A 72,089-nucleotide genomic window follows, 5' to 3' on the forward strand; every position below is an offset into this window, starting at 1 on the left:
GCCCAGTTCAAACATGCCTTTCTTGGAAGCTGGAGGTTTGCTTGGGGTTATAGGCAAAGAAGGAAAATCCTCATCTGACACGCAAAGTGTCATAGAGTCTGTCAGACCAGTATAGTTGTGGCAGTTGTCAATCAAAGCATTTGCCTCCTGTGTAATGACATTAGATGATGCCTGAGCATTGCTAGCTGAGGTAGCCATAAGATTTCTCTTTCTGTCAGCGCGCCGTGACATTTTGGAAAATATCATCTTAAATCATCAATAACCTGGTGTTTTTAGCAAGCAAAGTATTCATTTGGTAGTTCAAAATAATACACTTTTCACTATCTTTCGAAAGTTTGTAGGAAGCGTGCGCTCAACCTGCCATCTTGGAGCCTCTCCTAAACAACTCATTTCCACATGCCCACTACTTTCCTTTCAACACACCCAATCTTTGACACGCCCACTACTTTCCTTTCGACTCGCCCATACTCCGGTCGCCATATTGAGTGGCAGCTACCCCCTTCTCGGATTTGTTCCAACTAGGTACCACACCTGATCAACTGAGCTAATTGATCAGTTCAGTGATTTCCTAAATTCAACACACCTGGTCTTCCAAGTTGGTTAAATCAAAAACATGACCAGCGTTGCTTACCCTTGGTCTACAGGTAACGCTAAAATTTGGGGATTTTTTTTTCCATAGCATTTGCTATTATTTTTGCTTGTCTGAAAATCATGAACTTTACTACCAGTACATATGATGTCCTCCAATATTTGTATTTATTTTTCCTGTTGAAAACTTATTACAGTAAAGTACACACATTAAAGGGTAAACAAATATATGTTTTAAGCAACAACAACAACAACAACAAAAATGGACAATTGAAAACTTCAAGGAGTTGGGCAGGGTTGTCAAACTCATTCCATGGTGAGCAGAGTGTCTGCAGGTCTTTCCCTTTAAATTAAGGCCTAGAAAACCAGGTGAGTTCCTTACTAATGAGTTGACCTTAATTCATCAATCAAGTACAAGGGGGAGAAAAAAAACACACATACTTGGCCCTCTGTGGAATGAGTTGGACACGTGGAGTAGGGCATTCAAGGAGTTGGTTTGATGGGAAGTCGTAATGCCATCGGCCTTTTTCCCAATATGCCATGACTTAAATGGACCACCTATTGAGATGTTCATTTTGTTACACACACCTTTTAAGTAAATCCGATGTTAAATGAGGTGAAAAGGAGACAGGAGTGCCACTTCAGAAGTTGCCCAAAATACTTCTCCAGGTGTATGACAACACCGCCACCCAGTGGCTAGTGCAACATCCCTGTTTCTGGTTCAGATTTGAGTCACTGAACGCCTTCCGACAGAGACAAAACATGTCACGTACGTAACGGTTTGAATTAGCTGTTCATTTCACAAATTGTGGATCAACTGCTATATGATTCCCGTCGTGTTGTTGGCCAACAACCCAGAAAGATGCCACAGAAAACACTGGGATCCATTGTAGGTCTGCTTTGCATCGGGACCTGTTTGGTACAGGTAAGCTGCAGTTTGCGTTCATAGCGCGGTAAGCGCTTTTAACCAAGCCCGTGGATCGCAGCTGGATCCTAGGCCTTCTATTGTGCCTTTTTGTTTCCCCACAAAGGAACTTGGGCATGCCTCGCTAGCAACTCCAACTTTGGGTGACGTCAGTTTGGACAAATCGTGTGTTTGTTGATATATTTATAGTTTCTATGTTTATAGCTTGAAATACTTAAGATATTATCCGAAGTTCTGAAAGTGTTGGTAAGATTAGTTGATAAACCACCCATAGCTAGCTACCCTAACGTTAGGTTATTTTGTCTGGTAGAGCACCGCAGTATATATTTTTTGCTTTCGATATTTTGAATTTGCTAATTTGTCATTTGTTCCTAGGATGATGCCAGTTCGAATCAGATGATGGTAGAGAAGAAGGTTCACACTTTGTTTTTACCAATAGATGGGGTTTTCCTTAAGAGGGTAAAAAGGAGAAAATATGCTGTTTTCTTGCGCTCCGGTGGTGTAGGGGACCTTAGTAAAAGTACAATACCGGTGATTGCGTGAAAGTAAAAAAAATATATACATTGTGTTCCAATTCAGGAGAATTAGACCTAATATAAAGATTATACACACTGCTTCGGGCCTCCAGTAGCTGAAGGCCCAATATTTTGTTGGGATTACCTTTTGGTTACTAAGAGTGTTATATTTAACCCCCCCCCCTCAATATATTAATGATATTTCCAGTTCACCACTTCTCAGATTTATTTTTTAAAAAATATAAAAAAATGTTTTTATTGGCATATTTCTTGTGATAGTTCTAAATGTTAATAACTCCCTATCCATATGATCTACAGACAAGTGTGGTGGGTTCCTTTACCTCTCATATGAAAGGTACACTTAATTTTTCCAAAATTCCTTTCCTTAATTTTTTTAAAGCAATTTATCCTGTTATAGCTGTGGTTTTTTGTTCGCATACAGATTTAATTTTCAATAGTTTCTTATCCAAATGACCTGTGTGTAAAACCACTTGACGTTAGGGCAGTCCCTCTTATAGGCTAGGTGGAAATTTCAAACTGCTTATACCAGTCTCCACAAGCTTTGATCTCCACAAGTGCATATGTTTTAGGTGTTGTGCCCATGACATTCCTGTGGAAGATGTCGTTTTTCAGAAGGGGCAAGAAATGGGTATCTTGGCTCTGGTTATTGAATAGCTTAACATGGTAGGCCTACTTCTCGTGAGAGAATAGGTTCTTACCCCAGTGTCTTGGCTAAATTCCCAATTTGGACAATACCATCATGTTTGTAATCATTCCTCTGACAAGTAATTATAGCTCATTCAATCAACTCTCCACCCTATGCAACTAACACTTGTGTTGGATGCAAAAAAAATATTTTATTTAAACTACTAATAAAATATTTACGTTTCGGGCTTCATCAATGGCCTTCATCAAAACAATGACAGACGGAATGGACAAGTACATAGGGATTAGGGAAGACAATCAGCTAGTGGTGCCAGTGAGAGGTGTCTGTCAATACAAGTAGGTCCACAGGGTAAGAGGTATTGTGGTCAATGGCTCCACCTAGTGGTGTATATACATGATGTGAAGTATGTGCAATATTGAAAATATTTTTCAGCTTTAGATTTCAAAACCATCTTCATATAGAGCTACAGAAATGTTGATCTGTATGTGAACAAATAACCACAGCTGTAATAGTATAAATATCTGTAAAAAAAATAAAAGGAGGTATTTGGGAAAAAAGGAAAGAAAAGGTGTACCCTTAAGACAGGTTATAGCTCATGGACAGTGAATTATTGAAAAAAGGACCAACAATTGGAAATATTCATGAAATCAGAGCAATGGAAATTCTAATGGGTGTACTATGAAGGAGGGAGGTCTGTGACTTAACATCAAGTGGTTTTACAGGTACAGTGCCACAGACAGAGGTTCACCACGCTGTCTGTGTGGGTGGACCAATTCAGTTTGTCCGTGATGTGTACGCCGAGGAACTTAAATATAATGTTTACATACCCTACATTACTCTTCTCATATGTATATACTGTACTCGATACCATCTACTGCATCTTGCCTATGCCGTTCTGTACCATCACTCATTCATATATCTTTATGTACATATTCTTCATCCCTTTACACTTGTGTGTATAAGGTAGTTGTGAAATTGTTAGGTTCGATTACTCGTTGGTTATTACTGCATTGTCGGAACTAGAAGCACAAGCATTTCGCTACACTCACATTAACATCTGCTAACCATGTGTATGTGACAAATAAAATTAGATTTGATTCAGTAAAGTATTCCGACCCTTTGACTTTATCCACATTTTGTTACAGCCTTATTCTAAAAGGGATTAAATATGTTTTCCTCCGCAATCTACAAACAGTACCCCATAATGACAAAGCAAAAACAGGTTTTTAGAATTTTTTGCCAATTTATTAAATATTACATTTACATTCAGACCCTTTTGCTATGAGACTCAAAATTGAGCTCCGGTGTTTCCATTCATCATCCTTGATGTTTCTACAACTTGATTGGAGTCCACCTGTGGTAAATTCAATTGATTGGAGAGGATTTGGAAAGGCACACACCTGTCTATATAAGGTCCCACAGTTGACAGTGCATGTCAGAGCAAAAACCAAGCCATGAGGTCGAAGGAATTGTCCATAGAGATCCGAGACAGGGTTGTGTCGTGGCCCAGATCTGGGGAAGATTTTTAATAGAACGACTGACAAGGTCACTTCTTGTGACTTAAAAAAAACATTCTACTCTCAAAATGTCATTACGTTGACACCATCTGAAATAACTGATGCGCACCATTAGCACTGTAGGGAGATGAGGCGCAAGCGACGGCTGTACGCTCATGGCTCTCATTTGCGCCAGTGCTCACCGTTTTCTACAAATATACGTTGTAACTTGCCATTTTTTATTAAATTATACCTAACATTCAATACCTTCCTATCCATATGAGCGGTGGGTTCCTTTACCTCTCATGAAAGGTACACCTTAGTTTTTCCCCCAAAATAATTCCCCTTAGATGTTATACATATTTAATCCTATTACAATTGTGGTTATTTGTTCACATAGATCTTTTTTTAAATAATTTCTTATCCAAATGACATACTGTGCCTTCGGAAAGTATTTAGACCCCTTGACATTTTCCACATTTAGTTATGTTACAGCCTTATTCTAAAATGTATTAAATAGTTTTTTCCCCCACATCAATCTACACACAATACCCCATAATGACAAAGCAAAAAAAGTTAAAATTTTGTTAATTACAAATCAACTGAAATGTCAGTTACATAAGTATTCAGACCCAGCATGATACTACCATCACCCTGCTTCACCATAGGGATGGTGCCAGGTTTCCTCCAGACATTACATTTGGCATTCAGGCCGAAGAGTTCAATCTTGGTTTCATCAGACCAGATAATTGTTTCTCATGGTCTGAGTCCTTTAGGTGCCTTTTGGCAAACTCCAAGCGGGCTGTCGTGCATTTTACTAAGGAGTGGTTTCCGTCTGGCCACTCTACCATAAAGGCCTGATTGGTGGAGTGCTACATGAACTGTGGGACCTTGTATAGACAGGTGTGTGCCTTTTCAAATCATGTCCAATCAATTTAATTTACTACTGGTGGACTACAAGTTGTAGAAAAAGGATGATCAATGGAAACAGGATGCACCTGAGCTCAATTTCGAGTCTCATAGCAAAGGGTCTGAATACTTTAATGTAAATTGGGTATTTCCGATAATGTTTTTATTTGCAAAAATTGTTTAAACTCGTTTTCACTTTGTCATTATTCAATTTTTTTATTTTTTATATAACTAAGCAAGTCAGTTAAGAACAACTTCTTATTTGCAATGATGGCCAAACCTGGGCAATGCCGGGCCAATTATGCACCGCGCTATGGGACTCCCAATCACGGCCGGATGTGATACAGTTATGGGGTATTGTGTGTGGATTGAGGCTTTTATTTAATCAATTTTAGCATAAGGCCGTAATGTGGAAAAATGGAAGGGGTCTGAATACTTTCAGAATGCACTATTTTCTCATTTGATTTAACGCATTGAATGCTATTTGAATGTTCATCCACAGTGAAAGTGGGTCTGTGACTTTGCAGGCTTGCTTGTTAGTGTTTTGTGCAGTAAATGCCAATGTAACTTTGTCAAACAGCTGAGCATGTTTGCATAATCCTGAGATTTTCTCCCAGTTGTGTGTGAAAGATGTCACTGAATAGCATGCCTGTGTGTTTGTGTTTAGGGTAAGGAGTTCTGTTTTGGAGTGAACAATGAGCAATACCGGTGTGAGATGGGGTACTGCTGCGGTGAGACGGAGTGCTGCACCTACTACTACGAGCTGTGGTGTATGTTCGGAGTTTCCTCTTCTATCCTTGCCTTTCTAGCACCACTCTGTCCCTCTTCCCATTATTTATTTTCCTCCGATTTTTACATGATGTATTCTTCATTATGGGAATCTCTGAATTTGTCACTTTCATTGAGTCACTCCAATTTGACAAATAATCATGTAGTAATGCTGAAATCAATAGCGCTGAAACAAATTAGCATTGGCCAAAATGAGTTGATTGAATGTAACTACATGATTTTATGCAGGGTTCTGGCTGGTGTGGACCCTCATCATAATGCTGAGTTGCTGCTGTGCCTACCGTCACCGTCGGGTCAAGATGCGGCTGCAGCAGGAGCAGCGCCAGCGCGAAATCAGCCTTATGGCCTACCAGGGTGCTTCTAGCTCCTTCATCTCCCCTCCACCCCTCAACCTAAGTGAGTTTCTCAGCACCAACTGGCTACTTATTGCACCTACTACATCCCTGAAATGACTTCACTTGTCCCTCGTGAGTTAACTGTTTAGAGTAATTAGGCCTGGTGGCTTGGAGATGCTTCTTAGCAGATTCAGAACCACACCTGACAATTTGTTATTTAGTTCAACACCAGCTAATCCTATCGAGACCGTGTTAACCCTTTACACTTGTGGGAATTGGCCTAAATGGTTAGGGCTAAATTTAAATGTTCTTACAAAATAAATATTAAATGCATAAGCATGGTAGCATTTGAAAGGGAACAGTTTGGAGATTACGGGAAAATTATTAGACCAAAGTTGAGGACACAAGAGATCACCTGAAACCAGACTGAATCCAAACATTATACTGTTGATTTTATGTGCATTTTGATATTTACTTTTTTCCCCCTGCATTTCTTGATAATGAAATCTGAAAATACTCTGGATACATTCAGTAAAGTGATAAAAATATTCCTGGAAAATCTGGGGTAGGTGCAACAGACAAAAAAATGACAAGGATTTGAGTGAGAGGATTAACTGGTGTCTCCATGTGGCCACACCTCTCCAAAGTGTGAACAGTTCCTAGGTAATTTCAATGCAATTTTGACTGAAAGAAGAGTCTTTCACTAAAAAGTTATATATTTTTTGCTGTGCTGTTGAACTAGAGCAAGCACACTTCTAGTTGTTTAGAATACTGCATCCCCGCCATCCCCGCCATCACACAATTACTTTTTACGCAGTCCAAAAACGGCCCATTTTTATAAATCACAATGGGGTCAGGTGGGCATCATTTGAAAGCTTCTTCTATTACCAACATGACAAGTTTATAGGGTTGTCACGATACCAGAATTTTTACTTGGATACCAGGTTTAGTATCGCAATACTCGATAGCATCATAATTCCCAATACCAAAAATGATACCACAGCAAAAAAACAAGGCATATTAGCCAAAGTCACGGAATGGTACTTGATCCAGACAGATTAAGTCAGCTACAGCTCTGTTCAATCATTGCATCTTTTGAGTTTAAAATCATTGCAGTTGCATTTAATTACGTCGACATTTGAGACGTCTGTGTATGCATTAATGAATCAATTATACAGTCAATTTTACTTCGTTTTTACCAATCTAACGACATAATGGGAATCATTTATTTGAATGGTAAATCTCTATTGATAAACTAGGTACATCAAGATGTAGCCTAGGCCTATCCACAATACAGGTCAATTTATATTCAATAGGAGTGTGCATGCATTGAGTTAGAGCTTGTTTTGGCTGATTTCATGGGGCAGTTGACAAGCTGTTTCCCTTCCATGTGGCATTTTATTGTACTGATCAACAACATTTGCCTAGACGTAGCTTATTTTATAAAACTGTGTGCTGTCTCTTTAGCTAGTAATGACGTCATTTGCGAAGCAAGAGGGGGGCGGCCTGTCGGAGCACAGTCAGTTCGCTGAGGCAATAGATCATCTTTGGGAGAGACGTGAGAGAGACCGAATAAGTGAATGAATTAAGTTTTTGGTGGCAATCAGCATATTTTGCATTATGGTTTGCATATTATGACAAAGTACTAGGGTAATGAATTGATTTTAGCTGTCAGCTAGCAAGGAAATTTAGCCTACAAAGCTGGAAACTACGGGTATCTTCGTCCATCGTAAAGGGTTGTAGCCTGTATGGACATTGTTTTGCGAACAGTAATTAACAGTTTCTACATGCTGTGTCACATTATTCAAGCGTGTTAACTTCTGTGGCGCATGAGCGGGGAGCTAACATGATGCAGCCCAGACTCCCAGTGCAGGCTAGCAATGAAGTGGAGCAGGCACGGTACGCACTATAATAAGGGGTTGGCTGCGCTGATAGACAGGCTTGACACGTTTGACGGAAGTAAAAAAAAAAAAAAAAATCTAGTACCGAACCATTTTTCATGTTCTACTATCGAAAAAGTACAGAAGTTTTGGTTTACCGAAAACACCAAGCTAAGTTATAAAATACGATCTTAGTGTCAGGCTTTTACAGGGCAATTCAGAGAAACAGATCGTAATTTTGATACGCGTAGAAAGGAGTCGTGCATGTTCTGCAAATTTTCTTCACAATAGACAAACGGGCTCATTCTGTTCAGAACAACCCAGGGTAAGACGCCATGTCATCTTGTAACTGTACATCAAACATAGCGATCAGAGACGTTGACACGGTATATGATATGGAAATGTGGAGTTCGCATTTGGACTCATGGCTGTTTGGCTTGATTGTATGACATCGAAAACGGGATTTATTATAATCAACGTCTCATCTTTCAAAATACAGAGTCCTTTTAATTTACAGCTTTTCCCTCAGACAACAAAATGTAGCAAAAGTTGCCCAATTTGCAGGAGGGATGGGGGAAACTTGTCATGTGCTGTGCTCAAGTTTCAGAACGGCGGTCAGTCAAAACATATACAGCGCAGAGCTTGAGCTCTGACGTCATTTATAGCATATTACTGTACAGCCACTTCAATCCAATTCAGGTGGTATCGGTGCCCAAATCTGCAATTTTCAAACCATATATGGGTATGAGTGTAAAGGGTTAAGATGGATGACTCCTTTGTGTTTGTTTATTTACACCCAGGGTTCTGGACAGACTGCAAGCTTCCTGACTATGAAGAGGTGGTGGGTCATCCCCCGACTCCCCCTCCGCCTTACTCCGAGATTCCCCCAGAGACCACCACTGCTATCCTGCTGCCCTCCATCCAATCAGAAGCGGTCGTGGTGCTGGAGCCCCCAACAGAGGACGCGCCAAGAGAGGAGCAGACCGCCAATTCGTCATCAGACGAAGAAGCCGCGTCTGTGCCCAGCCAATCAGAGCGACCGGTGGAGGTGGACCCTGAAGGCCCATTGGAGGAGCTGCTGACCCGGCGCAGGCACGTGACGGGCGACTCAGGGATTGAGGTGTGCGTTTGCCAACTAGATGAGGGCTCTGGGCCGGAGGAGGACGAGGAGCAGGTGTGTCAGGGGGCCACGGGGGACTGCTGCTCTGCCTCTGATCACCACCACACCCTCAGACACAAAGCGAGAACCCCTGAGCCCCAACCTCAGCCCCAGGGTCAGACCACCAGCACCGGAGACCGCCTGGTCTGAGCTCCACCACCTACCATCCCAGAGGCTGCTGTTGCTGCCCGATCTGTGCTGTAGGGAGGGAGACCCAGGAGAGCTCTTGTCATTGTCATCATAACAATAACTCCGACACCACCAGCAAATGAAATGCCCCACAATAACTCATCAAATTAACCAGGTTGTCCTGTTGTTTAACATCCTTCTCAGTTATGATCCATATAATGACGATGACACAAAGAAAAGCTCTTATTTGAGAAATATGATTTTTCGTGTGGCTAATGGCTTAATTGTTTAATACCCATGGTCCCTCTGCTTTGTTTAGTTCTTAACAAGGGGATGATGAGGAAAAATGCTAAGTCTTCCTGGATGGGGGAGGGGCTGAGACTTCTAGAGAGACCACCAGGTGGTAAGAAGAGGTGTTGACGCTGGCACAGAATTGACTACATCTACCCACCCCCACTGTCTGGCCTGGACATTTTCTTCTGGTCCTTCTAACATTTCACCTACGTGGGGACAGGACAGTATACCGCAACAGTCACCAACCCACAGGCCTCTAGGCCCCAGCACATAAGGGTCAAAACAGAAGATAATGCTTCAAGACACAATCCTGACCTGAGGGGACTGAACAAAGTGTACGAACTGTGACAAATGGAACTTGTTTTGTTTTTGTAAGGGTGTGTACTGTGTAATCTAGGAGACAGCTGCAAAGTGATGTCACCCCTGAGTCATCTTAGCCTGTGCCTGGTTTCCTCGTGGAGGGACAGCAGGGCTATTTGCATCCAGAGAAGAGGCTGGGAAGGGGAAGTGAAGATGTGCCTGTCTCTTATAGGCTCTCCCTCTCTGGATTATGTCCCAGTAACATCAGACTCCTCCCCCTGAATCCCCCCGCTTCCCATCCCTCGTGACTCCTCCAGTACTCCGGTCAACACTTGGCCAGACTGAAATGTATTGAATGGACTGGAACAGACGTTTTGATGTGCGGCCAAGTTCTGTCTGTGGCCAAGTGAACTCAAGACTGTAAGCTGTGACATTATCCCATCGCTGTGCCTGCAACTTGGTGTCTATAAAAAAGCCTCGTGGTGGTTGACCGTGTGTGTCCCAGCCCGGCAGTGATATTACCAGGAATACTGAAGGTTCAGCTCTATAGTACTTTGCTCCTTTATCATTTTCTTGTCATTGTTTTACTTGTCTCTAAAACCAGCTTTGGCTGAGGCCATCTTACCCACATTAATAGCAACACAGCTCTACCAAGGTGCTGCTGTGGGTGTATTGTGTGTTTTATAGGATGTGTAGAGGAGTAGTCTTATTTAGCGTAGCCACAAAGTGCCCTGGCCCCTGGTGTAATGCACTCAACTCACCAGGCTTTAGACCACTTTTATAAACAATGCACTAGGATATTGCATAGAGTCATTTGTTTGTGTCTGTGTGTGGGTAGTGTGTTTTGATTCGTCGTGTCTGAAACATAAAGCGACACACACCCAGGCCATTGGCCCCAAGCTGGCACTTATGAATCGGCTGCTGTTTTGATCCAGCAACAGCCAGAGCCTGATAGTGACGCAGCTTCACCACAAGTCTCCTGGTCGTGTGGGGCTCGGACTGAGTGAACCAAGGTTTTAAGTATAGACACCCTGTACCTAGTTTCATCATGTTATGACTGCACTGGGCCTGCAGTGTGCTGTTGCGTTCACCCTTGGCTTGCGGTGGTGTGTGAACCCTATAGGAGCAATGCTAGAGATTTGTGGTGGTATTTTCCATTCAGTGGGGTGGGGGTGGCTTTGCTATGTGTGTAGTGTTAGCATAGCTGCACACTGATAAACTGCATGTTCCTCGGTGTTGTGCGTCGCTTGCCTAAGCATGTGTGTCGAAGCGTAGTTGTAGAATCGGGTGTGGAGTGCATGTGATCTTACTGTGCAGTTCCACCAAGAAGAAGAAGCAGCACCACAAGTCCAGCTGCTTTTTTGGTGGGGGGGGGTTGTTTAAATGGCAGTTATGTTTTATTATTTAGGGTATTGATTTGCTTTCATACAGCACTGATCAATTAGGTTATGGACTGATGCACTGTTTATTATTAACGTCTAATGAAAAAGGAAATTGACACAGATTTATTCTGAATATCTATCCATAAATATGTAGGATCTTAATTTGATCACTCTGTTGCAGGATAACCTTCCTGCAATTCAGGAAATGTAAAACATTTGGTGCATTTGAGATTTTAAAATTCACATGGCACTCACACATCTGAGTTATCTTTGTTGCAGGTGCATGGTAGCAGTTGAGAAAAAATATGAAACCTGCACACTGCTCTGGCTAGTATCACTGCTCTTTATTAAGCTTTATGTATCAGCCTTAAGGCCTTTTGTACTACAAACTTTAATAGAATACTTATGAAATGCACATTGTTATATTTGGTGACATGTTTATTTTCCCTCGACTCCAACCCCATTCGATGCATTGTACTGGGTGGAGTGCAGCAATGTCTACATAAGGGTGCAAATTAAAAATACAAAAGCTCTGGGGAAAAAATTGCCTTGAGGCAGATATGTAAAGCTTAATAAAGAGCAGTGGTACTTTTTTTTTTTTTTTCTCTCGTGTATTTGAGATTTTAAAAGGATTCTGCAGTTTTGTGATTTTCACTTTGAAATTTCAGACATGATTGTATCAACCCCTACAAAAATGTCCATGAATTATATTTTCACATTTCCTGTTGCTGCATGATTATTTTCCTGCTGTAGCAAACTGGCTCAAATGTAAGATCCTACATCTAAGTTGTATGTCTTCAACAGTGTGAAGCCTTGATACTGTAAAAGTAATGTTTTAAAAGTCGTAGAGCATAGTCATGCACACAGTCCTGTTCTCATTCTCACATTAGGACAACATGTTTTTTATAAGACACCTTAAGCTGCCTTGGTAGGTTGCTAGGGAACAGACATGAGGATCGAGCTGCAGAAGGCCTATGAACAGACTCCGTTTAGAGGTCATTCTGAGGCATAGGGAAATGCCTTACTACGGTGGTCAGTTGAAGTTGGGTACAGGTAGACTAGATGTGTTTTAGGCTTCTGTATTTGATGAGTAGGCGGTTATATTTCAGACCTATGCTTTTTGAAGATGGCAAAAATGTTTGAGCATGTATTTTTTCCCCCCCTGGTAGTCCAGAGGAGTCCTTTATACAAATGGAGTCTGAAGTGTAAGCATCTAACATGTATTGGTCAGCGCAACTTGTTGTTCTAGGATGTGGTAAACTCAGTGAAACCACAAAACAAGATCATGACTCCCATATGTCGCAAAAACTGTGGCCTGTAGAATACACAACATTTATTTAGTCAGAAAACGTGTATGAGAAATTCCCTTATCTGTGGTCATGTAGAATTTTTATCTTAGGTACCCCTATTTTGCGTAGATAAAAAAAAAAAAAGTTTAGTTAAAGGATATGATGGAAATTTTAGTTTGATATTTGAACTGACCTGAAAGCATGTTGAATTAGTAAATGGAAGAAGAAAAATGTTCATGAATGCTTGTTTTGTTTTCTTGTGATTTCATATATGTTTTTTTTTAATGGTTGGGGAAAATCTCCCAACTACAAATGTAGAGGCTAAAGTGCATTCATTTTGATGCAGTATAGGTTGAAGGTAATGGAAATTGAAAAGGTGTTTTCTTGTTTTTGAAATGAGGATAATGGGGACCCATAGTTTCAGTCCCATTGCGCACTCTGCTTACTGGTCAAGATTATTGCCAAACAAGCTTCTTTGGCTTTCACATGTTTACCTAGATAAAGGGCTATCAGTCAATCATGGACAAACATCCTTCCATTCATCTGTTCTGTAATTTTCTTCTTTGCCTACAGTTGCAGACACGGTAATATCTGAACATAATTGTTTGGATATCTTTTCTGTAGTAAATAATAGGCTATTTGTAAAAAAACTTTCTTTACAAATAGCCTATTTTTTTCTTTTGGTTTCAATGTTCAGAAGCGTGTATCTCTCTTTTGCTCTCTCTTTTCCTCTCAAGCCCCCCACCTGGTCCACATGGCCTCTTCGGTATACCAGCAAAGAGGGCACAAGCTAGGTTCAGTGGCAGGTTGGGTATATGGTCCTTGGTGAGGTAACTATCCCCAGGTGTGATGATTGGGGGGGCTTGAGTCATGGCTCATTGCATCCCTCTGGATCACGAGGAACCCCTCCCCCTCCAGGGGGCCCGAACATGGTAACAGAGAGTGCGTGGCAACCCTCACCAATGTTTGTCTTTTTTGAGGCAGGGTTCTTGCCCACGCATGTACTGCAGGCACAGTGCACAATTATATTTTGAGATTGTTTGCCAGTACCAACCAATTACTGTACTCAACTCACACGTGACGTCTCACTTACATATGCATACTGTCCTATTGTCATGAATAGCAAATGTGGTTTTTTATGGACATCTGTATTTGACACTGATCAGAAATCTACTATTGGCACCAGTGCCATCAGTTGTCAGCTCAAGTTTCATTTACCTTGCTCACTAGGCCAAAGCTCTGTCATTGTATAATATCCTCCTTTTACCTGAAGTGTTCCTCTTCATTTCAGCTACACACGCCTCTGTAATATACTGTACCTGACTAGGCTATGCAAAAACATAAACCCACTGATGTATGCTGCAATAACTCCTGTCTGTAGTTGCCAGTACAAGCAATATTTCTGTCACAATGTACCTCAGTTGGTATGTGTAATGTCTTTGTTTAAAAAATATATATATATTTAACAAAAATGAATGGTTATTATTGCTACTGTCATTTGTGTATATGCTTTAAAAGTAAATGTGTATCTACATGTTACCTCTTGGTGTGTGGGGAGAAAAGATGAAGCCATTCTAGTAAATGTTTCACCTTTCTGTTCATCTTTAGTGACATAGTGGATAGAATGTGTTGCTCGCATTCTAATCTGCTAAGAATATTACTCTTGCTTTTATTATTATGGGGGGATACATCTGTTTTGGTTGTTCAAGTTAAAGTAGTGTTTTGAATGCTTTTTGTGGGATTAATGCCATTTTTAATCTTTCCTCAGACTAACATTATTCTGTTTGCTCTGTGGGTACTTTTGCCACTGGTCCATCCCTTGTGTGTTGCACTGTCATGGCGCATTGGGTGTCTTTGTAAACCGCAGCACGTCTGTCCTTTGTTTTTAGTGTTTGAGGAATTTTCAATGACTAAATAGTAATAAGTTCTTGCTTTTTTCTCCTCGATTGCCCAACCTTTTGATATAGATAGCGACTGCGACCTGTATCAAGTATGGAAGCCAATATAACCCAATGCTAGATGGCAGAGTGGTGACACCTCAGCTAGCTCAGAAGGTTTTTAATTTTTAGATGGTCTCACTTAGGGGTGGGTTGCACTTGAATTATACGGCAACAATGTACTTGCCCCATAATCAAGGATGCCCTGTAACCCAGATGTTGCTTGCATTTCTCCCTCAACCATAGTTGGATAATGTTAAGCGGATATTGATTCGCGTGGTAAGACTTTTCCAAAACGGCACAAATACCCACGCTTGAAAAGGAAGCGGTTGTCCAGAAGCGCATACCCCTATCATTATCACCTAGAACAAGCCAAAACAATTGGGGAATGCACTGAAATGTGTGGTACATTTGAATGCTTTGGTTTAGTGGGGGTCTGCTGTGTACTCTCGGGGTCATTTGTATTTTATTTTTTATAATAAAACAAACATTGGCACTCAACTGAAGTTGTACTGTTGTTTTTGCTTTGAACTTTCTAGTTGATTGCTGTTGTTTCTCAAGCCTATAGTGTTGGCGTTTTGATATGCTCTCAGGTAGTCTAACATACTCCACAGTAAGCGGTTCCCCACCCAGGCATCTGAACCAGTTGAGCTATTGCTCTTGAGGAGCATCAGAAGGCAGAGTGAGATGGTGCCTGAGGCACGTGGCTCAGTCATTATTGAGGAGTACCCAAGACAGCCTCTAACATGCTCTTCTTTAGGGACAAAGTCACAAATGTAGTAGTCCCACATTGCCAGATATGCCTAAACGGATGGGGGCAAGAGTTCCAAGCATAATATTAGTGCAGAACACAAACTTAACCATGTGTGGTTTCATGATATACAATCGCATGACTTGAGTAGAATATTTCCTTCAATCTTCAGTGAAGGTAATACAACATTACCTGCTATCATTCCTACTTTGACACCCATTTGGTTGAAACTAGGCCAAAGATATGATGGGACTCGTTCATCTCTACGGTATATCTTAATGATCATTATCCATTTTATTTACCTACTTTCCCATATCCCGAGCCGACATCACTAAGGGTTGTAACTTACTGGCAAGAAAAACAACATATTGTGGAAAGATGAGGCACAGACCCGAGTGGCTTAACAGGAGTAAAAGGCTGTCATACAGTGAAGACTGGGGAAAAGGCAGCATGTGCAATGCACTGTCTTCAAACACTGCTCATGAGACGAGACAGTTTAGATGCAGTGTGAGGCGCAGTGGATTGTCTTGTTTTTCTCAGAACGTGGAATTAAAATGGTTTGTGTCTGCAGTATCCCGTTTAAAAACTATCCATTTCAGAGGGACGCTATAATTCAATGTTCCCAACCTTTTTTGGTTACTGTACCACCAACTGAATTTTGTTCTGCCCGGAGTACCCCCTCGTGCATTTTACCAGTAGGCCGATGGTCTCGAGTTAAGTACCCCCTCGGGGTCCAAGTACTCCTGGTTTGGAACCACTGCTATCATTTATTGAAATTCCTTTGAAATGTTAATGGTTAAAATTCTGAGGTCAGGTCTGGGGAAAAACAGTAAAGTACACATTGGTTTCGAATCGAAACCACTGGCGAGGGCGCTCTGGTAATATGCCACAAAACCAAAACAGTTTGGGTGGGTGCAGAAAAGCAAAGGGGCACACCCTAACTTGAAGTTAAGTCTAAGTCTGTAAGATCAGGCAACTCAAATAAATGAATGCAACCAAAAGGAGAGGGATTGGTCACCTTTTCATTTCATATACAGAATAAAAGAAAAACGACCTAATCAATCTTGACATAAATAATGGTAAAAAAATTACTAGTCTAGCACCTTCATGCATTCTACTTTAGATTCAGTTTGACAACAAAAGCATATTCTCTGCAACCATACATTTTTCAAACTAATAAAATTGAGTATAAGAATTAATTGAAACCGTCTGAATCAATTGAAATGCACAAAGACTTACATTGATTGCAAGCACCATAGAAATATGACATGATGCTGTTTCTAGAGCGAAGCAGAAAAGCGACGGATCAATTGCCAGATTGGCCATTGAAAACATCTTTGGTGTGACACGGTTCAAGCGCTGATGGGACCTGGTCATGTGGGCTGTAGAGTTAGAACACATTGGTTACTTTGTCCCTTTGACATTCAAAACCCTAAAACTGAGTATAAATCCATCTCCCAAGACCCTTAAAAAGACAACCAAACTATTAACCAGCAATGGCACTGTCTGACAACACAGAGGTCATTTTCACACAGTAAGTACATAATAATGTAATGAAACAGGCAGGGAGCAGGTCTCGAACCCTCGACCTTCTAGCCCGAGGTCCGGCGCGCTATCGACTGTGCCGCAAAAGCATGCTCGTGCAACAGAGTCGATTTCCGCGCTTATAAACCCAGGGTCGTTACAATAATAATAATAATAATAATAATAATAATAATATGCTCTCTATATTTGTGTAGAGTAAGGCCTGGTTGGTGAGAGTAGGGGTGGGGACAGACAAACGTTCTGTATGTCTACTCATGGCAGGGGTCAGTGTGGTTGGCTACTGTAGTTGAAATGCATCCATCCACTGCTCAGTCTTTCCCAGGATTCACTAGTGTTGTCCCAAGGGTACATCTGTCCGTCAAGCATATTGGTCTACATTGGGAGGTCAGTTACATTGTCTCCATCTTGCCAGTCATTTCAGTGTCTCAGTGCAGTTGTCGTCAGACTACAGTAGTGGTTATGATGGGAGGCCTCCCTCCCGCTCTTTTTCCCCTCTCTCCGTCTCAGTAGAAGCGTTTGCGTCTGTTCTCGTTCCAGTGGCTGTAGACGATGAGGCCGACCACGATGAGCAGGAAACAGCCCAGCATGGAGAAGAGGATGGTGAAGAACATAGCAATACTACTCCACCCTTCTTCATTCTCACCCACTGACACAGAGAGATAGAGATGTTAGTATGGATAGAAAGTGAAAAATAGTGACAAGGAGCCATAATAAGTAGGCCTTGTCTGAGCCAGAACAGCCCATAGGGGCAGTAGCCTATCTCCTGTTTCTGTAGCATGAGGCAGCTTGATGTACAAGTACACCCCCTGGACAGGAAGGTAGTTTATCACATGGCCTTACCCCCAATCCATCTCTTTAATGCTGAGTGACAAGCAGAAAGGCATCAGGTCCCATTTTTAGTGTCTTTTTGGTATGACCAGGGATCGAATCCCCAACCTTCAACCAGTCTCAGGGTAGACACTACATGCCACTGAGTTGGTTAAAGAGCCCTAATAGTATAACATCATTTGATAGTATATGTATTTGAGCTTTTTATCAAGAATAACTATGTTATTTGAGTAGAGTAACGCCAATGAAGTGTATGTTCTTCTGTTTGTGTGAGGTAGTGAGCCTTACTCTTTAGTAGGTCCATGTTATCTACACTGGGTAGAGTGATCTCATCTTCCTCCTCCTTTTCCTCTGTCTCACTGCGTAACACAGTCAGCTGGTACAGTTTCAGGGAGATCACATCGTGATTGTCTGTGGAACAGACCGTTTCAGTCATTCAAAGAAAACTGCAGCAAGAACACCTTCAAATGGACCAAAATACAATATCTTAGTTCCCTATTAGACCACATGCCCTCAATTTGCCTTATGTGTGACATGAATTTCATTCTGGGCAGTGTAGACACAATGAGTACATCAAAATAAATGATAGTGATAATCTGGGATGGTCACGTCTCACTTGAAATTAGAGACCTCAATGAAACACCACGTAGATGAAGTAAATGAAAACTAGGCGCTAATTCATGGCAATAAAACAGCTGATTTCATTAATGCTACTATGTAAAACACAGTAGAGGGGAGTACTACCAGAGAGATCTCCAGTGACGGCCGAGGCTCCAAAGTAGTAGCCCTGGGGCAACCGTACCCCCGGTATGTCCAGGCAGTCCCTCCATTCATGCTGCCCATCAATGTCAATCATAATCTAGTAGAGATAGAGATTAGGAGTATGGTTAACAGGGTCAGCCAGGTCACCCGTGATACAAGTCAGTATTCGACATCCATCTATGTCTGACGACGCAGGGAGATGACGTGGAAACCGACCACTAGGTTCAAGTACAGCGTAGGTCTTGGTTTTGCTAGGGTGCTGTGGACAGGGATGTCATACAAGCAAGCCAATACAGCAAGCATCTGCCTCTGGTGCCAAAGGTTGTAGGTTCGAATCCAGCAATATAACGTATATATATATTTTTTAAGCCTATCCCAAACCTTAACCATTCGGACTTAATGCCCAAACTTAACCCTAGCCTCAAATGTTAGTTAATGCCTAAACTTAACCTTAAACACATTGAAATTTGACATTTGGAACAACTTCGAAATTTTACATTTTGAGAAACATGGATGAACATCTAATTCTGACGTGAGACTGTGAGAGCTAGTTGAACAGAGTATGCCCAGGCACTACCTAGCACAGTCAAAGCATCATATCTCTGACATTCTCTTGCAAAGTTGAGTTAACGGGTGTGAATGAAACAATTCACTTCAACACAACAGATTTCTGTTTGTATAGAAGTGACCCAATATGCATCTTGGATGAAATTAGGCATTACATTATTATTTAGTTAATACACAATAACTTGGATTGTGATAACATCGTAGAGTCGTTAAAATGTATGTGTGTGTGTGCCTGCTCTCACCGTGAGCCTGCGACGGACATATCTGATGAAGATGAAGGTGTCGTGGTTGAGGTTGCGCACCATGGCGTTGCAGCCGCCCAGCTCAGTGGGACGCCCGTCTCGTTCGTGGTCGTAACTAATGCTTCCGTTCCCCACCATGGCCAACACGAAGGGGAAGATCCTCTGGTGGAAGGTGGGAAAAAAGAAAGGAGGTACCAAATAGAGAGAGATAGAATCAGAACAACAGGTAAAAGATGCAGCATCCACAAGAGTACAATAATGCTGGTAATATTTGCCTGAGTGACCTCATTCTCTACCTGATCCCCTACTCATTCAAATGCACATTTTTATTCAAGGTGCAACCAATTGTTAATAGGTAGTAAACAACAACAACGTGGGGCAGCATGTTCATTAGGGGGTTGATGAGAGTAGCTAAGGAGAGGGGTATGGGGGGCATTTGGTATGGGTGGTCCAAACATGGGGTACCTGTGTGCGTGTGGTGTACCTCGTCTTCTGTGCCTGTCTCCATAGGGATGCACAAAACAGAGAAGCACAACACAAGGCCCATTACACAGGTCTGTGAGCCCTGCCCAAAACAAGCACTCCCAACAAAACCTCATAAATATTCCACTGTATTGGCTTGCTTGTATGATTCAGGTCTGTTTTAAGGTGGGAAGTGTTGGTTGTCAGTTAGCTAAGGCCCCTCTCAGAGCACAGGAAGATCATGACATGTTGACCCAGATTTGACAGGATATGACACAAACACTGCTGCCAGACAGTACAATAAAATAAAAAGGAAGTGGTTGAGATAAAGTCCTATAATTTGTGACATAACATGTAACAGTATTGTAGCTACTCCTTCCCTCCACAGAAACACATAGAAGAGGTTGACGGGTATATGCACATACTGTACCTCAAGGTGTTTTTCCTCATTGGGGTACGTGTCCACAAATACACCCAGCCCTGTGAAAAGGTCCTGATTCCCAAACACAGGACCTACACAATGACAGAAATGCATTTATACAGTTGCATTGCATTGTACCAACACTCTGGTATTTCTGTTGGAACTACATTGTGGGACAGTACCTTTCTGCATGCGCTCCTTGGTGTACCAAATTGCCAGTCCATCCCCATTCAGATTCTTCTTGCCTTGGCCATGAATCTTAAAGTGCACTTGTAACTCCCAGTCCCTTAGGTGACAGGGCTGGCCACACAAACATACATAGATATGACCATTTTGGCAAAGCCATGCAAAATGTGACATGCATAGAGAGCAGTGGAGGCTGGTGGGAGGAATGGCATCAATGGAACGGTATCAAACATATGGAAACCATGTTACACTCCGTTCCATGAATGCCATTACAATGAGCCCATCCTCCTATAGCTCCCCCCACCTGCCTCCTCTGATAGAGAGAATCAGTATCAGTGATGTAGACTTAACAGTGTGCAATGTTCTGTACTCACAATGCGGCTCCACACTGCCCCCTGCTTGCTCTGCATGTCTGTTGTGAGGCGCACCTGCTCTGTGGTTACCATGGCATCGCCCATCAATTCCCAATGGGAGGAGCTGGACGACCCCACACCTAAGCACACATTATTTGTAACACACATAGAACAGAAAAGACGGAGGGACAGTTGTCATATTATATAAAACAAGTTGTACATAGCGTAGAGCCTTGATGTAGTGGCAGCAAAAAAACGATCTTACGAGTATCAACACTCCACAGTCAGTATAACATTGTTGCAATGTCGAATATACAGCATTCATTTCAGCGTTCTCACATTATACTATAATAAAAGGGTGATACAATGGCGCTAACGTTACCTTGATAGGGTTTTGACAATGAATGCTCCCTTTTCAGAAACTCCTCCATTTCATGATTATCATCGTCGGCAAAAGATCGACAAGTTGTAATAAGAATAATCACAAACGTCCAATATGTTTTCAGAGCCATGGTCTGACGAAGAAAAATATCGGAGAGAATATTTAATATCTGTCAGTTGTTGTTTTTGGCGGCGGCCATTTTAGATTACGACTCCTCCCATTCAACCAAACAACGCCCTATGGCTTGTGATTGGTTTGTAGGGCTGCATTGCGTCTGGTTATTTGTTCACTCGGCTGTCAATCACTTTACACTTTCCAAATCAAATACAATTTTATTTATCACATGCGGCAAATACAACTGGTGTAGACTTTACAGTGAAATGCTTGCTTACGAACCATTCCCAACGATACAGAGTAAAAACAATAAAACATATATATAATAACTAACACGTGGAATAAAATTAAATACACAAGAATGGCGCTATATACAGGGAGTACCAGTACCAGATCAATGTGTAGAGAGAGGTACAAGGTATTTGAGGTACACTCTTAAGAAAAAAAGGGTTCCAAATGAGTTATTCGGCTGTCCCTATAGGATAACACTTTTTGGTTCCAAGTAGGACCTTTTTGGGTTCATGTAGAACCCTTTTGGGTTCCATGTAGAAACCTCTGTGGAAAGGGTTCTACATGGAACCCATAAGGGTTCTACCTGGATCCAAAAACGGTTGTTCAAAGGGTTACCCTATGGGAACAGCCGAAGAACCCTTTTAGGTTTTAGATAACACTTTTTTTCCTAAGAGTGTAGATACAGTATGTACATGAAGGCAGGGTAAAGTGACATTGTGATAGATAATAATAAGAGTAAAATAAACAGAGCAGCAGCAGCAAATGATGAGTGCAAAAGTGTATGTGAATGTACGTATGTCATGTGTATATGTGTTGTGTCGGTCTATGTGTGTGTGTATGTAGTGTATGGGTTTTGTGTGGGAGTGTCAATGTAGAGTGTGTGAGTGAGTGTGTATATAGTTTGTACACTGAACAAAAACAAAGATTTTACTGAGTTACAGTTCACAAGGAAATCAGTCTATTGAAATACATTCATTAGGCCAAAAATCTATGTAATTAAAAAGAAGTAGGGCATCGATCAGAAAACCAGTCAGTATCTGGTGTGACCATTTACATTTACATTTTAGTCATTTAGCAGACGCTCTTATCCAGAGCGACTTACAGTAGAGTGCATACATTTTAACATACTGAGACAAGGATATCCCTACCGGCCAAACCCTCCCTAACCCGGACGACGCTATGCCAATTGTGCGTCGCCCCACGGACCTCCCGGTTGCGGCCGGCTGCGACAGAGCCTGGGCGCGAACCCAGCCCAGCCTGGGCGCGAACCCAGAGACTCTGGTGGCGCAGCTAGCACTGCGATGCAGTGCCCTAGACCACTGCGCCACCCGGGAGGCTGGCTGACCACCATTTGCCTCATGTTGTGCGACACATCTCCTTTGCATAGAGTTGATCAGGCTGTTGATTGTGGCCTATGGAATGTTGTCTGACTCCTCTTCAATGGCTGTGTGAAGTTGCTGGATATTGGCGGGAACTGGAACCCACTGTCATACACGTCGCACCAGAGCATCCCAAACATGCTCAATGGGTGACATGTCTGGTGAGTATGCAGGCCATGGAAAAACTGGGACATTTTTAGCTTCCAGGAATTGTGCACAGATCCTTGCAACATGGGGCGGTGCATTATCATGCTGAAACATGAGGTGATGGTGGCAGATGAAGGCACGACAATGGGCCTCAGGATCTTGTCATCGTATTTCTGTGCATTCAAATTACCATCGAAAAAATGCATTTGTGTTCGTTGTCCATACCTGCCCATAGCATAAACCCACCGCTACCATGGGGCACTCTGTTCACAGCGTTGACATCAGCAAACCGCTCACCCACACAATGCCAGTCTGCCATCTGCCCGGTACAGTTGAAAACTTGATTAATCCATGAAGAGCACACTTCTGCAGCTTGAAAGTGGCCATCGAAGGTGAGCATTTGCCCACTGAAGTTGCAGTCAGGCCAAGACCCTGGTGAGGACAACGAGCACACAGATGAGCTTCCCTGAGACGGTTTCTGACAGTTTGTGCAGAAAATTTTCGGTTGTGTAAACCCACAGTTTAATCAGCTGTCCGGGTGACTGGTCTCAGACGATTCCGCAGGTGAAGAAGCCAGATGTGGCGGTCCTGGGCTGGCGTGTTTACACATGGTCTGCTGTTGTGAGGCGGGTTGGATATACTGCCAAATTCTCTAAAACGTAGTTGGTGGCGGCTTATGGCAGAGAAATGAACATTAAATTATCTGGCAACAGCTCTGGTGGACATTCATGCAGTAAGCATGCCAATTACATGCTCCCTCAAAACTTGAGACATCTGTGGCACTTTGTTGTGTGACAAAACTGTACATTTTAGAGTGGCCTCTTATTGCCCCCAGCACAAGGTTCACCTGTTTAATGATAATGCCGACTATTTAGCAGTCTGGCTATTTAGCAGTCGTATGGCTTGGGGGTAGAAGCTGTCTCTGAGCCGAGAGCCATTGCGCCGGTACCATTTACCAGACGGTAGTAGTGTGAACAGTCTATGGCTTGGGTGGCTGGAGTCTTTGGCAATTTTTCGGACCTTCCTCTGATACTGTCAATAGAAACATGCAGAGATTGGCTAAATCAGATCAATATCTAGGACTATGTATGATGCCTATTTATGATGCTACAGTCAGAAAGGAAGAGGCGATCCAGTACCTCTGCTACAGTGTGATCCACTGAGGTAGCCTATATGAATGTGTGACCGATATTCCGCTAAATCCCAATTTCAATTATGTGTTAATCTTGGTTGTCACTAGTTACAAACAGCCACAAAGTCAAAATTGGCTATATTTTAAAACCTCATGAAAACAAAGATTCACTTTTTGGTCTTAATTTAAGGTTACATGCTGACCAGACCGGAAACTTCGCGTGCTCGAGCGTCCCAAAATAAATGTACAAATCCATGTTATTCAATTATTGCACCCACACTGCTCGCGCGCGCCAATGAGCGTCTGCTACGCCAAGGACTAAAATATAACTTATTCCTATTTCTGACGCAGATCGCGCTGAAAGTCCTGCCTCTCCCATCTCCTCATTGGTTTATAGAAGCAGGTACTCACGTGCCATCTCCTCATTGGTTATACCCACGTGGGTGATTGAAAGACGAACTTTGTTGCCGGTTGTCGTGGAAATACAATGAAAGTTTAGATGGATCGCCATATAAGTTCAAAGATGAAAAAGCCTGGAAGGAGGAGAGATGACTAGAAATGATTCGGTTGGCCGTTTTATGTGTGGATTAATTGTCGGAGTAGAGGTCCTTGTGCATTTCAGGTAAAATAACAACTCAATGTTTATATCCCAGGACAAATTAGCTAGCAACAACAAGCTAGCTAAATAGGACAAATTAACGTTAGCTAGCAAGTGCAAGCTAGCTAGCTAAATTGCCATACATGTTTAATGCTTTTTCGACCTGTCCCCAAATTAATGTAATTGGTTCAGAGTTTGTTTTGATATTTTAACCTGCGTGTCGTGATCGCGTTTGGTGTGTGGGGGGGGGGGGGGGGGGCAAAATACATTTATGCACGGTAGCGCACTATGGCAGCCGGTTTGGGTTCCGTGTTAGGGTTAGGCATAAGGTTCGTAGTGTGGTTAAGATTAGGTTTAAAAGACCACTAACTGTCGGTGTATGAAGTCAATTATCATTAGGGACTATCTATACATTCTTTACTTTTGTCACGGGACTTGGACTTTATCCTTCTGTGAAATATTATATTTGTGCGTTTATAGTAGTTGATTCTCATGATAATAGTCCTAATAATGTACCAGTACATTTGAAGTCAGACAAATAGGCTGCAGTAGGCTTTTTTTCACTTTCTGAATAGCACCCTACAATTTTAGACACTCCCTCAGTGTGTCGCAATGCAAGACTTGACTCGCACAACTGCTAGTTGTGGGACTGTCCATATACAGTAACGTTATATACGTAAGACAAAATTCTATACATTGTGTGAAGAAGAAGCATGGATCCCATTCAAGAAAAACAGCGCAAGGAGGTCGACATTTATCGTGACACATGGGTCCGCGATAATAGTTGTTTATATTTGTCTTGAACGAGGGATTATCCCCGTCTCAACCCTCTCATCATTGTCAGACCAAGCGTAGGTAGCTAGGTAACTAATCGGAAAAAGATGGAGCTCGAGCTGGGTTGCTAGCTAGCCAGTTGGTCTAGTATGAATTTTATTTATTTATAAATAGCGCTCCTTTACTATACGTGGTATTGCTTTGTTATTGTTGCATTCGACCAATTCAAAACTTGCAAAACCATCAAATAGTACTGTAGTCAAATAGCTAGTTATTTCAAACAGCTATAACTAGCTAGCTAGTTTAGTGGGATTGGGTTAAATTCCATGGTACTTCCTACGTGACTCATTATTGACAAATAATTAAACGCCCATAACATATGCATCAGTTCCGTTACCGAGGTAAAGACAGTTTCAAATGGGATATTCGACGTATATTCACGCTTTCAAACCTCAATAGCTTTCAAACCACTTGAGCCACAACTCCAAATAAGTGTCATTATGTTGGAAAAATTGCGCACAACATTGCACAGGTCTTATTTTTACGATTTGGACATTAATTCGCTTTCCAAAGCTAATAAACGTGGAAATGTATGCAGCATTTTGTATTCCTAGTTGAATTAGTTAGGGAGCGTAAACAAAGTATAAGCTTTTTTTTTTTTTTTTTTACATTCGAATTAAAATAGCTCATTGGTCATGTGACCTACTTGACTCAAACAAGGTCCAGAATGTCCACTGACAACCCTTCTACATTGCACACCCTTTAGTTTGTCCATTTTCATCTCACAAGATTTTACATACATTTTTCAGTGTAAAATTTCAATAGCTCCTTGGTCATGTGACCTAGGGACTTCAAAACAAGGTTCAGAATGTCCACTCAGTGGGCCTACACATTGCACAGCTTTCAGTTTGTCCATTTCCATCTCACATGATTTTACATGAATTTTTCAAAATGTAAAATTTCAATAGCTCCTTGGTCATGTCAATTACACACCTAAGAAGCGTGCAGTGGATATACATCCATATTGCATAACCTCTAGTTATGTCTCTTCTATATTGTACATTAATATTAGTTTGACAATTAGGAGGTTCAGTCCAGTGTTGTGTTTATCCTTTTCTTTAATATTTATCTATAATAATTGGTAGTTCTAAGTACTTATTTTCCCAGTTTTTTTTATTTTTCCACAGTATTTAACAGCGGTACACAATAGGAGAGAGACAGATAATATCTCCTTTCGTCGTTAATATCAACCATAAAGGAAAAGGGCAAAGTACGAGAGTCATGCTATTAATTGTCCAAAGCAGGGATGGAGAGTGAGCTAGCAAGGTAGGCTGCAGTGGGTTAGCTAGTCAATACATTTACTGAACATGTAACCACAGTAATGGTGGCCAGTAAATCAATGAATAAAAAGGTAATATGGACAAATTAAACAGAAATTGTAGACCTTTAATCTTTTCCAACATGTCAACAGACACTTAACTTCAAATAAGTATGAAACATTTCAGTGTTCACTTTCTCGTTATCCCTGGTTGATGTACATTTCAGAGTCTCTTCAGTGTGGATGGGGTATAGCATACATTTCAACAACAAAGACTGCACTTCCAGTTTGTGTTCTTTACTCTGTTGAACTATTTTGTCTTCATTCCTAGTTACAACACATGGAACCACCGTTGGCATGCAAAACATTCAATCTAAAACAAAACAAAGCGTAACACGTTATAAATAATATCAAATATCAATGCTGAATGACGAATTAGCCATCCATTGTGTTATATCATAAATTGTCTTACATGCCGTCACTGTTGTCTAAAGATTATAAACATGTTAAATAAAGTTACTAACCCAGTCAGTCTTTGGGCCACATCCAGGTTCTTTATCAGTGGCACACATGAAGCAGTTGTTGGCTTTGTTGAACTCTGAAATCATAGGCATGAACTGAACATATGGCTGTCGGACACAACTACATAAAAATAAAGAATTTTCATTTACTTTGAATTAAATGTCATTACATACCAGACATTTTTAGTATATACTCAGCCATTTCTTTTCGCAGTTGCTCCAACTTGGGAGGGGATGTTGGAGAAGTTCTGTGTAACTTCCTTGACCATCTACACCAAAAAATAAAATGGAGTTTTTGACCTAATTGTCACATAACAGGTAAGGCCATTCATTATTGAAAATATAACTATCAAACCTGCATTACAAAGACCCCACAGCTGAAGGTGTCCTGCTGAATGGTGTGAGTTATTTCCCCTCCTTTCCACTTTATGTCCACCCAGTCATCTTTTCCATGGCAGGATCTTCTCATTTTTAAGTATTCTCTTTTTTATGTAAACATAATGGAATTCTGATTAGTTATTGGCAAATGAATACACAAGCCAAATTTGTATGCTGTTTTCCTTATCACTATAAACTAGTAGTAATTTAGTAGTAGAGGTGATTTCCATTATGCCCCATTCTACACATAGCCTAAATTATAGGCACTGAACCATTTACAGGACAATAATAAAAGTAGCATATAGGATCCAACCCTATCACAGAGTGAATAAATGTTGAGCGTTTGTAGACTTTAAGAAAAAAATATTAAGTGACAGTTTCGTCAGTACGTGCTTAAAGAAAGTCATATCACAAAGATCACAGATGACAGTGCCAACCAAATCTATGACAATAGAGAATGAATTGTAAGCACCAAAGTGTGTTTGTCAAAATAATATCTGAAAATGTCAGTTGTTGAACATAATACTTCTATTTGCAATAGCAGTTGAGGAATATTCCATGTACCAACACTACATGTAGAATGGACATAAGACATTCCCACATACAGAATTTTAAATTTAATTAAAAAAATTATTTCACCTTTATTCAACCAGGTAAGCCAATTGAGAACAAGTTCTCATTTACAACTGTGACCTGGCCAAGATAAAGCAAAGCAGTGTGACACAAACAACAACACAGCGTTACACATGGAATAAACAAACATACAGTCAATAACATAATAGAAAAGTCTATATACAGTGTGTGCAAATGAAGTAAGATTAGGGAGGTAAGGCAATAAATAGGCCGTAGTGGCGAAATAATTACAGTTTCGCAAATAACACTGGAGTGATAGATGTGCAGAAGATGAATGTGCAAGTAGAGATACTGGGGTGCAAAGGATCAAAAAAATAAATAAATAAAAATAAAATAAATAACAATATGGGGGATGAGGAAGTTGGATGGGCTATTTACAGATGGGCTATGTACAGGTGCAATGATCTGTAAGCTGCTCTGATAGCTGATGCTTAAAGATAGTGAGGGAGATATGAGTCTCCAGCTTCAGTGATTTTTGCAATTCGTTCTAGTCATTGGCAGCAGAGACCTGGAAGGAAAGGCGGCCAAAGGAGGAATTGGCTTTGGCGGTGACCAGTGAAATATACCTGCTGGAGCGTGTGCTACAGGTGGGTGCTGCTATGGTGACCAGTGAGCCGAGATAAGGCGGAGCTTTACCTAGCAAGGACTTATAGATGACCTGGAGCCAGTGGGATTGGCGATGAATATGAAGCGAGGGCAAGCCAATGAGAGCATACAGGTCGCAGTGGTGGGTAGTATATGGGGCTTTGGTGACGAAACGGATGGCACTGTGATAGACTACATCCAATTTGCTGAGTAGAGTGTTGCAGGCTATTTTGTAAATGACATCGCCAAAGTCAAGGATTGGTAGGATAGTCAGTTTTACGAGGGTATGTTTGGCAGCATGAGTGAAGGATGTTTTGTTGCGAAATCGGAAGCCAATTCTAGATTTAATTTTGGATTGGAGATGCTTAATATGAGTCTGGAAGGAGAGTTTACAGTCTAGCCAGACACCTAGGTATTTGTAGTTGTCCACATATTCTAAGTCAGAACCGTCCAGAGTAGTGATGCTAGGCGGGCAGGTGCAGGCAGCGATCGGTTGAAGAGCATGCATTTAGTTTTACTTGCATTTAAGAGCAGTTGGAGGCCACAGAAGGAGAGTTGTATGGTTAGTTAACACAGTGTTCAAAGAAGGGCCAGATGTACACAGAACGGTGTCGTCTGCGTAGAAGTGGATCAGAGAATCACCAGCCGCAAGAGCGACATCATTGATGTATACAGAGAAAAGAGTCGACCCGAGAATTGAACCCTGTGGCACCCCCATAGAGACTGCCTAGAGGTCCGGACAACAGGCCCTCCGATTTGACACACTGAACTCTATCTGAGAAGTAGTTGGTGAACCAGGCGAGGCAGTCATTTGAGAAACCAAGGCTGTTGAGTCTGCCGATAAGTTCCTAACTTCCCTGAAAAGTTGCATATCGCGGGGGCTATTCGATACTAATGCAGTACGTCACAGGATGTTTTTGTGCTGGTCAAGGGCAGTCAGGTCTGGAGTGAACCAAGGGCTATGTCTGTTCCTAGTTCTACATTTTTTGAATGGGGCATGCTTATTTAAGATGGTGAGGAAAGCACTTTTAAAGAATAACCAGGCATCCTCTACTGACGGAATGAGGTCAATATCTTTCCAGGATACCCGGTTCAGGTCGATTAGAAAGTCCTACTCGCTGAAATGTTTTAGGGAGTGTTTGACTGTGATGAGGGGTGGTCGTTTGACCGCGGACCCATTACTGACGCAGGCAATGAGGCAGTGATCGCTGAGATCCTGATTGACGACAGCAGAGGTGTATTTAGAGGGCAGGTTGGTCAGGATGATATCTATGAGGGTGCCTGAGTTTACGGATTTGGGGTTGTACCTGATAGGTTCCATGATAATTTGAGTGAGATTGAGGGCATCTAGCTTAGATTGTAGAACGGCCCGGGGTGTTAAGCATATCCCAGTTTAGGTCACCTAACAGTACAAACTCTGAAGATAAATGGGGGGCAATTAATTCACATATGGTGTCCAGGGTGCAGCTGGGGGCTGAGGGGGGTCTGTAAACAAGCGGCAACAGTGAGAGACTTATTTCTGGAAAGGTGGATTTTTAAAAGTAGAAGCTCGAACTGTTTGGGCACAGACCTGGATCGCATGACAGAACTCTGCAGTATATTGCAACTCCACCCCCTTTGGCAGTTCTGTCTTGGCGGAAAATGTATACACATACATAGAGGCGTTTTTCAGCTATGATTTTACCACTCAGAATCCAGAATGGATATGACAATGTGGCACAGGACATAATACACCCTTACAACAATCTACTTTTTGATCATCTTGATTTCTTATCTGCTAAACTGCTACTGTGTGTCAAGAAAAGAGCCCCAATTAGGGGTTAGTGTACTCCAGTAAAAAAGGGCTGGTTTAGATTAAAAACTATTGCCCTGTGTCCCCGTTCATAGGGGCATGAGAGACTAGTCACTGGTAGAATTGAGTTGGCACTTTATTGGCCCAAACACCCAAAGACCCACAAGGTTGAGGTTACTCACGGACAGTAATTATTATTATTATTTTTTGCATTGATGTATTGTCTTCTAACTGTCCAAGAATTGGATCCAAAGTGTTAGGAAATATTTGTTCCCATAAATACAAAGGAGGATGTCTCTCCTCATACCTCTGGCATTCCTCCTTCTCTTTCTGTCCAGCAGGGTCAACCAAAAATACTTAGCCTGATGGTTCATGCAGATACTGGGGAAGCAATCTAGAAATGTATTGATCCCTTAAATGATTTCACTGTTAAATGACCCATATCACAACCCTCATACCTCTTCACAAAAATGTACCTAAATCAATTTTGGTTGGAAATAGTAGGCCATGCATCAAATAACTATTTTCATCAGAAAAACGAACCCTCAAATGCACTATTGCATTTTGTAAGTTGTCCTCAGGTGGCTTGCTGTGAATGCACTCAAATATCAAGTCATTATCGGGTTATGTAAACTGCGTTCTAATACTCAACGTAGAAGGATTTGTCTTAATGTACAGTATATGAAAGTGATGCTATGAAAAGGATTCTTTCACCTTATCAAGCTCACTCTGACAGATAAATCCCTGCCTATTACTGTGATTAAAAAGAGCATATGAAACATTGTTTTTTATGAGGCCTACCTGTGCGCCTTCCTTTAAGCACCTCTGTTTGAACACCTCTCCTGTCCTTGATCCATACCACATACAGACATTTGCGGATCTTTTCAGTGTCCATGTGAAAGATAGTTATTGCGAGGCTGGAACATTTGTTAAAACTTCTTATGGCTGGGGGCAGTATTGAGTAGCTTGAATCTATAAGGTGCCCAGAGTAAACTGTCTGCTACTCATTCCCAGTTGTTAATATATGCATATTATTAGTATATTTGGATAGAAAACACTCTGACGTTTCTAAAACTGTTTGAATGATGTCTGTGTATAACAGAACTCAGAACTCACAGAACTCATATGGCAGGCAAAAACCTGAGAAAAAAATCCAACCAGGAAGTGGGAAATCTGAGGTTGGTCGTTTTTCAACTCATTCCCTATTGAAGATACAGTGGGATATTGGTCATGTTGCACTTCCTAAGACTTCCACTAGATGTCAACAGTCTTTAGAACCTTGTTTGATGCTTCTACTGTAAAGTGGGGGCGAATGAGAGGGGAATGAGTCAGAGGTCTGGCAGAATACCTTGAGCTTGTGACGCTCGTTCACGTGAGAGCGAGTCTGTTCCATTGCTTTTCTACAGACAAAGGAATTCTCCGGTTGGAACATTATTGAAGATTTATGTTAAAAACATCCTAAAGATTGATTCTATACTTCGTTTGACATGTTCCTACGGACTGTAACGGAACTTTTTGACATTTCGTCTGCTCCTAGTGAATGCGCTTCGTGAGTTTGGATTTGTTTACCAAACGCGCTAACAAAAGTAGCTATTTGGACATAAATGATGGACATTATCGAACAAAACAAACATTTATTGTGGAACTGGGATTCCTGGGAGTGCATTCTGATGAAGATCATCAAAGGTAAGTGAATATTTATAATGTTATTTCTGACTTCTGTTGACTGCACAATATGGCGGATATCTTTTGGCTTGTTTGGGCTCTGAGTGCCGTACTCAGATTATTGCATGGTTTGCTTTTTCCGTAAAGCTTTTTTGAAATCTGACACAGCGGTTGCATTAAGGAGAAGTGTATCTAAAGTTCCATGTATAACACTTGTATTTTCATCAACGTTTATGATGACTATTTCTGTAAATTGATGTGGCTCTCTGCAAAATCACCGGATGTTTTTGGAACTACTGAACAACGCGCCAATGTATACTGAGATTTTTTTAATATAAATATTAACTTTATCGAACAAAACATACATGTATTGTGTAACATGAAGTCCTATGAGTGTCATCTGATGAAGATCATCAAAGGTTAGTGATTAATTCTATCTCTATTTCTGATTTTTGTGACTCCTCTCTTTGGCTGGAAAAATGGCGTGTGTTGTTTTTCTGTGACTTGGCTCTGACCTAACATAATAGGACACTGTGGTGTGATTAACAAGATGTGTATCTTTAAAATGGTGTGAAATACTTGTATGTTTGAGCAATTTTAATTATGAGATTTCTGTTTTGAATTTGGCGCCCTGCACTTTCACTGGCTGTTGTCATATCGATCCCGTTAACGGGATCTCAGCCATAAGAAGTTTTAACTTAACAGATTTAACAGATTCAACTTAACAGATTTAAGTCTAATAGCATGATATGACAGTAGACAAACATCAGAGTGTGCGATATGAAGGTATAGTCAGTGGACATTCTGAACCTTGTTTGAAGTCCCTAGGTCACATGACCAAGGAGCTATTAAAAGTGTACATTTTGAAAAATTTATGTAAAGCCGTGTGAGATGAAAATGGACAAACTAAAGGGTGTGCAATATAGAAGGGTAGTCCGTTGACATTCTGAACCTTGTTTGAGTTCAGTAGGTCATATGACCAATGAGCTATTGAAATTCAAAAACGTAAATAAATAATAAAAAATGTAAATCGACAAAAAATACATGTGTGCAATGTGTGTCTATGCCATCGGGTTAGGTAGAACCAGTTTTGAAAGTTTTAGGAGTAATGGTTAAATAGCTATTGACATTTTAAATTTTTGATTTGTCACTGTTGACGGCCCCTAACTGCTGTTGGTGGACGTAAGGAAGTCTACAGGTGAATATCCGTTGAATATCCAACCTGAAACTGTCTTTACCTCGGTAGTTCCATTGAAATGATACCATGTCTGGAATCTAATAATAACTTCGTTAGTATAGCTGTCCCTTCATTGCAATAACATTTATCCATACTGATCAGTTTGGGAGCTGCACTTAATTTGATCAGTATAATAGTGATGTGTTGCCCATGTGAATGAAGCTCCATAATGTTAATTGTTGACTGTGTAATCATTGAGAGGATAAACAGGCTTACATGTTGACCAGACCGTTCGCTCGCGTGCGTCCGCGTATGTTGATTTTGTCCACCCACACCAGACGCGATCAGGACTTTGAAATATCAAAATGAACTCAGACCCAACTATATATTAATTTGAGAACAGGTCAAAAAGCATCAAACATTCATGGCAATTTATCTAGCTAGCTTGCTGTTGCTAGTTAATTTGTCCTGGGATATAAACATTGGGTTGTTATTTTACCTGAAATGCACAAAATCCTCTACTCTGACAATTAATTCACAGATAACAGGGTAAACCGAGTTTGTTTCTAGTAATCTCTCCTCCTTCAGGCTTCTTCTTCTTTGGACTTTATATGGCGGTTGGCAACCAACTTTAAGGTGCATTACCACCACCAACAGGACTGGAGTGTGGACCTGAAATTAGCTAGCAACAGCAAGCTAGCTAGCTAAATTGCCAGACGTGTTTAATGCTTTTTCTGACATGTCCCCAAATGAATATAGTTGGTTCAGAGTTTGTTTTGATATTTCAACCTGCTTGTCCTTATCTCGTATGGTGTGGGAGGACAAAATCAACATGGAGCGAGTGCGAGCGGTCTGGACTGAATGTTAGTGCTCAGCTGTTCTGACTCTGTCTTTAGTTCTACAACATCATGACCTGAAAGTGTACAGGTATTAGCTATGACTTCTTTCCTTCTCCTCATAAGATTTATTTCAAGCTAAATGGGCCTACTACATTATGGGATCAATAACACTAGCCATTGACACTGGCAGAGAGTACATTTGTCTGGCGTGTGCAATGCATTGACATTTTCTGCAGGGTTCTTATTGGCCTGGGGTGACATTGAAATGTACTGTGTTACTAAAATAAATGCCAGGGCCAGCTGCAGATCGGTGACTGTTACGGCCTGCATGCACAGCCTTCTGTCTTTCTCTCTCATTCTCATATACCTGTCTCCGACCGCTTCTCTCCTTGCCCTCTCCCTGTCTTCAAATCAAATGTTTTGTCACATGCGCCAAATACAACAGGTGTAGTAGACCTTACCGTGAAATGCTTACTTTTCAAACCCGTAACCAACAATACAGTTAAGAAAAACAAGAGTTAAGAAAAATAGTTGCTAAATAAACTAAAGTAAAAATAAAAGATCAACAATAAAATAACAATAACATGCCTATATACAGGGGGTACCGGTGCTGAGTCAATGTGCGGGGGTACAGGTTAGTCGAGGTAATACATACATGTAGGTAGGGGTAAAGTGATTATGCATAGATAATACATTGCGAGCAGCGGCAGTGTAAAAATAAAGGGGGGGGGGGGTGTCAATGCAAATAGTTTGGGTAGCCATTTGATTAGTTGTTCAGCAGTCTTATGGCTTGTGGGTAGAAGCTGTTAAGAAGCCTTTTGGACTTAGACTTGGCACTCTAGTACCGCTTGCCGTGCGGTAGCAAAGAGAACAGTCTATGACTAGGGTGGCTGGAGTCTTTGGCAATTTTTAGGGCTTTCCTCTGACACTGCCTGGTATAGAGGTCCTGGATGGCTGGACGCTTGGCCTCAGTGATGTACTGGGCAGTATGCACTACCCTCTGTAGCGCCTTGCGGTTGGAGGCCGAGCAGTTGCCATACCAGGCGGTGATGCAACCAGTCAGGATACTCTCGATGGTGCAGCTGTAGAACTTTTTGAGGATCTGAGGACACATGCCAAATGTTTTCAGTCTTCTGAGGGGGAATAAGCGTTGTCGTGCCCTCTTCACGACTGTCTTGGTGTGTTTGAACCATGATAGTGATGTGGAGACCAAGGAACTTGAAGCTCTCAACCTACTCCACTACAGCCCCGTTGATGAGAATGGGGATGGGGTAGGCCCTCCTTTTCCTGTAGTCCATGATCATCTCCTTTGTCTTGATCACGTTGAGGGAAAGGTTGTTGTCCTGGCACCACACAGGTCTCTGACCTCCTCCCTATATGCTGTCTCATCGTTGTCAGTGATCAGGCCTACCACCATTGTGTTGTTGGCAAACTTGATAATGGTTTTGGAGTTGTGCTTAGCCACGCAGTCATGGGTGAACAGGGAGTACAGGAGGGGACTAAGCACGCACCCCTAAGGGGCCCCCGTGTTGAGGATCAGCGTGGCAGATGTGTTGTTCCCTACCCTTACCACCTGGGGGCGGCCCGTCAGGAAGTCCGGGATCCAGTTTCAGAGGGGCGTGTTTAGTTCCACGGTCCTTAGCTTATTATTATTATTGGTGTTGAACGCTGAGCTGTAGTCAATGAACAGCATTCTCACGTAGGTCTTCCTTTTGTCCAGGTGGGAAAGGGCAGTGTTGAATGCAATAGAGATTGTTTCATCTGTGGATCTGTTGGGGGGGGTATGCAAATTGTAGTGGGTCTAGGGTTTCTGGAATGATGGTGTTGTGAGCCATGACCAGCCTTTCAAAGCACTTCATGGCTACAGACGTGATTGCTACGGGTCGGTAGTCTTCTTGAAACATGTAGGTATTACAGACTCGGCCAGGGACAGGTTGAAAATGTCAGTGAAGACACTTGCCAGTTGGTCAGCACATGCTCGGAGTACACGTCCTGGTAATCCATCTGTTGACCCGTTTTAAAGTTCTTGCTCACATCAGCTAAGGCAAGCATTATCACACAGTCGTCAGGAACAGCTGGTGCTCTCATGCATGCTTCAGTATTGCTTGCCTCGAAGTGCGCATATAAGTAATTTAGCTCGTCTTTCAGGCGTGTGTCACTGGGCAGCTCGCGGCTGGGCTTCCATTTGTAGTCTGTAATAGTTTGCAAGCCCTGCCACATCCGATGAGCCTCGGAGCCGGTGGAGTAGGATTCAATCTTAGTCCTGTATTTACGCTTTGCCTGTTTGATGGATCATCTGAGGGCATAGAGGGATTGGGGTACGTACGGTCACTGTGGGGACAACGTCATCAATGCACTTGTTGATGAAGCCGGTGACTGATGCCATCGGATGAGTCCCGGAACATATCACAGTCCGTGCTAACAAAAGTTCAGAGTCACTGGTACTTCCTGCTTTAATTTTTGCTTGTAAGCGGGAATCAGGAAGATTAGAATTATGGTCAGATTTGCCAAATGGAGGGCGAGGGAGAGCTTTGTACACATCTCTGTGTGGAGTAAAGGTGGTCTAGAGTTTTTTTCCCCCCTCTTGTTGCACATGTAACATGCTGTTAGAAATTAGGTCAAACGGATTTAAGTTTCCCTGCATTAAAGTCCCCGGGTCACTAGGAGTGCCCCCTCTGGATGAGCATTTTCTTGTTTGCTTTTGGCTCTATACAGTTCGTTGAGTGCGGTCTTAGTGCCAGCATTAGTTTGTGGTGGTAAATAGACAGAAGATAGATGAAAACTTTCTTGGTAAATAGTGTGGTCTATCATGAGATATTCTACCTTAAGCGAGCAAAACCTTGAGACTTCCTTAATATTTGATTTCGCGCGCCAGCTGTTATTGACAAATAGACAGACCCGTCACCCCTTGTCTGATCGGAGGCAGCTGTTCTGTCTTGCCGATGCACGGATAAGCCAGCCAACTGTAAATTATCCATGTTGTCGTTCAGCCACGACTTGGTGAAACATAAGATATTACAGTTTTTAATGTCCCGTTGGTAGGATAGTCTTGAACAGAGCTCATCCAGTTTATTCTCCAATGATTGCACGTTGACAAATAGTATGGATTATTGAGGCGCGTTACCCACTCGCTGACGAATTCTCACAAGGCACCACGACCTGAGTCCCCTGTATCAGCGTCTTCTCTTCATGCGAATGACGAGGATTTGGGCCTGGTCGGGTACCTTGAGTAAATCCTTCGCGTTCGACTCGTTAAAGAAAAAATCTTTGTCCAGTTTGAGGTGAGTAATCACTGTTCTGATAACCAGAAGCTCTTTTCGGTCATAAGAGATGGTGGCAGAAACATTATGTACAATAAAAAAGATGAGCTGGCTCACTCCCAGAACAATTATTTTGTGTGGAGGTGCTGACTAATGGCAAATAAATTATAAACTATAAAAATAAAGAGAGTCGCACACTCCATATATAAACTCCCAGTAACTTATTGGAGTGTTTGACTCTTTATTTTTATAGAAACATTATGTACAAAATAAATTACAAACAATGCAAAAAAACACACATAAAACAGCACAATTGGTTAGAACCCCTTAAAACGGCATCCATCTCTTCCGTCGTCATTCTAATAAAACTGTGTCTTTCTCTATCTCTGTCACTCACACACACACACACCTCTCCCCTTTGCTGAGCTGAAGTTGTGTGTTACAGCAGGATATCTGAAACCTTTATCCTGTAGATGTGCTGGAGCAGTACTAGTAGTAGTAGACAACTCTGTTTACTATACCAAGGCACAGACAGACAGACAGACAGAGACAGACAGTAGATGATATCAAGAATGCAGCTCTGGGACATAGACTTGATCTTATCTTAGCTGTTTTCATGCAGGTTGTTTGATTGTGCCAATAAAGCACTTTGATTTGATTTACTTATTATCTCAGAAGCACAAACGGCTCTGGAGCCTCCTTACGTAGCCACATAAACATCTAGCCTATAACTAGAGCTTCATGTTTAGCAAATGAAGCGTCTTTATGAAGTTATTACTTGTCGATCAGTGTATTGTAAAACACATTCAGTAGCCTGTGTGGTAGTTGAAAAAGGGAAATGACAGATACAGTGTTACAGAATATGTCATTTGTGCTCAGAATGTACTGTTCTGGCATAATGAGTACCATAACCTGTCCCAGGTAAAGATGAACTGAAATGGCAGAATTGGATTCTGTTCACCTGATAAGAAAGATAGCGAATGGCTGCTGTGTGCATTGAATGATTTTTTTAGTGCTGCCAGTGTGTTAGGAGAAGAAGGCTACAAGCAGTGCTCTAAATTCTCATTTTCTTTGGTAGCACTGGTAGTCTGGTCCCAGTGGTCCCTGTCCCCTTACCAGGCTCAAACCAGTGGTCCTCTGATCGCAAACACCTGTGGCAGCTCTCCTTGACAACGTACAAACCAGTTTGCTAGCTCCATTGGCAAGATTTCAAGCTAGTGAGATACTATCATGCCAACTCCTTTTGATACCATGGCATGACAAAGAGTGGCAAGTACTAGAATGTTAGAAAAAACAGACTGGGGTACCCAGGATATAGCTCTGGTGCTCCCAAGTTCTAGCACTGGTGCTCCAAATTTACTGGTACTCCCAGCACCAAACAGTATAGGAACACCAGAGAAGGAGATTAGGCCTAAGCACATCTCCTGGAGTAGCTATCCAGCTCCTTTCCTTTCTTCCAAAACCATCTTAAACCATAGCCTATTGGCCATTGGTCACATGACCAGGTTGTTAGACAGCTACATGACTGGACAAGGTACCAGGTCAACAAATAGTTAGCGGCCCATTAGGAGGCTAGTTTAACACGGCACACGACATGGTTTATGAAATTACAAAATGTGATGCACCACAAATGTAGCTCCAGTAATATGAATCATAACTTTTGAACAGTTTGCCTAGCCTAGTTTTCTGCATTGCATCTAAGGTCTTCAAAAGCCAAGTTAACAAACAGATTACCGACCATTTCGAATCCCACCGTATCTTCTCCGCTATGCAATCTGGTTTCCGAGCTGGTCATGGGTGCACCTCAGCCACGCTCAAGGTCCTAAACGATATCATAACCGTCATCGATAAGAGACAATACCGTGAAGCCGTATTCATCAACCTGGCCAAGGCTTTCGACTCTGTCAATCACCACATTCTTATCGGCAGACTCAACAGCCTTGGTTTCTCAAATGACTGCCTCGCCTGGTTCACCAACTACTTCTCTGATAGAGTTCAGTGTGTCAAATCTGTTGTTCGGACCTCTGGCCGTCTCTATGGGGGTGCCACAGGGTTCAATTCTCGGGCCAACTCTCTTCTCTGTATACATCAATGATGTCGCTCTTGCTGCTGGTGATTCTCTGATCCACCTCTACGTAGACAACACCATTCTGTATACTTCTGGCCCTTCTTTGGACACTGTGTTATCTAACCTCCAGACGAGCTTCAATGCCATACAACTCTCCTTCCGTGGCCTCCAAATGCAAGTAAAACTAAATGCATACACTTCAACCGATCGCTGCCTGCACCTGCCCGCCCGTCCAGCATCACTACTCTGGACGGTTCTGACTTAGAATATGTGGACAACTACAAATACCTAGGTGTCTGGTTAGACTAAACTCTCCTTCCAGACTCACATTAAGCATCTCCAAACCAAAATTAAATCTAGAATCGGCTTCCTATTTCGCAACAAAGCATCCTTCACTCATGCTGCCAAACATACCCTCGTAAAACTGACTATCCTACCGATCCTCGACTTCGGTGATGTAATTTACAAAATAGCCTCCAACACTCTACTCAACAAATTGGATGCAGTCTATCACAGTGCCATCCGTTTTGTCACCAAAGCCCCAAATACTACCCACCACTGTGACCTGTACGCTCTCGTTGGCTGGCCCTCGCTTCATACTCGTCGCTAAACCCACTGGCTCCAGGCCATCTACAAGTCTTTGCTAGGTAAAGCCCTGCCTTATCTCAGCTCACTGGTCACCATAGCAGCACTCACCCGTAGCACGTGCTCCAGCAGGTATATTTCACTGGTCCCCCCCAAAGCCAATTCCTCCTTTGGCTGCCTTTCCTTCCAGTTTTCTGCTGCCAATGACTGGAACGAACTGCAAAAATCACTGAAGCTGGAGACTCATATCTCCCTCACTAACTTTAAGCACCAGCTGTCAGAGCAGCTCACAGGTCACTGCACCTGTACATAGCCCATCCAACTACCTCATCCCCATACTGTATTTATTTTGCTCCTTTGCACCCCAGTATCTCTACTTGCACATTCATCTTCTGCACATCTATCACTCTAGTGTTTAATTGCTATATTGTAATTACTTTGCCACTATGGCCTATTTATTGCCTTACCTCCCTTATCTTACCTCATTTGCACACACTGTATATAGACTTTTTCTACTGTATTATTGATTGTATGTTTGTTTATTCCATGTCTAACTCTGTGTTGTTGTATGTGTCGAACTGCTTTGCTTTATCTTGGCCAGGTCGCAGTTGTAAATGAGAACTTGTTCTCAACTAGCCTACCTGGTTAAATAAAGGTGAAATAATAATACATTTTTTAAATTGTAAAGGTGCAACCATGACGGAAGTAGCCAAGTACCTCAACTCCACAAAGATTTAATCCACAGAGTTGAGCGCAGACTAGAGTTGAGATGAACCTCAGACACCCTTGAATCGCTATGCAGTCGATGCTTAAAACCATTCAAATCTTAAACCGTAACCGTGTATCTACGTTTGTTGTTGCATGTATTTTTTGGTTTGCTGAAATACGAACTCTAGTCTGAGCTCAACTCTATGGATGGAGTTGAGTCAGACTTGCCCGTTCTTATGGTTCTCACAGGTGAAGCGTAAAGGTAAGTGAACACTGCTGCTACCCCGCTCTCCAACCAAGGTGCATGAATTGAGGAGAAAAATTCAGCAACTCTTTGAGGACAGTGGAAGTTGATAAAAGTGATTATTGTTTTTAGTTAAAAAAAAAACAATTTTGGCCCTTAAGGGCTTTTCAGACAGGAAGCAGCGGCGGCATTTCCCGTACATTTTCCGTCAAACATTTTATTCTACTGTCAAAATTGCAAATAGGATAATTGGTCATAAAGTCAATCTCATCCAAAACATGTAGAGTTTTGTGAGACTTGTGGTCATAACTACATAACAATGTGAATGAAGGTTGGGTTTGTTTAAATCCTGCCCACTGCTGGCAGCACACAAGTAATAATCAATTCAGAGTGCAGCTGCATGTGACCCAATCGTAATGCCTATGGTCAATTTGGGTTAACTTCAGATATCCCTATGGGGCTAGTTTGGGACCATCAGTAAATTACACAATGTACATGGGACAATATGTTAAAATTCCAATAGCTCCAAATGTCAATGACTTAAACCTCAAACCAACTATAAATTGTAGAAATTAATTCACAAATATTGAAAGCATTTAATGAGAAAATTTAAAAGTTTTGCAACATTAAAATAGACTAATTTACATTGTGTCATTTATTGACACTCCCTAACTAACCCCAGAGATAGGCTATCCAAAGGCAAACCAACATTTCCACGGTTGCACACCAGCTGGCTGAAGTTACAGTAATTGGCGAAATTATTTGGCTAACTCGTCCCACCTGCGAACACACAACTGAAAACAACTCAGTCATGGCCAATAGCATTTTTAATTAACCAAATCAGGAAGTTAAAAAAACATCAGGAATTACAGTCGCCCTTTAAAGAAGCAGTCTTATCAAATTCCACTGTCCTCCGAGGGTTGTTGAATTTCCTGTAAACTCTCTCAATTTATAGAACCATCTCTCCGGCCAAATATGATACAAATGTAACAACAACCGGAGCGCGTCGGACACAAAACACTAAATTGAACAACTGCTTATTTCCAACACCACAAATATGTTGCCATTCAATGTATTATGTGGGTAAATATTTTTCTAGGCACACTGATCAAATCAATATTCCAGGTCGTACAGCGAGGTGTTTTTGAGCATATGCGACCAGGAAGTCGTAATTGGAGCCCAGAGTACAACACTATTGATACCATTTTATTTATTTTCCTTTTCACAGTACTAGCATATATAGGCTGTCAACACAATGTGTCATGATGACTAGGGGTATGTTCTTAAATTAAATCTGGAGTGCCAGAGTGTGCTCTTGGCGTTCGTAAATTCTGAGCATTGTCAGATTGTCCGTTTTATAAATTCAGAACGCACACTGGACGCTTATGCGGAGGAGTAGGGTTGCTCCCGGCTAACGTTGGCTAGCTACTTCCAGACACAAATGAGAACATCTGTGTCCATTTTACTCCTCCGAGCAGAGCTGTTTAGGCTATTTCCATGTTATCCAGAACGTTGGTGACCGTGCTGCTGGCAACGATTTAATTACGCTTTTTTTTGCCGATGTTTACTGACAACGGCCATAATTCAGTCGGTGTTGAGGCTGAGCGTTCGTAAATTCATCAATTCTGCGCCCTGCACACTCAGGCGAAAGTGCTCTGAAATTGGAGTAGATAGCCAGAGCGAATTTACGAAGGTTTGACTGATTCTCGCTCAAAAGTAGCTATTTTTAAAAGTTAACCCCTATCCCATTTAATGTAACTCCAGGTACATCACAAGTATAACCTGTTCAAACGACATAAATTAACAGGTTGTTGAGACATATCGGGTAACTACTAGAATCAACGACGTCATTAGTTTGCATTGCCTTGTGTACCATGTGGCTGTCGACCATTAAATCGGGGAGGGGTCTGTTCGTAAATTGGTCACACGCGATATCTCAAGACGGCACTGGTCCGATTTTGACGAAATTTGGGTGAGTCTTGGCATAGCGACCCGGCAAACTTGCACTGATTTCCGCCATTTTGAATTTCGTTTGGGGAAAAAAACTTAAACTGCTAATCTTCTGGCACCGAATTACCGAGTTATATGAACTTTCATATGTTATCTGGCAGACCACAGGTCTCTCTGCAATATTTTCCAGACTAGTACCTAATAAACAGTTGTGTGGTCTGCCACATAAATGCATATAAATCAGTTAAGGATATTCGTATTGTAACTCAACTTGGTACACGTTGCAAACACTGTCAAGACTCAACATATGCGAGAACATTCATATCAACCACACGGTGGCGTTATAAAGGGCACATGTTTATTTCTTGATCTGTTTGACTGGCACGATTTTGACTTAACGTGGTGAGTTATGTTTTGCCATAGATATCCACGGGGGGCGCTGCGTCATTCGTGTGGACGACATTCTGCTTTGTTTGCTGTTGTATTTAAAATCAAATTGTATATGTCAATTGTATTTGTGCCGAATACAACAGCAGGTGCTTACTTACAAGCCCTTAACCAATAATGCAGTTGTGCTGTTGCTATTTTTTAATTTGTTTTATTTAACTAGGCAAGTCTGTTAAAGTCAAATTCTTATTTACAATGACAGCCTACCAAAAGGCAAAAATAAAATAAAAATATAGGACGAAACACACATCACAACAAGAGACACCACAACACTTCCCGGGCTCCCAAGTGGCGCAGGGGTCTAAGGCACTACAGACCCTGGTTCGATTGCAGGCTGTATCATAAAACGCTGTGATTGGGAGTCCCATAGGGCGGTGCACAATTGGCCCAGCGTCGTCGGGGTTAGGGTTTGGCTGGGGTAGGCCGTCATTGTAATAATAAGAATTTGTTCTTAACTGACTTACCTAATTAAATAAAAAAGGCCTACAGATCTAACGTGAGCCTAATGTTTGCCCACAGGGTGGCAGTACAGTTCAGCAGCAGCCAACAGCTGCGTTCTAATGACAGACCAAGGGCATTATTAGTCATTCCAACCCTGTTGGAGCAGACGGTGCATATTGCTCCAAAGGTCACCTCCCATTCTAGGGAAAGAGTTGTGTCAGGGGGGTTATTGCTGCTAAGCAGAACACTGAACAAAAGTCTATATTAATGTACCCCCCTTTATATGGCAGAGGTCCAAGAGGGAAATTTGAATTATTATTCTAATACATTATGTTTTACCTCCCCAACTCTCCTCCGGTGAGGGTTGGCTATGATTTGTGTAGAGGTCTCTCACAACAGCGAGGCAGTTAAAGCCTTATTGCGCTCGTATCTTACCCTGGCATGTAATCTTGTGCCGACAGGCTATGCCAATGAGGTGGGGGAGGCCTTCGGTGCCCTGGTGCCAGTGAGCGCTGTATGGGCCACACATGCGGTTGCCACCGTGTATGTTTCCGCTGATGCTTTGGACAAGGGGAAGAAGGCTGCTGTGGTAAGGAAGGACTTTTTGTAAAAGCAAAGCTTTATGGTCTCATGGGGCGGCAGGTAAACTAGCAGTTAAGAGCGTTGGGCCAGTAACCGAAGGGTTGCTGGTTCAAATCCCCAAGCCGACAAGGTGGAAAAATCTGCCGTTCTGCCCTTGAGCAAGGCAGTTAACCCCCAACGTTGACGTCAATTTAAGGCACCCCCCTGCACCTCTCTGATTCCGAGGGCTTGGATTAAATGCGGAATATACATTTTGGTTGAATGCATTCGGTTGTGCAACTGACTAGGTATCCCCTTTCATTCATACCCCATGTCTTCATTTATATTGATGTACACTACCATTATTGTAAGGGGTCATGGAATGTATTCAACCTTTTCAGTTATTGCCCTGTGAAGCATTTATATTATGAACTTGAGATTCCAAACACGAAGAAAACACTCTCTGAATACTGCCAAATGACATCGTCTTTTTCAACACATGCCAAAGGAAAATGGAACGTTTCCAGAAAATCCATAGAGCATGTTTCATAGAACAAAACTCAATTCCCACACTGAAACATAGTGGTCTGAAGCATACAATGTCATAATCCTGTCTTTGTCTCTCCCTGTTCTGTAGGAGCATGGTGACAACCCAGGGAAGAGAACCAAGGTAGCTGCAGCGGTGGTGGACACGTTTTGTATGGCATGCCCTGGCTTCGGTCGCTATCCCAGGCTTCACCATCAACCGTGTGTGTGCTGCCTCTCTCTACCTCCTAGGAAGAACCACGCACCTGCCCCTCTCCGTACGCAAGTGGACCACCATGGCCATCGGCCTCTCCACCATTCCCTTCATCATCCACCCTATCGACAGGTCAGTGTGTGTGTTGGTGGGGGGTTAGTGTGTGTGTACATGTGTGCCAGATATACACTGAGTGTACAAAACATAATGAATCCAGGTGAAATTTACATGGATTTTGTATGTTTGCCATTCAGAGGGTGAATGGGTAAAACAAAATATTTAAGTGCCTTTGAACGGGGTATGGTAGTAGGTGACAGGCGCACCGGTTTGTGTCAAGAACTGCAACGCTGCTGTGTTTTTCACACTCAACAGTTTCACGTGTGTATCAAGAATGGTCCACCACCCAAAGGACATCTAGCCAACTTCACATAACTGTGGGAAGCATTGGCGACAACATGGGCCAGCATCTCTGTGGAACGCTTTCGACACCTTGTAGAGTCCATGACCCAACTCAATATTAGGAAGGTGTTCTTAATGTTTTGTACACTCAGTGTATGTGTCAGAGAGACAGTGAAGGACTGTGTATGTTCGAGAGAGAGAGAGCATGATAAACGTGTGTGAGAAAGAAAGGAGGTAGAGCGAGAGAACCTCTGCGAGTGAGAGGGGGGAAGAGTGTGTACTTAGGGACGTTTGCAATTCAATGTTTATGGCCCAAGTTTGCCAAGGTATTAGTTTGCAGTTAAATGTCTCAGTGTGTGTGTGTGTGTGTGTGTGTGTGTGTGTGCACCAGCCCATTGAGATGAAAAATTCCCACATTATCTTAGTTAACATGACCTTTTTTAAAATGTATGCATCAATTTAAGTGTCATATTACGAGTCACACAACTTTGCTTCTGTCATAGATTTTTTAAGGCTTGGTAGCCTACTTTATGTAATGTTAGATGTGTAGCCACCATTCTTATTTATCCCAATCCATGAGGTGTCATTGAAGAGGTATATTCAGGGTTCAGTTTGTAGGGGGATAGGAGGGATTCCCCCTCTCTGCTTCCGCCATCCCTTTGGACTTCCCCACCTCTGGTATGCATTACATTTATTTAGAAATTACAGGTCATTGGCTTCCTAAAAAAAAAATGCTGTTTTGTTTTATCACTTGAATGCAATTTGTTCTGTCGGGAAACCTGCAATTTGGGCAGCCCACAGCTTTTCTCAAACAGCTGATTGTGGAGTTGCACGGCTGTCACGAACAGCAGTTAGAACAGCAGACAACATGCGATTGTGGGAAAAACACTGTTTTGAAAGCAACCGGCTTCTGCTGAAAAGCAGAGAAATTCCAACTCCCTGTATTGGCTCCACTGTTTTACAACCGGAGTATCTTGCATGGCTTTGAGATACAACCTACACAGTAAATGTTGCATTACCTACAGTTGAAGTCGGAAGTTTACATACACCTTAGCCAAATACATTTAAACTCAGTTTCACAATTTCTAAAATTTATCCTAGTAAAAATTCCCTGTCTTAGGTCAGTTAGGATCACCACTTTATTTTAAGAATGTGAAATGTCAGAATAATAGTAGAGAGAATGTGAAATGTCAGAATAATAGTAGAGAGAATGAGTTATTTCAGCTTTTATTTCTTTCATCACATTCCCAGTGGGTCAGAAGTTTACATGCACTCAATTAGTATTTGGTAGCATTGCCTTTTAAATTGTTTAACTTGAGTCAAACGTTTCGGGTAGCCTTCCACAAGCTCCCCACAATAAGCCGGGTGAATTTTGGCTCATTCCTCCTGACAGAGTTGGTGTAACTGCGTCAGGTTTGTAGGCCTCCTTGCTCGCACACGCTTTTTCAGTTCTGCCCACAAATGTTCCATGGGATTGAGGTCAGGGCTTTGTGATGGCCACTCCAATACCTTAACTTTGTTGTTCTTAAGCCATTTTGCCACAACTTTGGAAGTATGCTTGGGGTCATTGTCCATTTGGAAGACCCATTTGAGACCAAGCTTTAACTTCCTGACTGATGTCTTGAGATGTTGCTTCAATATATCCACATAATTTTCCGTCCTCACGATGCCATCTATTTTGTGAGGTCCCTCCTGCAGCAAAGCACCCCCACAACATGATGCTGCCACCCCCGTGCTTCATGGTTGGGATGGTGTTCTTCGGCTTGCAAGCCTCCCCCTTTTTCCTCTGAACATAACGAAGGTCATTATGGCCAAACAGTTCTAATTTTGTTTCATCAGACCAGAGGACATTTCTCCAAAAAAGTACGATCATTGTCCCCATGTGCAGTTGCAAACTGTAGTCTGGCTTTTTTTAATGGTGGTTTTGGAGCAGTGGCTTCTTCCTTGCTGAGCGGCCTTTCAGGTTATGTCGATATAGGACTCGTTTTACTGTGGATATAGATAATTTTGTACCTGTTTCCTCCAGCATCTTCACAAGGTCCTTTGCTGTTGTTCTGGGATTTATTTGCACTTTTTGCACCAAAGTACGTTTATCTCTAGGATCAGAACGCATCTCCTTCCTGAGTGGTATGACGGCTGCGTGGTCCCATGGTATTTATACTTGCATACTATTGTTTGTACAGATGAACTTGGTACCTTCAGGAGTTTGGAAATTGCTCCCAAGGATGAACCAGACTTGTTGAGGTCTACAATTTTTTTTTCTTAGTTCTTGGCTGATTTTCTTTTGATTTTCCCATGATGTCAAGCAAAGAGGCACTGAGTTTGAAGGTAGTCCTTGAAATACATCCACAGGTACACCTTCAATTGACTCAAATGATGTCAATTAGCCTATCAGAAGCTTCTAAAGCCATGACATAATTTTCTGGAATTTTCCAAGCTGTTTAAAGGCACAGTCAACTTAGTATATGTACATTTCTGACCCACTGGAATTGTGACACAGTGAATTATAAGTGAAATAATCTGTCTGTAAAAAATTGTTGGAAAAATTACTTGTGTCATGCACAAAGTAGATGTCCTAACCGACTTGCCAAAACTATAGTTTGTTAACAAGAAATTTGTGGAGTGATTGAAAAACGAGTTTTAATGACTCCAACCTAAGTGTATGTAATCTTCCGACTTCAACTGTATATCATAAAGCCTTACTCCGATGGCCTAATTTTACCCTAACAGTTTTAGGAAATTCCTGGATTACAGGCCACATCAGGCCTGCAAGTCACATTTTGCTGGCTTGCAAAGTGATGCGTAATTCCTATTGGAATCCATCCAGAGTTAGGATATCCAAAAGTTGGAATTTTTATTCACCTGCATTCAGAATGACAGTCAGGGTTAGGAAACTTGATAAAAAAGACTACCTAAACCATTTAAACTGGAACAACCATTTCAGTAACGGGTGCAATAAATCTATCTAACTGATTGGATTAGTTAGAAAAATGTATGTTATTCATCTTTTGTGCAGCATCAGATTAACCAATCAATCAATGTACCTACAAAATCCCAGATATTAAAAACAATCTAGCTGCAGTAGAGCATGCTGGGAAATATGATAATGATGGGACTGTTTAACACTACAAAGTGTAAAACAATAACTCTGGTTATTAACACCAAAACTGGGGGTTATTTTACACCACTGAGTGTTACTTTCACTTTTATAGAGTGAATTTAACCCCTTAATCAAAACTAGAAATGTTACACTGAAAAATCAACGCTGGCCAATTTGTTGTGTATTCACCCACCTAGTGCGGCCATTCGCAGTGAGTGCATAGTTAAATCCATATCTATTGGCCTATATGCACTTGGTAATGGCTGTAAGGAGCCAGGAAACTTTATTAACAAATGTTCCCCCCTTTATTCTTTCAACATATGGAACTCTGGGTTCATGAGTGGCTTTGTAAATTGTAATGGTCTTCACAGTGTCTGAGGTGAGGTCCCATCCTTGCTATCCTCAAACCCTAAAGCCCTTCTCTGTCTCTATGCTCCACAGGGGAGTGGACTTCCTACGGTCATAGGAAAGAAGCACGACTAATAAGGACCATATCCATCCTGTAGCCTGGCCTGGACAGGTTAGCTCTACCAGGAAGTTCACCTTCTGACCCAGACAGGACTTCCTCCCAGGCCAGCTGAAGCCTCTGCTGATCACTCTACTAACATCACTGTGAAGCTAACACAGCAGGGCTACTCAACTCCAGTCCTCCAGAGTCCACAGTTGTCTATGCCCCTCTCTTTCAACCCTATTGTCATCTTTTTATTTTCAACTCCTAAGTTAGAGGGACTTAGGACTCCTCGGCCCGTCAATTACATTGTATCAGGGAGAATAGAGATCCAGTAGACAGTGTTTCCCTCCAGGACTGGAGTTGAATACCCCTAGCTGCTACTGGCCTGCAGTGCCCACCTGTTCATGTTCAGACCTCCACTTGGCATGTATCCAGGTAGCTTTTGCTGTTAGCCATATTCAGGGAACATTCGGGTCAGTGTCAGCATACCTGGTATTGAGAGCCTATTTTCATTACAAGAAAACATTTATCTTAGTTTTTTTGTTTATTACAGAAAGAATGGCAATGCACAGTTGTCTGTCACTTTGAATAAAGCTTGACAGAGTATAGTGTGATGCACTTTTCAATGTTCAGTCTTAAGATTAACCTCAGAGCTTTTTTGCCCCTTGTCATTCAATACTGAGTTGAACAGAATGTATGTTACGTTTTTGTTAGCACTTAAGATTCAGTTCCTTTTGTGACATTTTAGGTATAGAAAGTATTGTAATAATTGTGTAACATGGCCTATGCAGAAAGCGTATGAAAAGATTATGCATAAAATACATGTAATTATTGCCAAGGCTACCCATCAGTATGCATTGCTGTGCTGCACTATGCAACAAAACCAAGTCATCTTATACAAAAATGGGAATTGCGATTGGAATGTGTAAATGAATGTGACATACTGGGAAATGTTGCCAATTGTTCATACACCAGAACTAACATTCAGCAATAATTGTTATTTAAATTTTGTAATAAGTCAATTTCTGTGTTTGTTATATATTGTTTAATTCTTAGTGAATGTGAAAAAGCCAAAGGCACAAACGCAACAGCTTTGCGATAGTTTGTGAATGTTTTCTCTTTCATATGATTTGTCCACCTAGTCACAAAATCAAATGTCATACTGTATTTCAATGTCATTTTTGAATGTATTTGTTTTCATGCTGGAAACATAAGGGAATGTTTAACTGTTGTTTCCACAACATCCTCAAAGATTTAACATTTGTAAAAGACACTTATTTAATAACAAGTGCCACTATCTAGTTATTCCCCTATTTTGAAACGGTTTTTAAATATACTCTAGAAAAACAACATATCCTATATTGTATAAATGAATGAATCAATAATGTCTCCTTATTTCTTTCCTCAAGCATTGGTATGTGCAAACAATGTTCTACATATTTTAACAGTTTATAAGCGAGAATAAGATTATTTGTTTGAATGAATGGGCAACCCTTCATACACAGCCAAAACATTGTTTCAGAGAGTAATTTAACTTTCACAAATCCATATCACAGTATAACATTCCTTTTATGCTGCAGTGTCAGAAAAAAATGAGTAACTATGGATGTGTTATGACAACACACTCACTGGCAACAAGTAGCACAGAACTGTCTCAGTTGCATTCCTCTGGGGAATTATGATTGATAACTCTTGCCAAGAGATATTGTTGAGTGTTTGGGGTTAGTCACTAAGGTCTAACAAGTTGGACAAATTTCTGCATTCGTTTTAAACGACTTTGGTTGCATTTAGAAAAATATGTGCGGTTAATGGAGAATGATAGAGGCCTCTAGTGGCCAAAAGGCCATGCTAGCAGGGGCGCGCCATTGAGGGCTTCCTTGATGTTAATGTAGTCAACTGGGTGGGACTTCCAGTTTCATTGGCTGATCCCTCTTGGTGACCCTGTTGGAGTCATGTCCAACCGGCTCATCAGGAGGGATCAGCCAGTCTTGAAGAAGAAAATGTACTAATTCAAAATGGAGATAGCCTCAATGGCACATATACAAAGATACAGAGTTCTCTATCTCTATGGTGCAGTCACCTCTTTCATTCCCTGCAGATTGTACTGCAACAATGCAACACAACATTTAACCAATTAACCAATAAAATGCCTAGAGTGCCACTGTCAAAACCAATCAAATCAAAGAGCTCAACGAGTTAAACTAGTGTTAGTAATTTGTCCTGATTGAGTAAGCGTTCCACAGCTGACAGCACTTGCTTTGATTAACTGCATTAGCTACTTACATAAAAAGTCCAGGTGGCCTGAGTGTAGGCATATAGTCAGAATTATGTTCTTTATCCACAGTGCTCTGTTTTTGATGCTTGTGGCCACAACTGTGGCCCAAACAGGTATGCAAACCAATTTGGTGTCTGGCTTTACCATTTTTAAAGCTTGCATTCATTTTCCTTTTGCTAATCTGGAAACTAAATAAGTAATTTTTTCTGTTTTTAATTTATTTTTTTACAAAAGGCTGGTTAGTTAGGTGTGCCTCTGCTCTGTTCTTCCCTCCACTACCTCTAGGAGTTCCACAATTAAGGTACAGTGTAGACCAGTGGACCATCTCTGTGGAGATTCCACAGACTTATGACTCGGATGAGCTGCAGCCCTATGACTCGGATGAGCTGCAGCCCTATGACTCGGATGAGCTGCAGCCCTATGACTCGGATGAGCTGCAGCCCTATGACTCGGATGAGCTGCAGCCCTATGACTCGGATGAGCTGCAGCCCTATGACTCGGATGAGCTGCAGCCCTATGACTCGGATGAGCTGCAGCCCTATGACTCGGATGAGCTGCAGCCCTATGCCTCGGATGAGACTCCTGGTGTAGAGGAACAAGGTGAGCTGATGTCCTCCCACTCATTCAGTAATCACCTTTTTTAGTGAGTTTGTGTAGACATTGTTTTGATCTGAGGGCCAGAAGTACATCTCTGGTGTATTCATTCTGTTGTGAAATGTTTCTTAAATGGAAATGAACAGGGAGGGACTTAATTTGTCCATTGTACTACTTTGCAACTGTTTGGCCTAAGAACTACACCCCTGAATCCTTGGGTCAATGCTCGGCTGTCATAATGTGGTCAGTGTGGCCCCGGATATGTCTCAACATACCTAAATCAAGGGATGGCAGAAACTCTATAATCCAAACTGACACATTGTAGATTGAAATACTGCTAGTTTAAACTGTTTTTCATCCTCTAGCTAGCTGAAGTTAGGCTATAACAACCAATTTGGTTCCATAACAGCTAGGCATTGCATTTTCATGTAATCCAATTGGCTATTTTCGGCTAGTATGAGGATGAAAAGGGCAGTTCATCAAAGCTAGCAGTATTTCAATTTATTCTTTCGGATAATAAGGAGTACAGAGATCTTCCATCCCTGGACTTGAGGTATGTTTACAAGCCATATTTTGCGCTGCCCACATTATGGCCTAGTATTGTTTGTAAGGTCCAAGTAGGTCATTGACTCAATTAAAATATATTGTCTTTTCCAGGTGAACTGAAGGTGTCTCCAGTCTGGCTTTTGTTACTGGTGGTCCCTCTAGTGTTGCTGACTGCTATGGGAGCTTTGTCTGTGGGCTACTACATGTGTGTGTGGAGGGTTGGTAGAATAGGCTACTGGCCCAGCAGAGACCTATTAACAAAATGTTAACAAATTTGCTTTCTGTTCTGATTGGTTTGACAATAAATGATTGCATAAATGTTTCCTCCTGCCTTTGTAAAGTCCTATACTGATGTGTAAATAGATTACAGGAAATGTCCATGAGGGCCTTGCAATTCACTGACTTGTCAGTGAACTGCTTGCTACTGGGAATTCTATATGCTACAATTCATTTGCAATATGGACCTAGGAGATTCCAGGCAGTCAAGTGTTCCTTTGGGATGAGTTATGTTTATCTCCCATGTTAGGGTTGGTAGTTTGTCATTTAGGACACTCATTGATCTTGTTTTGGTGATGGCCATGTGGTCACATTGTGGTGACAACTGGTGGTGCTCCTGACTGCTTAATACACCTTCAGAAACTAGAACTACTGCAATCAATGTTTCTTTCTGCTGTGGCTTCAGGACAACTTTAAGGATACACTTGCATACCACCAGGGGTCACATTAACATGTGGTGTGCTAGTATCAATGAGACCATCACTACCCAGGCACAAATCAGAGGAAAGAGGCAATTGGTGCGACGGATGAACAATGTCCCCCTTTTCCCAGCCCCTGTGAATGCCCCATCACATACAGGGAGATTAATTCAATTCCTCAGCTGTCTCCTTTGGCCTCTTAATGCCACCGGATATTGGTCAAGGGAGCCTCATGTGTTTGCTCTAGGGCTGGTCCTCTCAACCCTGAATTAAAGCCTTACTAACACTGTGTACATGCACCGCTCTCCAACCTGTCAGTCAGAACAGTTCTGATTTATGCTAATTAAGAGGACTCTAGACCACTAAAAAAATGCGTTAGAGGAAGGTGTAATTAATCTAGACCAGAGAATGGCTGCTGATTTGTTGGTGTATGATGCTTTCCCTTGCAAATGGTGCTATGCTGTTCTGGTGGCCGAACAGGGTCGGACTGAGACAATAATTCAGCCCCCCTCGGCAGGCCACCAGCCATGCAAACACCACATACACCCTGACCCTACCTAGACAGGCAGTAGTGCTGACACACATTGGCAGTACAGCATAGCGTCTCAAACACTTCTGTACCAGAGACTGACAAGACACTTTTTCTTTAACCAGCTCGTTTAAAACAAATACAATTATGTATAACACCACTGGAGATACAAGACTATGTACAAAAAGTGCTGTAATTTCTAAACGGTTCACCCGATATGGATGACAATACCCTCAAATTAATGCTGTCAGTCTGCAGTTACCTCAGTCGTAGCGTTTCAAATCTGAAGTGCCTGAGTACAGACCCAAAACAACACTGTCATTGTCCTAATACTTTTGAAGGTCACTATTTTGCTCAACCTGTTCTAGGGATTGACATTTTGGGTTGACAATTAGACTATAATTGCTATATATTGTTAAAATGGAACTCTGGAATTTCCAGATTCGTTTTTTTGGTCAAGAGATGAATTACATCTTCACATCCAGTAAATGTCATGTCCTAAAAAATGTAGGCTACTACCCATGAGACCTACAGTATTAGGCCTTTGCCCTCGCAGTGGCTGGTGTACATTTTGTGCGCACGGCCCTCCATATTTCAGTCATAACATATCTTGTCAAATCATATTACACCTACAGAAAGCTGAGACCATCGATTCATCAAGGACAAAGCTTCTAAAGCTGTTTTTCCCACAATTACATTTTGAAATGTAGTATGATCAGAAGTAATTTTGCATGGGGGGAGAGGAGAGTGGCTTGCTCATCACAGCAGCATGCCCCAGCGACGCAGACACTTCTATTGCATGAGGATAATGCACTTTACTGTTTGATCAAATCATGGTTTTAGCTGTCCAAAACAGGACATTTTGAGTAAGGTGACAATGTAGAACGTGTCTTTCTACGTAGGCACCCTTTCCGTTTGGCTGTGTAACTGACAGAATCAGAGCAGGTCTCTTTGCTGATGCCGACTTTGAATGTGAGTTTGCCTGACAGCTCAGCTTATCAAAAAACTGGTCTGGCCCATCTTGGTAGGGGGGTTGGCTGTTGCCCATTGATCAGGCTCATTATTGATTGGTATAACAGAAGTTGTGCAATCATAATTTAAAAAAATTAACAGGCAATGTCACATTTTTTATGTAACAAATATATTTGTGTGTGTCAATTTCGAGCTGCCCACCCAACAAAGAACTGATCCAGCCCATCTGGCATTTTCCAGAATTGCCAGATGACCAATCTGACCCTGTGCACTATTTAGACACTATGTTGGTGTTACCTGTATACAAAAGCATAGCACCATTTTCATGGCAAAGCAACAGACACCAACCAACAATCAGTACCTGTTTCTCCTTCCCTCTAATCCATTTTCACACCATGGTCTAGATTCCCCTCTTAATGATCATAATCAGAAGTATGTTCTGATTGGCAGGTTGGAGCGAGGTGTATCAGTACACAGTGTGATAGTAAGGTTTTAATTCAGGGTTGTGAGAGGACTGGCCCCAGATCAAATACACATACGTGTTATGAGGCTGGCTCCCTTGAGCAATATCAGGTGGTATTAAGAGGCTGAAGGAAACAGAGAGCTGATGAATTGAATTAATTTCCCCGTATGTGATGGATGGGGGTGTTCACAGGGTCTGGGAAAAGGGGAGTATTGTTCATCTGTCACTCCGATAGCCACATCCCTCTTTGATTTGTGCCTGGGTAGTGAAAGCCACAAGTGGCCAAGAGAACCCCCGCCCCTTTAGCTCCCACCCCATCCCCACACCCCAGTCGTCCCACTCATAACAATGCATGAGAGAGGGAACAGTCAAAAACATGACAAGCCAACACAATTATTTGGTACTTTGGCTATAATTTTATATACTTCATGTTATTTCTTAAGTAGCCTAATATCTAAATGACTAAAACAGAATTTTGTACAAACTTGCGGTATTAAAATTGTACTGATAATTTTGAGTACTTAATGCTTATGTTAAAAATAGAATATGGCATGTAGAATGAAAACTACTATCAATCATGTTGACTGATGACCTGTGGTTACTACAGTTAACTGTCAAAATAATGGAAACACTGCTATCAATACAAACTATATTGACAGCAGGTGCTTCCACACAGGTGTGGTTCCTGAGTTAATTAAGCAATGAACATCCCTTAGGGTCATGTATAAAAATGCTGGGCATGCCGGTATTTTGGCTACCATGGCTATGCCCCCATCCACAGGGCACGAGTGGTCACTGAATGGTTTGGTGAGCATGAAAACAACGTAAACCATACAGCGCCTTCAGAAAGTATTCATACACCCTGACTTATTCCACATTTTGTTGTGTTACAGCCTGAATAAATACAAAGTTAAAAAACTCCCACCCACACAAAATTCCCCCATAAAGAAAAAGGGAAAACATGTTTTTAGAAATGTTTGCAAATAAAGAAATACCTAATTTACGTAAGTATTCACACCCCTGAGTGAACACTTTGTAGAAGCACCTTTGGCAATTACAGATGTGATTCTTTTTGGGATAAGTCTCTAAGAGCTTTGCACACCTGTATTGTACTATATTTGGCCATTATTCTTTTAAAAACTGTCATGTTGATCGTTAATCATTGCTAGACAGCCATTTTCAAGTCTTGCCATAGATTCTCAAGTCGATTTAAGTCATCACTGTAACTGGGTTTTAGGTTATTGTCCTGCTGGAAGGAGAATTTGTCTCCGAGAGTCTGTTGGAAAGCAGACTAAACCAGGTTTTCTTATAGGATTTAGACTGTGCTGACAGCTGTACCCCGTTTCTTTTTTTTTCTTCAGAAAAACTAGTCTTTGCCAATGACAAGCATACCCATAACATGATGCAGCACCACCATGCTTGATAATAGAAGAGTGGTACTCAGTGATGTGTTGGATTTGCTCCAAACATAACGCTTTTTATACAAGACAAAAAGTTAATTTCTTTGCAACATTTTTTGCATAATTACTTTAGTGCCTTGTTGCAAACAGGATGCATGTTTTGGAATATTTTGGTTTTGTACAAGCTTCCTTCTTTTCACTCTGTCATTTAGGTTATTATTGTGGAGTAACTACAAAGTTGTTGATCCATCCTCAGTTTTCTCCTATCACAGCCATTAAACTCTGGAACTGTTTTAAAATCACCATTGACCTCATTGTGAAATCCCTGAACAGATTCCTTCCTCTCCGGCAACGGAGTTGGGGAGGACGCATGTATCTTTGTAGTGACAGGGTGTATTGATACACCATCTAAAATGTAAATAATAACTTCACCATGCTCAAAGGGATATTCAGCGTCTACTTTTTTTCTTTCTTTTACACATCTACCAATCGGTCCCCTTCTTTGTGAGGCATTGAAACCCTCCCAGGTCTTTGTGGTTGAATCTGTGCTTGACATTTCAAATCAATTCAAATTGTATTAGTCACGTTGCGCCGAATACAACAGGTGTAGACCTTACAGTGAAATGCTTACTTACGAGCCCCTAACCAACAATGCAGTTAAAAACAAATATGAATAAGAAATAAAAGTAACAAGTAATTCATTAGCAGCAGTAAAATAGCAATAGCGAGACTATATACAGGGGGGTACCGGTACAGAGTCAATGTGCAGGGGCACCGTTTAGTCAAGGTAATTGAGGTAATATGTACATGTAGGTAGAGTTATTAAAGTGACTATTCATAGATGATAACAATAGAGAGTAGCAGCGGTGTAAAAGAGGGGGGAGGGGAGACAATGCAAATAGTCTGGGTAGCCATTTGATTAGATGTTCAGGAGTCTTATGGCTTTGGGGTAGAAGCTGTTTAGAAGCCTCTTGGACCTAGACTTGGAGCTCCGGTACAGCTTGCCGTGTGGTAGCAGAGAGAACAGTGTTTGACAAGAGTGGCTGGAGTCTTTGACAATTTTTAGGCCCTTCCTCTGACACTGCCTGGTATAGAGGTCCTGGATGGCAGGAAGCTTGGCCCCAAGCTGTGATGTACTGGGCCGTACTCATTACCCTCTGTAGTGCCTTGCGGTCAGAGGCCCGAGCAGTTGCCGTACCGGGCAGTGATGCAACCAGTCAGGATGCTCTCGATGATGCAGCTGTAGAACCTTTTGAGGATCTGAGGACCCATGCCAAATCTTTTCAGTCTCCTGATTGGGAATAGGTTTTGTCATGCCCTCTTCACGACTGTCTTGGTGTGCTTGGACCATGTTAGTTTGTTGGTGATGTGGACATCAAGGAACTTGAAGCTCTCAATCTGCTCCACTACAGCCCCGTCGATGAGAATGGGGGTGTGCTCGGTCCTCTTTTTCCTGTAGTCTACAATCATCTCCTTTGTATTGATCACGTTGAGGGAGAGGTTGTTGTCCTGGCACCACAAGGCCAGGTCTCTGACCTCCTCCCGAGAGGCTGTCTCGTCATTGTCGGTGATCAAGCTATGCATAAATGAGAACAACAGAGTAGCAGCACTGTTGTGTCATTGGCAAACTTAATGATGGTGTTGGAGTCGTGCCTGGCCGTGCAGTCATGAGTAAACAGGGAGTACAGGAGGGGACTGAGCACGCACCCCTGGGGTGCCCCTGTGTTGAAGATCAGCGTGGCGGATGTGTTGTTACCTACCCTTACCACCTGGGGGCGGCCTGTGAGGAAGTCCAGAATTCAGTTGCAGAGGGAGGTGTTTAGTCCCAGGGTCCTTAGCTTATTGATGAGCTTTGAGGGCACTGAGGTGTTGAACGCTGAGCTGAAGTTTTTTATTTTTTTATTTTTTTAAATGAAGTTAATGAATAGCATTCTCACATAGGTGTTCCTTTTGTCCAGGTGGGAAAGGGCAGTGTGGAGTGCAATAGAGATTGCATCATCTGTGGATCTGTTAGGGTGGTATGCAAATTGGAGTGGGTCTAGGGTTTCTGGGATAATGGTGTTGATGTGAGCCATGACCAGCCTTTCAAAGCACTTCATGGCTACAGATGTGAGAGCTACGGGTCGTTAGTCATTTAGGCAGGTTACCTTAGTGTTATTTTTTACTACCTTACAGATAGTTATATGTGTGGGGTACAAAGATGGGGTAGTTATAAACAAATAATGTTAACCACTATTATTGAACACTGAATGAGTCCATGCAACTTATTATGTGATTTGCTAAGCTCATTTTTACTCTGAAACTTATTTCGGCAACCACAAGAAAGGGGTTGATTACTTATTGACTCAAGATATTTCAGGTTTACATATTTTTTAAATTATTTTCAAAAATGTTCTACAAACAAAATTCCACTTTGACATTATGGGGCATTGTGTGTAGATCAGTGACACAACATCTAAATGTAATCCATTTAAAATTCAGGCTGTAACACAACAAAATGTGGAAAAAGGAAAGGGGTGTGAATACTTTCTGAAGGCTCTGTAGGTCATGGCCATCTTAGTTACCATATCTCAACCTAATTGAACACTTATTATGGGAGATTCTGGATCGGCGTCTGAGACAGTGTTTTCCACTATCAACAAAACATCAAATTATGGAATATCTTGTGGAAGAATGGTGTGGCATCCCTTCAATAGAGTTCCAGATGTCTTGTAGAATCTATGCCAAGGCGTATTGAAGATGTTGTTGTGGCCCAATTCCCTACTAAGACACTTTATGTTGGTATTTACTTTATTTTGGCAGTTACTTGTATGTTTTCTTTGTACATTAATTACCCAAAGTGTAATTCTGTTGTTCGTAGGGAAAATGAAGGTCCCTCCCGCTCCCATGAGTAGACCAGGAATCAACAACCGTACCTAAAACGACTGAAGAATATACACAGAGCAGAGATGCTGGCATTTCATATTTTTACAGAATGTTACAAGTACCACATATGCCTACCCTGACATAAGATACTAAATAATTATATGGAGTGGAGTAGGTTAGAAAACATTTTGGTCACGGTAGATTTATAAATTAAGCTCATTGACGGGTCACATTAAGGGCAATAATTAAAGTGTTTTATCCACACTGGTTGATTTATTGAGGTCAGCTGAAGTCTACATTTGGGTAGCAGTGGCAGTGTATGTGTAGATTGATTTTCATGAGTGATTCTCCCTCAGACCAAAAGTGAAAACAAAAAGAAACCGAGCATATCAAATTAAACCATAAAATAAATAGGGGAAGGAAATTAGAAAAATGAGGCCAGAAGTCTAAATTAATACACTTTCAGTTACATCTTTTGAAATGGTGACCGAACAAGAATCATCAACTGGATAAGGCTGCTTTGAGGGTACATTGCTCATTGAAGCGGACAAGAAATGTATAATTATATATACAGTGTATTCGGAAAGTATTCAGACCCCTTGACTTTTTCCACATTTTGTTAGGTTACAGTCTTATTCGAAAATGTATTAAATAATTTTTCCCCTCATCAATCTACACAGAAATGTTTGCAAATTTATTGGAAAAAACCCCACTGAAATATCCCTTTGGCAGTGATTACAGCCTTGAGTCTGCTTGGGTATGACGCTACAAGCTTGGCACACCTGTATTTGAGGAGTTTCTCCCATTCTTTTCTGCAGATCTTCTCAAGCTCAGTCAGGTTGGATGGGGAGCGTTGCTGCACAGCTATTTTCAGGTCTCTCCAGAGATGTTGGAACGGGTTCTAGTCCTGGCTCTGGCTGTACATTCAAAGACTTGTCCCGAAGCCACTCCTACTTTGTCTTGGCTGTGTGCTTAGGGTCGTTGTCCAGTTGGAAGGATAACCTTCGCTCCAGTCTGAGGTCCTGAGCACCCTGGATCAGGTTTTCATCAAGGATCTCTCTGTACTTTGCACCGTTCATCTTTCACTTGATCCTGACTAGTCTCCCACTCCCTGCCACTGAAAAACATCCCCACAGCATGATGCTGCCACCACCATGCTTCACCGGAGGGATGGTGCCAGGTTTCCTCCAGACGTGACGCTTGGCATTCAGGCCAAAGAAATCAATATTGGTTCCATCAGACCTGAGAATCTTGTTTTTCATGGTCTGAGAGTCTTTAGGTGCCCTTTGGCAAACTCCAAGCGGGCTGTCATGTGCCTTTTACTGAGGAGTGGCTTCCGTCTGGCCATTCTACCATAAAGGCCTGATTGGTGGAGTGCTGCAGAGATGGTTGTGCTTCTGGAAGGTTCTCCCATCTCCACAGAGGAACTTTGGAGCTCTGTCAGGGTGACCATTGGGTTCTTGGTCACCTCCCTGATGAAGGCTCTTCTTCCCCGATTAATCAGTTAGTCCGGGCGGTGAGCTCTGGGAAGAGTCTTGGTGGTTCCAAACAACTTCCATTTAAGAATGGTGGAGGCCACTGTGTTCTTGGGGACCATTAAAGCTGCAGAAATGTTTTGCTTCCCTTCCCCAGATCTGTGCCTCGACACAATCCTGTCTTTGAGCTCTATGAACACTTCCTTTGACCTCATGGCTTGGTTTTTGCTCTGACATGCAATGTCAACTGTGGGACCTTATATAGACAGGTGTGTGCCTTTAAAAATCATGTCCAATCAATTGAATTTACCACAGGTGGACGCCAATCAAGTTCTAGAAACATCTCAAGGATGATCAATGGAAACAGGATGCATCTGAGCGCTATTTCGAGTCTCATAAAAAAGGGTCTGAATACTTACGTAAATAAGGTATTTATGTTTTATAAATTTGCAAACCTGTTTTTGCTTTGTCATTATGGGGCATTGTGTGTGGATTGTGTGTGTGGATTGTTGAGGAAAAACATTAATTTAATCAATTTTAGAATAAGGCTGTAATGTAATAAAATGTGGAAAAATTCAAGGGGTCTGAATTCTTTCCAAATGCACTGTATATGTACATGTATATAAAAATTGCTGTCATTGTGAGCATACAGTCATTTGTTGCAATTGGAAATTACTGGACATGTACACATACAGTACATCAACAACAATGGTCTTGAACAGAATGTCCAATACCGTACATTTAATCTGAAAATATGTTTGTATCAATAACCAGGAATACAACCATTAACTGCTTAGTAGAGAACAGAATCTAAAAATATACAAAGTGCTAGGAGTAATACTTCAAACACATGTGGATCAATATGTGCTTAATAAATGCCCTCAGAGGTTAGAACAAAAACAACAGAAAGGGTCAAATGTCAATAATCTGGCTTGGGCTGATAGGGTTAACCATATTGCCTCCATCACAGAACCATTTTGCCTTCACTCCAAGGTGGGAAAAGTGTAACAGATTGAGATTGAGTTTTGTGATACTATGGTGATAGTTGATTTTATGCTGTAAAGTATGATGTGCCTGGAATGCTCTGTAGGGCTCAGTGTTGCTCTCTTTTTTAAATGTGTCTCGAGAAGTTAAAAAGTGAGCTGGCCGTAAGCATTACATTATGTATGAGGAACTCCTGCTGGATTTTGTTCAGGTGGCATCATAAGGGGCAGCCAAGTGAAAATTCTGCCTGTTAACTTAAGTCCCACTATCTGTGGTAATCTCTCTACATAAAAGCAGCACAACCATGGTTATCATTGTACCTACTCTTTGAGATGGGGATTCAGCCTTTTTCATGTTGCACTATGTCTGATGTGGTTATACAGTACGACTACAAACAGTGGTGTAGTGGAGGGTAAACGCAAGTAAACGCAGTTTACCCACCTTTTTTTTGCTTGACAGTTTACCCACCTTTTGCAGAAAAATGCATTGAAGAAAAATGCATTGTTAGTTTTTTCACCGAGACCAGCGATCAAAGTTAACCCACCCATCTCATCTCTCTGTTAAATAGGAGAATTATCATTACAGATACAGTGTTGCCAAAATACACTACCAGTCAAAAGTTTGGACTCATTCAAGGGTTTTTCTTAATTTTTACTATTTTCTACATTTGTAAAAAAATAAATAAAAGAAATGAACTAGGCAAGTCAGTTAAGAATAAATTCTTATTTACAATGACGACTTACCCCGGCCAAACCCTAACTCAGACGGCACTGGGCCAATTGTGCGCTGAATAGGGACTCCCAATCACGGCCGGCTGTGATATAGCCTGGAATTGGACCAGGGTCTGTAGTGATGCCTCTAGCACTGAGATGCAATGCCTTAGACCGCTGTGACACTCGGGAGCCCCCAACATTGTAGAATAATAGTGAAGACATCAAAACTATGAAATAACACATATGGAATCATGGAGTGACCCAGTAGCCACCCTTTGCCTTGGGTTGTGCCGTGGCGGAGATCTTTGTGGGCTATACTCGGCCTTGTCTCAGGATGGTAAATTGGTGGTTGAAGGTATCCCTCTAGTGGTGTGGGGGCTGTGCTTTGGCAAAGTGGGTGGGGTTATATCCTTCCTGTTTGGCCCTGTCCGGGGGTATCATCGGATGGGGCCACACTGTCTCCTGACCCCTCCTGTCTCAGCCTCCAGTATTTATGCTGCAGTAGTTTATGTGTCGGGGGGCTAGGGTCAGTTTGTTATATCTGGAGTACTTCTCCTGTCTTATCCGGTGTCCTGTGTGAATTTAAGTATGCTCTCTAAACCAGCTTCATGAGCTTTGCACACTCTTGGCATTCTCTAAACCAGCTTCATGAACACCTGTATTGCTTGCTGTTTGGGGTTTTAGGCTGGGCTTCTGTACAGCACTTTGAGATATCAGCTGATATAAGAAGGGCTATATAAGTAAATTTGATTTGATTTGATGACAGCTTTGCATTCTCTAAACCAGCTTCATGAGGCAGTCGCCTGGAATGCATTTCAATTAACAGGTGTGCCTTGTTAAAAGTTAATTTGTTGAATTTCTTTCCTTCTTAATGTGTTTGAGCCAATCAGTTGTGTTGTGAGAAGGTAGAAGGAGAAGGTATTGTGAGAAGGTATACAGAAAATAGCCCTATTTGGTAAAAGACCAAGTCCATATTATGGCAAGAACAGCTAAAATAAGCTAAGAGGAATTACTGTCCACCATTACTTTAAGACATGAAGGTCAGTCAATCTGGAAAATTTCAAGAACTTTGAAAGTTTCTTCAAGTGCAGTTAAAAAAAACGTCAGGCACTATGATGAAACTGGCTCTCATGAGGACCGCCACAGAAAAGGAAGACCCAGAGTTACCTCTGCTGCAGAGGATAAGTTCATTAGAGTTAATTGCACCTCAGATTACAGCCCAAATAAATTATTCACAGAGTTCAAGTAACAGACACATCTCAACATCAACTGTTCAGAGGAGACTGCGTGAATCAGGCCTTCATGGTCGAATTGCTGCAAAGAAACCACTATTAAAAGACACCGATAATAATAAGAGACTTGAGAAACATGAGCAGTGGACATTAGACCAGTATAAATCTGTCCTTTGGTCTGATGAGTCCAAATTTGAGATTTTTGGTTCCAACTGCTGTGTCTTTGTGAGACACAGAGTAGGTGAACGGATGAACTTCGCATGTGTGGTTCCCACCATGAAGCATGGAAGAGGAGGTGTGATGGTGTGGGAGTGTTTTGATGGTGACACTGTCAGTGATTTATTTAGAATTCAAGGTACACTTAACCAGCATGGCTACCACAGCATTCTGCAGAGATACGCCATCCCATCTGGTTTGCACTTAGTGGGACTATCATTTGTTTTTCAACAGGACAATGACCCAAAACACACCTCTAGGCTGTGTAAAAGCTATTTGACCAAGAATGGAGAGTAATAGAGTGCAGCATCAGATGACCTGGCCTCCACAATCACCCGACCTCAACCAAATTGAGATGATTTGGGATGAGTTGGACCACAGAGTGAAAGGAAAAGAAGCCAACAAGTGCTCAGCATATGTGGGAACTCCTTAAAGACTTTTGTAAAATAATTTCTCATGAAACTGGTTGAGAAAATGCCAAGAGTGTGCAAAGCTGTCATCAAGGCAAAGGGTGGCTACATTGAATAATCTAAAATATGAAATATTTAACACTTTTTGGGTTACTACGTGATTCCATATGTGTTATTTCATAGTTTTGATATCCTCACTATTATTCTACAATGTAGAAAACCCCTTGAATGAGTAGGTGTGTCCAAACTTTTGACTGGTACTGTACATGTATATACTTCGGGGTTATTTGGTTGTTTTTGAAAACAAATGTCTTAGTCAATGGAGAAAGTATGCTTGACATAAACAACCAAATCACATTTGATTTTGAAGTCAATATTCTGTTTGGGGGTTTATGGAACAGCTCTTAATTTCAGTTGGAGTCTTAAATACTTTTAACTAGCCTGGAGAAAGAAATTAAGCCATTTTCACAACATATTTCACTACTTTGCTTCGTTTCTGCCAAATAGGGATTACATGAATAATTAAGGGCTTCAGGGAAAAACATTGATGAAGTTGTCAATTTCTTTGTGAATATGAAATATACATGCCTAGTTAAAATATGAAATATGCATACAGAAATAAAGCGAGACAATGAGCCTGATACTATGACAGTATGTTCTATTTTAATTAAGTCAATGAAAAACACCTAACAAAAGTAACTGATTTCTGCCTCAAATAATCAAGGGTCAAATATGACAGAGCCTACAAGCCATGTCTATGCAGTTCTCTTTGCTGGAATATATCTAACATCCAGTTTGATTAACATAGTTGTTGTCCTTGAAATTGACATGTAATAATACTTGATACTGTTTTGAATGAACTATCACATGACAGAGCCTACAAAGCCCTTTGAGCTTATCCCTCCAAATCACAGAGAAGCACATCGAGACCACAGCCTAGTACCCTTTCTGATGCAGTATGTTGGTACAAGCCAAACACAGGGGGATGTGTACCAAACCGTAACGCTAAAATAAGGCCAAAAGATATTCTTCTAAAGCAGTGAATGAGTTATTAAATTGTGTTTCAGTGCCCAAAGACAAAGCTTTCGAGCGTTACAGAGGCATGTGGAAAGCACATAAAATCATGGAAGCGCCATATGCTGGAAAATAATGCCAGATTAGGGAGAATTACAGTATATTTGGCACAGTAGACTCATGCAGGGGGAGATAGGACCTTGGCGAGGGGGCTACATTCTTCTCACTAACACAGACATGCATCATATTAATTAGTAGCAGTGCCACATAAACCAGGAAGCGTAAAGGGACCCGGCACATACAACAAAAGGAGAACAGCCACAACACATCAAATATTATGGAACAAATACTGAAATAACTACAAACATAATTGTATGATGAACATTCAAATATATTACACAGTAATAAATTGACACGGCCAAACAATCAGGCAGGTCCTTGTAGATAATATACGAGAAAACAACAAGGTGACGACAGCCTGCAGAGATATCAGGAGACCTGTAGCCACAGCAGTGCTTGGGTAAGTGGCTCGAATTGTCTATCGCTCTCTCGCTCTCTCTCTCTCGCTGGACTGCTATAATTTTCTTGGGTGGAATGATGGATGAGCTGGTGTCAGCCTGTGTTCATTATAATGCAGACCATCTATTCTTCTGTGAGACACCCTGTACTGCAGGAAATGCCAGAGAGGTATTGGGCTCGGGAGGGAAGAGAAACTCACGTCTGCTCATAGAGGAATCTGCTGAGGCTTTTGTTGATTTACCACCTAGTGATGATCAATCAATCAGTAATGAAGATAGTGTTCTTCTGTATTCTTTTAGGGCACTTAAAGCACAGTCACTATGCCATGATTACAACCCTTTTCAGGCCTCGCTTTACACACTGTGTCACCTTCCAACTAACACAGCCATTACGCTGGTGTGTTTATGTTTTATGTAGGTCATGCCTATCAAACTATTGAAACGATTAAAGATTCATGATGGTTTCTCCACCTAAAGCAACGCTTTTCTAAGAGGTAACGCTTGCAAGGACTTAAGTGAAACACAAAGTTCCATGTCTTTATTTGTAGACACAGGTGGCTTAATGTCCTACATTTATCAAAACACAACAAAACGAAAAGCACTTCCGTTCCAATTATTAGAGTAGTTGTTGATAGCAGTGAGTCCAAGGATTTATGTCCACTGTCTCTGCAGGTGTTTTTGGGTGTGAGGAGGGAACAGACAAACACACCTTAACAAGACTAACCAGAGTCTAGACACAGGCATTAGATGCAATCATTACAGTAATGCATGTTTCCATTCTAATCTAGCTCACGCCACTGAGATACGCTGCCTGTGATTAGGAATGTGTTGTACTGAAATAGATTAAACTAAGTGGATAGCACTTCACTGTATGAGCCGTCTAGCTAGTAAACACAAATGTGTAGTGTAACGCTACATGGGAGAGTCCTTTGGAGGCCTGGAGGAGGTATTGAACGAGGAGAAAAAAAAGTACAAATGAATTCTGGCTTGTTCCCTGAGCAGGGGATCAATAATGACGAGGAGGCTGAGCTCTCACCCATCTGATTCATATCTTTGTTTTTTCTGCTCTTCAGCTCGAAACACAAGGCAAGATGGCAAAGTGGTATATTTGCTGGCCAGATATATCAGGTGTTTCCTCAACACATGCACCATGAATAACAGCATGACTAGGCTATTAAATGCAATAGCTATCACCATCTCATGATGTAAGCTCTCCTACGTATTTATTTGGACAGTGAAGCTACAACTTTTAATTTGGCTCTATACTCAAGCATTTTAGGTTTGAGTTCAAATGTTTTATATGAGGCGACAGTAGACTAAACAATGTCCCCTTGTATTTTAGGGTATGCTCATATCTGTTTTAACGTTTAGAAATGAATGCACCTCATGTAAAGTATCTAGTCCCCCGATGTGAAGGTGTCAAAAGGATTTGGACAAATTCACTTATAGTGTCTTACATTTAGTCAGAAGTTTAATATTCATGCTCCCAAAACATGCAAAACTCTCACCATTACCAATAACAGGTTGAGATTAGCATTTTTGGGGGGGTGTAATATTTGTGCCTCTGTAACTTCCTCACTCATCATTATTCACAATTCATTCATGATTATTCATAATCATGGTAGCATCCACATGAATGTAGAAGTGTTCTGTAACATATGATATTCTTATTTACAATAAAAGTCACTCAAAAATGACACAAACCATTATTTACCGTTCATTTCTATTGGGCACAACATAATCCAAAACACAACCAAAAGGAACAGCAAATGCCTCCAAAAAGTTTGTAAAGCTTGTTGTAGTCATTGTGTGCTAGGAATATGAGACCAAATACTACCTTTTAACTAAATGTAATACACTTTAAATGAATTTGTCCAAATACTTATGACACCTTCAAATGGGGGGACTAGATACACTATATATACAAAGTATGTGGACACCCCTTCAAATTAGTGGATTATACTATTTCAGCCACACCCATTGCTGACATGTGTATAAAATCGAGCACACGGCCATGCAATCTCCATAGACAAACATTGGCAGTAGGATGGCCTTACTGAAGAGCTAAGTGATTTTCAACGTAGCACCGTCATAGGATGCCACCTTTCCAACAAGTCAGTTTGTCAGATTTCTGCCCTGCTAGAGCTTCCCCGGTCAACTGTAAGTGGTGTTATTGTGAAGTCGCAACGTCTAGGCCGTGAAGTGGTAGGCCACACAAGCTTACAGAACGTGCTACAGTTCGTAGCACAAAAAAATCACCTGTCCTCGGTTGCAACACTCACTACGACTTCCAAACTGCCTCTGGAAGCAACGTCAGCACAAGAACTGTGTTCGTCGGGAGCTTCTTGACATGGGTTTTCATGGCCGAGCAGCCGCACAGAAGCCTAAGATCACCATGCGCAATGCCAAGCGTTGGCTGGAGTGGTGTAAAGCCCGCCGCCATTGGAGCAGTGGAAACGCGTTTGCTGGAGTGATGAATCACACTTCACTATCTGGCAGTCTGATGGACAAATCTGGATTTGGCGGATGCCAGGAGAACGTTACCTGCTCCAATGCATAGTTCGAACTGTAAAGTTTGGTGGGAGAGGAATAATGGTCTGGGGCTGTTTTTCATGGTTCGGGTTAGGCCCCTTAGCTCAAGTGAAGGAAAATCTTAACACTACAGCATACAATGACATTCTAGACGATTCTGTGCTTCAAACTGTGTGGCAACAGTTTGGGGAAGGCCCTTTCCTGATCCACACCCCTACACCTTTGGGATGAATTGGAACGCTGACTGCGAGTCAGGCCTAATCGCCAAACATCAGTGCTCGACCTCACTAATGCTCTTGTGGCTGAATGGAAGCAAGTCGCTGCAGCAACGTTCCAACATCTAGTGGAAAACCTTCCCAGAAGAGTGGAGGCTGTAATAGCAGCAAAGAGGGGACCAACTCCATATTAATGTCCATGATATTGGAATGAGATGTTCGACAAGCAGGTGTCCAAATACTTTTGATCATGTAGTGTACATCAAGTGCTTTCATTTCTAAATGGTTAAACAGATATGTATGAATTAACCTCAAATAAAAGGTGACATTCTGTGTCGCCTCATATAAAACATTTGATTTCAAATTCAAAATGATGGATTTTAAAGTTTATAAATCTGGCACACCTGGCTCATTTGGTTGTGTATTCTACATCACTATAAACATTTTAAGATATTATTGGGCTAAAATTATATTTCATACAGGTATGGTCATGCAAAATGTATCGAATAAGACCCATTGAGTTGTTTGGCGGCCATATTGGAAAAAGGCTTCTGTGGGGTTAATGCGCTGTGGGGTGAATGCACTCGCTTAAGCCTGAACAGTGCCTGCCAGGCAGCACTGTCTCCCAGGCTGCGTGCCGCCCCCAGGACCAGAGCAGTCACATGCAAGGGACAACGAGCCATATAGTCTCATTCAAACAGACCAAGAAAGCTGAAGCCTAGAGGAAATAACGTAATATAGCTAGGCTAGCATCTTTCACATTTTTTACTTTATACTGATGTATCACTGATATTATTTCAGATTGAGTTGTTGTAGATTAATAATATTTGTGTGTTTGTTAGTTAGCTTTTGAAGGGCTGCTAGCAAGCTCACTTGGCTAGATAGTCTTGTTAGTCATCCAACAATGACATCCACATCCAACTTCTTCACCTGCCGGATCGTCTGAGACCAGCCACCTGGACAGCTGATGAAACTGTGGGTTTTCACAACTGAAGAATTTCAGCACAAACTGTCAGAAACCGTCTCAGGGAAGCTCATCTGTGTGTGCATCGTCCTCACCAGGGTCTTGACCTGACTGCAGTTCGGCGTCGTAACCGACTTCAGTGGGAAAATGCTCACCTTCGATGGCCACTGGCACGCTGGAGAAGTGTGCTCTTCAACTGTACCGGGCAGATGGCAGACAGGCGTCGTGTGGGCGAGCGGTTTGCTGATGTCAACCTTGTGAACAGAGTGTTCCATGGTGGCGGTGGGGTTATGCTATGGGCAGGTATAAGCTATGGACAGTGAATATAATTGCATTTTATTGATGGCAATTTGAATGCACAGAGATTCCCATGAAGAGATCCTGAGGCCCATTGTCGTGCCATTCATCCACCGCCATCACCTCATGTTTCAGCATGATAATGCACGGTCCCATGTCACAAGGATCTGTACACAGTTCCTGGAAGCTGAAAATGTCCCAGTTTTTCCATGGCCTGCATAGTCACCAGACATGTCACCCATTGAGCATGTTTGGGATGCTATGAATCGATGTGTACTACAGCATGTTCCAGTTCCCACCAATGTCCAGCAACTTCACACAGCCATTGAAGAGGAGTGGGACAACATTCCACAGGCCACAATCAACAGCCTGATCAACTCTATGTGAAGGAGATGTGTCGCGCTGCATAAGGGCAAGTTGGTGGTCACATCAGATACTGACTGGTTTTCTGATCCACAGCCCTACCTTTTCTTTAAGGAATCTGGGACCAACAGATGCATATCTGCATTCCCAGTCATGTGAAATCTATAGATTAGGGCCTAATGAATTTATTTCAATTTACTGATTTCCTTATATGAACTGTAACTCAGTAAAATCTTTGAAATTGTTTCATGTTACGTTTAATCCCTCTTTAGGGTATTTAATGAAAAGAAGCCGATGTAGTATTATTGAGGATTTGCTGTGAATGATCTGTATGTCCCATTTCTCTCTGCCTGGGTGTAACTGTGTGCATTTGGTCCCTTCAGTCACTCCATACCCAAAGTTGGAGCTCCTCTACTATGCTGAGCCGGGGGTTCTGGAATTCTACAGGAGTTCTACAGGAGCCCAGTCTACTTACAGCTCGTGCAAATGTAGATTTTGCTTTCATTTCTTAAAAGAGGGACTAGAAATATGGGCTCAATCAGGATATGGACCAGTTCAGGACAAAACACCCATGTTAGCACCAGATATAAATGACGCTAGAGTAAGACGAGACAAGGCATCATCTTCAACAGTGCATCATCTATTGTCACAGGTCTAATTCAACATTGACTCCACAGTGCTTCTATCAGAACACAAGCCGGGAGGAGAAATAACACCAAAATGTACACAAGAACCAGCGTGTTGGAATAGCAACAAAAAAAACAACATTGCTTATATAAGAGTTAAAGTGCAACCCATTTCACCAGGAGGCAAATGTAAACAGGGGGAATCCTTTGTAGTCTTGATAAGAAAACTAATCTCCCCACACCTAAGGCAGGTAAGTCCTCAGGCTGGTCTGGGTTTGGGGCTAGGACATACGCCTGAAGAGAAGCACAACAGGACATATGAACATACTGTAAGTGGTGTTAGCGGATAGTATTCTAATACAGATTTTGTTCATGCTTCTAGAAAGGGGGGTGTCGTCACCTCACAGAATTGTTCGATTTTTTATGTTTGTCTTGTCGGTACTTCGCCAGCCACGTTGACTTAAAAATAAAACTGCTTTGCACTGCTAATATAAAAACCCTCTCCTCTAATGTAGTTGGTTTCCAGCATCTTGTCTAAAGGAGAGTATACGTACTCTCTTGAGTCCTCTCTGCTCTTTCAGGGCAACTAGTCCTTCCTCTTCTCTCCCCTCTGCCTTGTCCCCTCCCCTTCGACTGGGGCGCTGCAGGCTCCGCCTTCGCTTTCTAGTGGATGAAATGGCAAATATGAACAAGAATAGAAACACATCAACTTTAACACAAATACATGTTATCCATTCTGCCACAGGTCAAGCTCTGCAGCTTTAGTCTGAAGGGGTTACTCCCCCCTCAGCTCTCATTCTGGACCGCTCCCCCCTCAGCTCTCATTCTGGACCGCTCCCCCTCAGGCAGAACGTTTATCACCCAAGGAACATGGCGGGTGAGATAGAATAGAGTCAAATAACTTGTTGTCCATGCATCTACAGATAAATGCATCTACGGTAAATGTACCTTCTCTGGACTAAAACATTGTATTTTTGGACAATAACATTCATTGAATTATTTTTGGGAAAATCGACAGTTTACTGAAACATGCACCCATGTTTTCTGTTCTGATTGACATTGCAGCATCAGCACAGCACTG

The 72,089-nt window shown here is 41.8% G+C and overlaps 2 protein-coding genes and 1 pseudogene across 4 annotated transcripts; 2 read left to right on the plus strand and 1 right to left on the minus strand.

The window, feature by feature from the left end:
• Nucleotides 1-1,303: 1,303 nt before the first annotated feature.
• Nucleotides 1,304-15,095, plus strand: LOC120021247 (WW domain-binding protein 1-like). Its single transcript, XM_038964916.1, has 4 exons — nt 1,304-1,513; nt 5,768-5,870; nt 6,118-6,285; nt 8,905-15,095. Exons 1-4 carry the CDS (start codon nt 1,451-1,453, stop codon nt 9,411-9,413), a joined length of 843 nt encoding a protein of 280 aa, XP_038820844.1. The 5' UTR covers nt 1,304-1,450; the 3' UTR covers nt 9,414-15,095.
• A 1,252-nt stretch (nt 15,096-16,347) lies between these two features.
• On the minus strand, nt 16,348-21,299 carry LOC120021735 (VIP36-like protein). 3 transcript variants are annotated; one of them, XM_038965580.1, is made up of 9 exons: nt 21,094-21,299; nt 20,733-20,851; nt 20,355-20,472; nt 20,182-20,264; nt 19,755-19,787; nt 19,290-19,451; nt 18,463-18,577; nt 18,007-18,129; nt 16,348-17,430 (listed from the first exon to the last, which is right to left on the minus strand). In XM_038965580.1, exons 1-9 carry the CDS (start codon nt 21,221-21,223, stop codon nt 17,348-17,350), a joined length of 966 nt encoding a protein of 321 aa, XP_038821508.1. In that variant the 5' UTR covers nt 21,224-21,299; the 3' UTR covers nt 16,348-17,347. The 3 variants fall into 3 exon arrangements, with proteins under 3 accessions (XP_038821508.1, XP_038821506.1, XP_038821507.1); XM_038965578.1 differs by having other exon boundaries at nt 16,348-17,536; XM_038965579.1 differs by lacking the exon at nt 19,755-19,787 and having other exon boundaries at nt 16,348-17,536.
• A 20,988-nt stretch (nt 21,300-42,287) lies between these two features.
• LOC120020996 lies at nt 42,288-50,492 on the plus strand (annotated as a pseudogene).
• The last annotated feature ends 21,597 nt before the right edge of the window (nt 50,493-72,089 follow it).

This window comes from Salvelinus namaycush, chromosome 26 (genome assembly GCF_016432855.1).
Source record: "Salvelinus namaycush isolate Seneca chromosome 26, SaNama_1.0, whole genome shotgun sequence".
In the NCBI taxonomy this organism is placed as follows: domain Eukaryota; kingdom Metazoa; phylum Chordata; class Actinopteri; order Salmoniformes; family Salmonidae; genus Salvelinus; species Salvelinus namaycush.

What these genes read in the sequence shown, in the direction of transcription:
- LOC120021247 (XM_038964916.1), top strand. Translation starts at nt 1,451, where the DNA reads ATGCCACAGAAAACACTGGGATCCATTGTAGGTCTGCTTTGCATCGGG. An exon ending in TCGGGACCTGTTTGGTACAG is followed by an intron (nt 1,514 to 5,767) that starts GTAAGCTGCAGT and finishes GTTTGTGTTTAG; the next exon opens with GGTAAGGAGTTCTGTTTTGG. An exon ending in CCCTCCACCCCTCAACCTAA is followed by an intron (nt 6,286 to 8,904) that starts GTGAGTTTCTCA and finishes ATTTACACCCAG; the next exon opens with GGTTCTGGACAGACTGCAAG.
- LOC120021735 (XM_038965578.1), bottom strand. Translation starts at nt 21,223, where the DNA reads ATGGCTCTGAAAACATATTGGACGTTTGTGATTATTCTTATTACAACT. An exon ending in ATTGTCAAAACCCTATCAAG is followed by an intron (nt 20,852 to 21,093) that starts GTAACGTTAGCG and finishes ATGTGTGCTTAG; the next exon opens with GTGTGGGGTCGTCCAGCTCC. An exon ending in GGGCAGTGTGGAGCCGCATT is followed by an intron (nt 20,473 to 20,732) that starts GTGAGTACAGAA and finishes TTGTGTGGCCAG; the next exon opens with CCCTGTCACCTAAGGGACTG.